Genomic DNA, 72,089 nt, shown 5'->3' with positions numbered 1-72,089 from the left:
ACACAGGGCCACTGCATTTCCAACACTATTGCTGGCTTTGCGATCTTTGTTTCTTGGACACATCTTACACCTCTTTCCCTTCTGCTGGCCCTGTCTGCTTCTCTCCTGTGGCTGGATTGCAGCTTTTGTCATTCTACACCTTCCCATTGCTTCAGTGATGTAGGTTTGTAGGCATGGGATACCTTCCAGTCATCAAATATATATTCTGAGGTATAAAAATGATGATAATACTTACATGTATGTTGCTGTGTAAAAATAACCTTCAGGGTGGTGAGACAGCTGGCATTAGATGTGTGGATCAACACTAGATGTATACCTGCCATTCACAGTTGATAAAAATCAAAGGTTCCTAGGGTTTACCCTTGAAATTCCATAGAAAATGCTTGGGGTCATTTTTGACCCCACGTATGGAAGAGTGGGGTATTGATATAAAAAATGCAATTACTTAAAAAATATAACAGTTAGATACAAATCCAAATGGCCTCATGTCAAAGACAACCTATTTGAGGAATACATGGAAGATTAAATGATAAAAATTTAAAATGACTAAGATATTGCAAAAAAAACACCTCCGGGGTCATTTTTGACCCCATGTATGCATCTAAGGGTTAACTAATTAATGGCTCCACCCTGTGTCTAACGTGGCCCAGGTGGCCTGACTGAGCCTGATGGCAATGATTGCTGTAGGAAAAGCAGGGATTCTGAGCATGTGAAAACATATGGAAGGAACTTTTTGACACTGCAGTTTTAGTTTTTGATGTTATTAGGTGATGTTATTGATGCTATTCGGTGTCTTGAATGTATTTGTCTCTGTGTGTGTGTCTGTCTGCAGCTATTCTTGCATGCTACTGGGCCTATCAGCCTAATATTTTTTGTGTTATGACTGTTTGATCAAGGACCTCTCATGGTTGTGGGATTCAGCATCCTCACAATTCTGAGCGGAGGGGGTGAGAAAATGTGTTTATGTTTATATCCCCTAAAATGTCTGACCTTGACTGTGCTGACTGTATCTGTGCAGCGTTTGGTGTTTTCACAATCCTCTACTGAAGGCGGAGGTTTCTGTGCGCTTCCCTAAAATCTGAAATTTAAACAGACCCCGGGGCCGCTGGATTTGGTACATCACAAATCTGACAGCCAATTCCGTCAGCTGACTGGGTGGTGCTTTCTATGTCATTGATACTAGCACCTCTGGTCGTTTGAGTGCTTTATTGTCAAAAAATAAACCTGATCAACTCGCAATGACTCCTTCACATGAACAAAATTTAATTTATGGTTAAATTATCAAATATGGCACAAATTTTCACAACTGTGACCTCCTTGCTCTGTGAACGGAGCTCTGGTTATGAGCCTGTGTGTGTGAGCAGGCGAGGGTGGGTGGGAACTATTTGCATATTTATACATCTGCACATTAGTAATGAGGGCAAGGTTTTTCAGGGGAAAAAACCCTTCTAAATGTGTAGTACTGATGAATAGAGATTAATTTTGGGGCTTAATAAATGGCTGGAGGGGACCTTGAAATAAGTAGAAAATAGATAAACAAATAAAAAGTCTTTCGTTTAGACAAGCTGAGGCAGTCCACAGCTATTCTTCTTAACCCAGAGCTGGTGATCTTAATTACTTGCCACGGTCAAGCAGGAGCAGTAGCTGGAGCAAGAAAACAAAACTAAACACACACTTTGAAATATATACCACCAGCAGCAGATAGGCCACGGCAGGTTAACCGCAGACACGTCACACATCTACATCCATGTAAGGGACAGTCGTTGAGTATACACACACAAGCGGCATGAAATTAACAAAAACATCAACATGCAAATGCAAATATACACAAGTAACAGTGCAAATGTGCACTCATGCACAGGCTCAAATCGATCCACAAACACACACACACACACACACACATGCACGAACACATTTAAATGCATACATACACACATACAAGTTACAAAAAAGATATATTCAGAGTGAGTCACAAGTAAACCCTGAGAGATAAACAAGATGTTGGAGGCGCTGAGCTTATTTGACATTTCTCTCTGTCTCACTCACTTACTCTCTCTTTCTCTCTCGCTGGTGTCTCTCTTGGCCCGTCTCTCGCCGTGTCCTCCGGCAGTATTTGTTTTAGAGTTGGGACCCTGCAGGGCCCTTCGGGGAAACACACATACACACGCAGATCGACACACTCATGTATGTATTCCCATAAATACACCCACACACGCGCACATGTACTTGCATACAAAAGCACACATTGCTTAATGGAAGGAGGAAATGTAGTAACACAGTCTGACGTTAGTAAAACACTCCAGAATTTCCTCGTTGAGATTTTCAGCATATCTCTGTCTCTTTATCATCAGATCTCAGATATTAAATCACAGGTCAGCAAGTGGTTGAACTGCGAGGGGGGCTTGTTTTCCCTGAAACATTAGTAAATTCTGTTGGTTCTGACAGGCTTCTCCGGATGACGGTAACTTTATGATTTATGACTTACAAGGACAAATGCATTTGGATAAAGAGCGTGGGTGCCCAACAAACAGCTTTAACAGGACGACCTTCTGATGGAGACAGTGTAATGCAGGCTGGTGGTGTGGTGAGTGAGCTAGTAGCTGAGAAGCTAAAATCTCATTCAGAAGGACCGTGTGTGAAGGAGTGCCTTGTTGCTAGCGCAGAGTGGATTACTGATATTGAAGATATTGGAAAAAAAAAACAAAAAAACACCAAAGGACACTAAGACATTTTGAGTTTCTCTCTCTGGCCTATGATAAAACAATAGACTTAATAAATATCGCCCAACTTGTTAATTTTGTGCATGGGATTGCTGTTGAGTTTTATTACTGTCTTTGCGGTGCCATGACATTGGTTTGACCGCCTATTATTTCAAAACCCCAGTAGTCCAAAAATGTCCCATTGGACCAAAAGCCCATTAGTCCAATTGCCTCTTATCCTGAAAACAAACACTCGTTGCTCCGCAGGCCCATTGCTCCGAAAATACACTCAGGAGTTGCTGGAGTTCAATGACTGCTGGTGTTAAGCCAAGTTTTGCATCCCTGTTGAGAAATGCATCCACCCCTGTTTATCCTTTTAACCTTAAACTGAGGAGACCCTGCCTAACCTTAACCAAATTTACAGAGTGGACATTTTTTTTTGGATTATTGGCGTTTCAGAACAATGCATGTTTGTTTTCATATAATGGGCCATTGGACTTACTGACTTTCAGTCCAATGGGACATTTTTCAAACTACTGGGGTTTCAGAATAACGGGCAGCCCCCTGTCTTTGCAAGCCATGCATGGTAGTACCAGTGGTAAGGATTTGTTTGAGCAAGTTGTTTTGGCTATAAACAAATTTGAATTACTGTATGAAAAGTAAAGTGACCTTACCACACATGGAGCATCAGTCATGATTGGTCTGCAAAAGGGATTAACTGTTTTGGTCAAAAAAGCAATGAGTTGCCTCGGCCTCGATCCAAGTGATTTAGTTGAATGCCACTGTATTCATACATCAAGAAAGCCTGTGCATACAATCCCTGAAGCCCAGTAACGTAAAACTGTTGTTTTTACCATAAACTTGAACAATTCATGGAGATGAAGGGAAAACCTGTTGTGGAGCTCAGCGATAGCAAGTGGCTGTGGGATTTGGCCTTCATGGTGCCAAAGACCTTTCAGAGCTGAACGTCAAGCTCCAAGGTCCCAACCAGCTTCTCAGCTCTCTGCTGTCAAATTGTTTGAAATGAAATGCTTTGGCAAGTGCAACTTGAAAGGAGTAACGCTGCAGCTGAAAAGTAAACAAAAGCAACTGAGCATATCTGCTATGCCGTTTAGTGTGGAACCAGCAACCTCTTTCTGCTTGACCTCTTGAAACTTAAAGTCCATAGGGTTTTCCAATTCTGAAGAGATATGCGTTGAACTCTTGCAAAGACTCGGTTCCACTCAAAACTGACCTAAACGTGGAAAACCAGCCATGAACAGGATCATCATTGGAATCCTCATCAAAGAGAAGCAGTTCCAACCATTGCATTGAGGTTAATGTGAAGTTGTACCGATAAAAGTCATGTTCATTTAAAAGGTTAAAGTTATTATTAATATAAAATTATCATTATTAAAATTATTTAGATCATTTTAACTCAATAATTGTATTGATTTAAAATGGCCCTCGACAGGAAAAAGGTTCTCCACCTCTGGTATAAATGGTGCTCTGTGTAACATCTACTGCTAAGGTGCTGTTGAGCAAGGCACTGAGTGTCCAGAGGCTACAGTAAGAGCTAGTCAGTGGTCAACAGTGTAATAGTGTGGGTGCAGTGGATGAGTGCAAATAGGACTGTAGCTCTCCATCTCTTTGCAACTATTGCTTCAGGCTGTTGCTATAGATAAAAATGTGTTCACTGTCAGCTGGTCTGCACTAATGACAAAAATAAAAAGAAGTTACATATTGATGGTAGCTCAAAGGAAAAATGAATCAACCACTCCATGAATGAGACAAACTTTTATTATATCCAGGAGGGAATCTGGAAGTGAGCTCGGAGACAAATGAGAATAGATGAAAATAAAGAAGCAAATAAATTAAGTCTGTATTTCATATTCTTGTCATCATGAAGTCATCAGTTCAGTTAGGATGATGATGCATCTTCGCAGGTAGTCTTTCAGCCCAGGCAGCGATGGTACTTAACCTTATACTCTACACACTAAAGGGCAATCAAGAAACTCATATGTATACACTCATAAACATCAGTGAGCATGCATACGTGCACATACACACACTCACACACACACTCTGCTGGCCTGGTGATGAGCTGGCATGTGGAACAGTCCATGTGCAGGCTGGGGTGTGAGGGATTACGTTTCAAAACACACCGCCAATTCTGCACAGAAACAAAGATGAAGTACCCATATATGGACACACATGCACACACACTCACACATACACAAACACACGCATCTGCATGAGAAAAAAAGGGGGAAAAAATACATCACATTCCAGGTGTGTGGAAAATTGGAGTAAACATCCTGAATCATTGTGGGAAGATGAAGGAAAAATAATTTGGCTGGAAATCACAAACATCAGTCTTGCATACCTGTGGTTATTAGACTTTATTGATAGTAATAGTTGCATTTAGATGAATGCGTTATTGCATAAACAACACTACTTTGAGAAATTAAGGTTTGCGTGGGAGCCAATGCATGACGAAGAACTTTTCCTCTATTTCACTCTTCATTTATAAAAAAGTGTTTTTTTGAGAGCTTGGTTTTTGCACAGTCATTATCTTCTGGCTCTGTCAGGGCTCATACATGTAGACTGTCCATTTTTTTTTGATCACATACAGTATATCATATTCCCAGTTAGTTACATAAGCCCAGAATTTGTCTCTTGAAAACATTCTCAACAGTCATGCCTATTTTGTTTCTACCTTTGGAAGAGGCTTGTTCATTTTGACACATTTAGACTGAACTGCCCAAGATCATAGCAAAACCATATGTTCAGCCTGTTTTGGGGTGGATTCTCCCTTTAAGAGGTTGGGGTTTGGTTCATAACATTCTGGCTGAGCCAACACTAGTGTTTTTAACTCAAGAGTGGTCTGACACCATACTTGGCATTTCAATGTGACATTGGAGATATGATACTTACAGCTCTTATGTGCAGAATATCTACATCATGATATGTTATTCTCAAATCAGTTCTGATGCATAGCATAATGACTGCAAAAAATGAGGCCATTATGGTGAAAACTGGTTTATTCTATCATGCATTGCTTGTTATGTATTTATTCTATGCATCCTTAGGTTCAATTTGGCGAAAAGCATGCAGGACTGACTTATGGTCCCAATTAGGGGTGCAGATGCTGTCCCACAGGGCCTTGCTAGGTGTGCAGCATCAACTCTCTCTGGAGCTGAAGTTACTACAGTCCTGATGTAATTACACTAACCACATCTTTCAACCAGGACACTGTCAAGAAGAACAGATTGACTCTGCTGCCACAGTACACACCAGTAATGTTTAGCAGCTTCAGTATTAAAGTGGCTCGCCCAACAAAATGTCTTGGTAGCGTTTTCCAAACCTCAGAACAAACTGATTTTCAAGTGCAAGCCAGTTGGGACAAAATATTCTCTGGAAAAAATATTGTTTGTCACACAGATTAGCCACTGCAGTTATACTGCCAATAGACATTGTTATAGAAATATACCTAGGTAAGTATATCTACAGGTATTCATGATCCATATTTGTGCATGCCTAAGGAATGCTTGTGTATACTGAATCATATCCCCACACTTGTCAACACTACTCTGGGAAAAAAAAAAAAAAAAAAAAAATTGACACCGCACTCCACACATTTCTACATAAGCATCCAAAATATGCCACATTCCAAATGCATAAAAAATGTAAGTTATTCAGCTTTAGGGTTGCAGTGAGGTGGAAAATGTCTGGAAACTTTCCAGTTATTTCCATGGGAAGTTAAGCCGGGGAATTTTGGAAATATTCCAAGTTGGAAACTTTCCATGGTAATTAATGGGAATTAACTGGAAATTTGGGGTAATTTATACAAATTGTATCATTTACAAACATAAATACATTTTGTTTTGTCATAAGCAGACATGAGTGCATACTAATACAAATTTTTAAAAAATGTCATTTTTGACTTTGATTAATTTGTGAGTAGAACTCACTTTCATTTAACACCAAAAAACATCACTGTTGAATAAAATAAACATATTCCCTGTGATTCCTCCCCATTCAAAATGTAAAATGAAAACATTTTCTCTCATGCTTCTCAAACCTCTGCATTTTTCTGAAATTCACCTTCAGCAGTTTTGCAAATTTCCATTTTATTAGGGTTAGGGTTATTTTCCGTTAATTCCCATATATTCCTGTTAACTTCCAGGAAAAGTATCCAGCTTTGAAAATTCCCCAAATTTTGCAACCCTATTCAGCATATCAACTTACATCACAAAATGGTTTACTCTTCATCAAGTATAAACAGGGCTAGAAAAAGAGTGTGAGTTAAATGAGTCTCACATGTTTGCGAGATTCAACTAATGGGAGAAATGCCAAAATGGGAGGAGGGAGGGAGGAAGAATTTAAAAAAGGGGAGACTCCCAACAAAAACATGCGTGTTGACCGGTATGTATGCCTAAATCGAGCCATGGAAATACTGTATTTGTTACACAGCAACAAAGTCATTCTCATAACAGTGATCACTAGAAGAGTGCACTCAATAGTGTATCTCCCCTTTTCTGGAGTGTAGGCTACCCTATGTGCTGAGCAAAGGGCCATAATTCATTGAACGGGCCACCATACAGCTCAGGTAGACAGGTAAATGAGGCATGGTGACTATTGCTACTGCCCTCGCACTCCTACTACACCCAAACACAGATGTGCACACACACTCAATCACATCCTCCCACAAGTGGCACATTCCTTCACTGACATAGTGCGGCCCAGCTGAGAGGCTCAGGTGTTTCTTCCTTTGTACCTTTACAAACACTAAGAAAGAGACAGAAAGTGAGTGAGACAGACAGAAAAAGACAGGGAGGGGAGAGATATGATGTTTTCCTTTTTCTGCTTAGGCTGTGAAACCCCATCCCTCTTTCATTCTCTCTGTCATTGTGTCAGTTGCTCTTTTGTGTGTGTTGCTGATGAGGCCCCTTTGACACTGTAGAGGTTATCCAGTTGATACCTGACTCCCATTGAAGTCTCTTTCTCTCTGGCACACACACACACACACACACACACACACACACAAACTTACATGCACATCTCCACAACCCTCTTTGCTCTTTCATTCTCTCATACACAAACCCCTCTCTCCGCATTTCTTTTTTTTCTTCTTTGTTCCTATGCCTAAGTAACCTCTGTGCCACCCTAACACAGACACACAGGTCACACCACATCAAGACACCACAGATCATCTGTCTGAAAATACTTACATCACTGTCTAAAGGAGAAAAGGGGAGGGCAAGGAGAGTAACAGCATGCTTGTGGTGAGATAAAATGTGAGGAAAAGGCATGAACAAGACAAGAGACAGATACCTGCATTGCCAATGTAGCTCTCTTCCCTTCCCCAGATCCCTCCCCTTACCCCCTTTCCCTTCATTCCCTCCCCTTGTTTCCATCATTACACCCGCCACATGTACACACACACACACACGCATGCACGCACACACACACACACACACACACACACACACACACACACACACACACAACTGAGGGATGCATTGTCAGTGCCTACAGGTGGATATTCAGTAATTAATACCATCCAGTATTCATTACTATTCAGTAGGGGCTGAATTTGAGGTGAGCAAGATGAATTTTGTAGGCATATGGCAAATGTAATAAATTATAAACCTGAACTGCTTTGCTTAAACACTGTAGTTAGAAACTGATAGCTACCAAATAACAGCAGGTGACGAGGTGACTGAGCATGAAGCTGTGGCATGAAGTGAGGCAGGACCGTTTGACAGACTGATTTGGCTGATGTGCACATCCTGTACTGTGAGGATAATAATTCACCTCCTTAAGTTATTCCCTAATTCTCTTTACATTATAACAATTTCATATTGCCTCTTCTGCATATACTGTCTGTCTCTGAAGCCTGCGGAGTGTGTGTGTTTGTGGGTGGGTGCGTACACACGCGTGCACGCGTGGAAGGGCCAGTGTGAAAAGGGGTCGCTTTGCAACAGCTGCTGTTAAATACTACCACTCGACAGTTTGCCAAACTCAGTGAGTTTCAAAGTCTACTGGCAGTAGCATTACTGTTTATTATTGTGACATGCAAGATCAGGCTAGCAGTAAACTTGATATTTAGGTTCTTTCAGAAAAATCCAAACATTCATATTTGAAACTGTACACCAGCCAAAAATGTTTCACGGAATAATTACGCTAGTTTGATATGACTTGGCTCTGTCCCTAACACTTTTATCTGTAATGTGAATAAGGCTGTTACACCTTATCATTGTAAGAGAGATAAGATGCCTGTCACCCACCACCACCACCAAAAAAAAAAAAAAAAAAAAAAAAAGTTTTATGGGAATGTAAATGTAATCTAGGTAAGAAAAACACCAAACATGGCCTAGATGGGATGGGTTCCTCAAGCAAAAATGGAAATACTCCTTTCCCAATGGTGGAAAGGGGGATTTAATCTGTAATTGATTATTGTTCAACCTTTTACACTCTGAATATTATGATTTCAGTATTGTCTGTGTTCTGCAGATCTCACACTTCCCGCAATGACACTTTGGCTGCAACTAAAAGTTGTTTTATCCACCTTGTTACTTTTATTACTCAGGAAGCAAGCCTGTCAAAAAGAAAATCAACTTGTGGATCACACTCTGGACATAATTATGACAAAAAAATTTGATATCACAATAATTGCTATGCTTGATGCTGTCATGTCCAATCATTTTATGTATTTTTTGATGATATTTTATGTCCTGATCAGGCCAATACTGCTGAAATTGCCCCAATTCAAGATTTGCTAATATTACCTCCAACTTTGCCCCAATGAAAACAAAAAATCTGTCCAGGAAACATAAAACTTAAAGACCCCCTCCACTCAAAGACAGGTTTTCTTTTTGGTTTAGCATCCTTGGAAGCTGGAACCTGACTGTACTTGCTGCCAAATCTGCCACTGCAGGAGCGTTTTCACATTCCTTCACTGAAGGGGAGAGGCTCTCTTGACTTTCTCAAATCTGGTTCTGTGCCATGCACGTACAAGAACAATTTGTGACATCAAATGAGCGAAACCTAATAGCATCTACTGTGCTAAGATATGCAAATTAGAAAGTAACATCTAATGCTTCTGAAACTACTGCAAGTTAGCATTTTAGCAATGTACAACGCGGTCCACTGTAGACAGCAGACAAATGCCAGCCATTGCCAAATCGCTGGCATCACACAGAGGCGGCCTGGCGAGTGGTGTGAATTTACTGTACATATGTCTCCAATGAAACAAATGTTACAATCAAAGCCATGACAAATACAAAACAGACATATTGTAATACGTTCATTTAGCCTACCATAGTTAATGTTACAGTGTGCAGTACCACAGGATACTTGACAGCTGCAGGCTGAGAGTGATATAAACAAACTGAGATATACAATTAACACTCAGACACATCAGCAAGTCTCTGATTTTGATGCACACTAAGCTGGTATTACAAATCAGAGTCTGACGGAGGCTCAAGTATGTAGGCCTGTATTTTGTCAGGATTGCCTGTTGCCGTCACGTAATGAAGCGCAGTGTATTTGCTGCTAGTTTACCTGGGGAAGGATTGTGGGTATCTCTGGGGGGATGTTGCAAATTTGCATATCCATAGATTCTTGTATGCTCAATGAGTTGGAAGTAGAGGTGATTTCAAGGCATTTTAAGTAGTTTATTAAACCTTTTTTGCAGAATAAACATATAAGACGTTATTTGATGACCATAGAATTTCGCTAAGGATTTATAATCTGTGTGGAGGGGGGTCTTTATTGGAGAAATGGAGAGTTAGTTAGGAAGAGATAAAAGGGACAGCCAAATGATTGAACGTAAAGGTCTGGACCCATGCATATTTGATAGACCTTGAGCACCAGGAAACTGGCCCCAACATAGTCCCACTGAGGTGCAATCAAAGGCTGGAAATGACAACAGAAACTGGCTTTGGCACACACTAGCTCTCCTCTGTTTAGAGCAACAGCGGAAAGAGAGCTAATGACCTAAGAAAATGTCAGTTGGAGACCAGTTTCAAAATTTCTATGAAGTGCCTCATTGCAGAACTTTCAGTAATCTTTGGGGTGTCTTTTAAGTCAGGTTTTCATCTTAACCATTGTACAGCATGCTCTCTAGGTAGTTAATTATGTTACAATCAGTAATTATCAGATTTCTAGCATCCATCATCACAAGTTTCCCCTTAGTCAGGTCATCCAAAAGCAATATATATTATTGATTATTATCGTTATGCTGATGACATACGACTCTCTATCATCGGTCAAGATATTGAGTTCACTCAGATCACAGTTAATTGCATTAATGATCTGAATGATGGGATGACCAAAAATTTCTTGCAGAACAATAATGAAAAGATTCTCATTGCTGGTCCACAAGCTCAAAAACAGGAAATCTTTGCTCATCTAGAGTACATTCTCTGTCTACTGAAAACTGGGAATAAATATCAAAATTAAGTGTCAGCACTCCCTTCTTTCATGTGGGCATGAAGAGGCACTAACTTGCGCTCCTTCTCACGATTTCATCTTCCTTTTCTTCCTACTCTGGGAGAGTTTTCTTGTCAGCTGTGAAGTACTACACTTGATTTTTTACAGAGAATAAATTGTACTATGAGATATTGCTTTTGTTCACAATATATTGTTGTTTTGATAAGCAACACACATGTAAAATTCTGAAATGCTTAAGCTACGTTTTATGGTTCAGGGTCACCAGGCCTGTAATGGAGAGCTCTGCTTAGCTGACTGGAGCTCTGTTACTTATGGACACACAGAATACAGAAAGGTCCAAGAGGGGGAAGACAGAAAGACAATGAGAAAAAAAAATAGCGATGGAAGTGGCAGGTTTTTAACAGGCAAGGGTTTTAAAATCAGAAATACATGGATAATTTTTTTTCCCATGTAGAGCAATACTTTTAGTAAGCATATTTAAGTGATTCCTGTGAATGTCTAATTTCTATTTATAAGTTCAAACATTATATATTGTACTTTTAAGGAACAAAGCACATCTCAGCGATAGGTGATATTGAGCGATTCGACAGTCATACTGGGCCTTTTTGCCATCCACTTAACATGATGTTTAATAGACAGATGACATAACCACTAACATTTCACTGATATTGGGGTTTCAACTTGTTTCGTTGTAAATCTTTGGTGTAAACTCATCTTTAGACTGTATTACTGTAGGTCTCTGTTATTTCGGACCTTATACTCAGCTGCAAATCATTCAAAATGCTACAGCCAGAGTTTTGACTGGGTCAAGAAAATTCAGACACATAACAACCGTTCCTAAACCTCTGCATTGGCTTCCTTAGTGCTCTAGAATTGACTAAAAGACTTTTGCTTGTTTTTAGAGAAATAAATGGCTTGGCTCTTCAATACATAACAGACCTCAATTTTAATGTGGCCAGGCCTCTGAGGTTGTCTGGCAGTTCAAAATCTGATAAAAATTTCTTTCAGCTTTCAGCCACTAGGCTTCCCAGAATGCTCAGATGTGCCCTAACTCCATCTTCTTTTATAAACAGGCTTTAAATATTCCCTTTTTCTCTCTTTTTTCTTTTTTTTTTTTTTTTTTAGCTAAAGACCAGCAGCTCCATAGCTCACTCTGTCGGTCGATTGTAAGGTGACTTGGTTCAAAAAAATTTCCCCACCTTTTGGCGGCTACAGTTTTTGCCTAAAATTTGTGTGTAGGGCAAGTGTGTGTTTGTGTTCATGCCAATTGGCTGAAAGGGGACGTGGAAATTGGAGGGTCCTATAGCAAAAGGGCGCATAACCTAGGCACTTTGGATTCATTATTGGACAGAGAAGAGTTCATTTTCCTTTAGTGACAGATAGCCCCATAGTAGCCTCTTATGGGAGGCATCATTGGACTAAGCAGAGGTTTGTTTTCATTGGTGTGGATTTGAAGCCAAGTCCATACTAAACATGTAGGATTAGATATAATCCATAGCAAGAACAAATTGCCATAAAAGGCTTGAAAGCGTAGTTTTAAGTCAGCCCTCTAAATCACTTATGTGATGTGTGACTCAGGTTTCTGGACAGCCCAAGAGGACAAGCAGTATCTGTGCTCACAAAATCAGCTTACTCTGCAATATTCAATTTCCTGTTGCCAGAATGGAGGCATGTTGCCACTGACCACTGGAACAGCTGTGTGTGTGTGTGTGTGTGTGTGTGTGTGTGTGTGTGTGTTAGGGTTGTATGTATGTTCTCATTGCTGTAATATGTTATCATACTGCGCCTTGGCGTCAGATCATCCAGGGTCATTAAACATCTAAACAGACCAATGAGATGAGCCGTTTAACAACAGAACAAAAGGGATTGGCTAGACCACAGGACGATTTATTTTGAACCTCTCAGAGTACGACACACACACACACACACACACACACACACACACACACACACAGAGATAATATAAGTCACAGACTACCAGCATATAGATGATCCATTTTACAAGCAAGCTGGACCAAGTTCAGACAGCTGGGACTTGGCAGAGTCAGTGAGAGAATGAACTCAACCTCTAAATTCTATGTTTGATTCTGTGCTGCTTGTATAATTTTAGTCATCTGCAGTGACTTGACTGCAGAATCTTCCAAAAGGCCACAGCACTGACTTGACTGCCTGCTACCTAAATTGTTGAAGGAAATACTCTGCAATCATCAATTTGATAATACAGTTCCTTGGATATCATGGTGTTTGTGTGTATAAAGAAAGTAAGACTCCTTCATGGGTCTTTAAGTGTAAAACCAAACTACAACGTAAATACAAACTGCGGCATATTACTGTGGATATTGCAGTAAATGTATTTAGGGTGTTATGATCTTATAGGACACATATTTACAGATTTAAATGGTGGCAAATATGCCAAAATAGGTGATGGATCCAATCTTGTAGGCAATGAACCTGGCTCTGGCACAAATTGAGCCCTGGACATCTTATTCCCATATTTTACAGTGATACACACATTGTAGCAGGATAGCATTCAAAGTATCGACCTCAAGTCACAATGTGAGTCTCATTTCCACATTTTCCACATAATTTTGAAGATGTGGTAGTGTAACCATTGGCTGAAATTGTTGTGTTTTTTAGCCTCTGGAAAAACCATGACAAGAGATTTGGGATATAAAAGCTACAGGAATTCCTGAACTAATTGTCACATTTTCCCTAACAGATATATGGTCAAGTATTCCTACTCTGATGTTTTCACTTTTGTGGAGCAGCCACAGTATGGCTCAATCAGGCTCGAGCCTTGTAGTGTGAATCCCCGCCTAATTTGCATTAAAGGTTTCCCAGCCCTTCAGCGTAAATGCCATTTGTTTCTTTTTTGCCCCTACAGCTCGCCTGGCCACAAGACAATAACAGACTGATGCTAAGTGGTCTTTAAAGATGTTTCAATAAACATTTTCTTTCTCAGGACTTTGTGAGACTGCTGCTTTAATGACACACATGCACAAACATACAGAGACACAGAGGTACACAAACACACACGGACACACAGACACCACTCTAAATGAGTCCTGCCTAACTTCAGAGAAAACCCCGTTCCCTCTCTTCTCTCCGCTACATTATCCAGTCCCTCACCTCTTCTCTCCTCTCCTCTCCTCCCTCCTCATCTCATCCTCCCATCCCTCCCCTCTCCACAGTTTACATCCAGTGGTTGAGAAACAGCTGGACAATAAAAGCAGCTTAAAAGGACACACTCCCGTGATGTTTATGTTAGCCAGCTCTGAGCAGTAATGAAATTGAACAGTAAAGAGGCCAGTTGTGTTGCTCGCTAGCCAGGTTAGCCCGACTACATTTATCTCGAGCTGTGGCAGTCAAAACGACTTCGGGAGAGTCTGGGTCAGACACTGTGTACGTGTGTGTCCGTGCGACTATGTATCCAAGAGGCCTGGATCTGCGGGCTTTTAAGACGCCCCTCAATAACACAGTTTCTCCAAACAAGCTGTTGGGAAGATTTGATAGTGTCTTTGGGACGTTGTGGGAGAGAGCATACCGCAGATCCAGGATGAAAGCGATTCCTCCGAGCAAAAGCTCTACCGTTCTCACCCGGGACTCATAATGCCCCATCAGTCTACCTGCTGTTATAACAAGACAAATGCAGCAGTGATGCATGGAAATGGATAGAGATTTGACAATTCAACCTTTACTTAACAGGTGGTGAAGCTTTAACACACGAAATTATAATAATAATTTACAGGACATTTATTTCAAATGCTGGAATTTTTTGTCCAAGTAATATTCTGCATGTTTTACATTATGATTATAGCGCACCAGCTTCTTGAACATATGTTAATTGTTGTACTTCTTGTTATGCCAGGTCAAACAGTGTATGAGGCTCTGAGTGGAGCTTTAAGGGACACAGAGGCAGGATAAAAAGTCTCACTGTGCTTACTCTTTGCCCATAACAGACAGTTACTCAGCTAACAGACAAATACCAGCAGCTACTAAGACCAATACATCAGCCAAGTATAGGGAAGATTCATGTTTTATTTAACATAATTTTAATTTGTATTTAACTTGGCTGTTCCACTGGAGTCTAGGATCTAGAAAAAGTGGATGGGGGCGATATTTCAAAAGCCACGTTCACACAAGTAGCTTTGAATGGTTATATTACCGCCCACTTCCATCTTCAGTGAGCAGATGGTGCACCCAAAGTCATTTTACAGAGATTTAATTTGTTAAAATATAGTCTGTTTAGGTATAAAAACTATATAGAATCTTAAACCATAATTCAGAAGCTTGGTTCAGTTGTGGGCATACATTATCTGCTGGTGAGTGCACACATAACAGCAGCAGCACAGTGTGTTTTAATGAGTTTGGCAGATAAATTTCTCCGATTTCAGCCTGAGCTGGAAATGTTTAAAAGACCATACCAGTGATTTTACAATTTACCCACATTTTACATGTCAACAAACCATTTTGCAAATCGTGCAAGGGCACAGAAGATTTCCCAACATATCATCAAAATCCCTCAATTTTCAAATTTGAATTTTTGGTTCGAAGCACCCACTTATAATGTTCTGTGTCTGCGGCTGACGCAGCTGTCACCATTCATAAACCACAGAACTGATATTGGGCTGTGTACCAGGGGACTATTTTCCCTGGTGGAGGCACTTTCTCTCACTTCGCCTAGCTTGAAGTCATCAAAACACAACAGTGCTGCTGCTTTTAGGAAAACGAATGTGGACAACTTCATTACAGCGATGGAGTACTGGTGTGAAGAAAGTTTGAAGTGTCAGAAAGTTCATTTTCATATCCTAGTGGGATGAATGGAAACCAACGGCTGGATAAAAGGTAGGAAAAATGATATTGGAGTTGTAAAACACGACTGCTTGTCTTGGGGAAATATTAGCAGAAACATGAAATATATATGGTGGTCTATACTACTTAAGAACTGAAGTCTAGAAGTAGATATTACACTAAACATGCAAAATCACTAGAATGGTCCTTTAATAACGCCTCCTTCGGCAGCATCATAATGTGTGTTGGTAGAGTGGCAGATATGTGGTCCGTGTTATTGGACTGTTTGGGGAAGACATGATGAAAACCCTGTCAGAGAAGAGCTTCATCCCATAGCTCAGCCACATCCTCTGGCCTCACACACACAAACACACACGCACACGCATACAAACACACACAGTAAATCAATCTAGTCTCATCTGTGGTGGGAGACCCATGTACACATCTCTCCAGACACACATACTTTGAGCTGCACGCCCTACAGCAAGCATTACTTCTTGTGCGTCTCCTCCAGTTCTCACACATAGACAAACGTGCACACACACACACACAAACCACTGAGGGTCTTTGGGTTTGGAGCTGCAGATAGCTTGGAGGGCTTGAGGGTGTGAGGTTAGGGCTCATCACAGAATCAAACACGCAAACGCCTCAGCCTGTCCCAGTGATGTTCATTTAAAATGCACTTCTTGAACTACCAGTACTGCACTGGAAACTGTGTGATTCCTTATATTCAGGTAGTGAATAGTAAAGGAAAGGAAAGGATTTAAGGATGTTTTTTTTGTTTGTTTTTTTTTTTTTTTACAGTACTGAAGCAGTTTAATTTTCTTTAATGTTAGATGAATACTGCTGTAACGAGGTGCAGGGAATCACTGAGCAGGGAATGCAGGAGAGTACTATAGTACCACAGGCTACAAACATTTCAAAAATCCAGAAAAAAAGCTGTATTGCATGTCCACACACTGCTCCTCCACATCTTTTTGACTTACACCCATGCACGCAAAGTAAGCTTATCAACCGCTGAATCTAAATAGCATGTCTCATCAGCAAAAACTCATAAAAAAAACACTCTTTCCATAAATAGTTCAATACCTTCCTCACCAAATCGCATGCAACGCAAGGCAAAACAAGTGTGTTTTTTTTTTTCCAGGGGCAAGTTAAAGGAGAGACAATTCCAGCAGCGAGGAAGGATGGAGGCTTATTGTGGCTAAAGCATGCTGGCTGTCCCTCAGCTCTCGGGAGTAAATACTGGTGGTGTGACAATGGGCCAGCTTGAGCTGAGGAGGCTGTCACCTCCAGATTTATCGGGCCTTGGATCTCTACGTTGTCTCGCTCTCTCACACACTCACACATCCACACCCAGCACAAAGACTCACGCAATCGTTGTCCAGACCCTCCAGATTCAAGTCCTTAATCTATATTCGATATATTACGATGCTATTACGTACAGTTTCCTATCATTATGAGGAAATGTTTTTCCATGTTGAATGTTTTCCATCTCTATCTCTGCATCTGGCCTCTCCTGTGGCAGTGACAGTTTTCCTCAGATCTCCTCCAGGCTGAGAGCAGATAAGAGCCTGTCTGAGTGCTACTTGTTACAGGATGAAGCCGCCCTCATCACACACACATGCAATCCCCCGTTTTCATAAATCTATCTGTTGTGTATCTACGCTATCTATGTGGGCACCACTCCCCCTCTAAGTACCTCCAGTTCACTCTCCCGCTGATGAATAGCAATCAAGTGCCGTTTGTGGGTGAAAATGTCACAAGAGCCGATATTTACATTTCGGTCATTATCACAGCCCTCATGCCTGACTCATGCGATCCTTTCTGCTGCACTGTAACACTTTGGAGGTTGCAGAGGTGGCTTTCCTAACCAGCAGATGCGACTGATCCTCACTATCCCTCATCAAGTCCCTGCCATTGTGTCCGTCTGAAAACCCCCATTCACTGAATAGTAGAGAGCGCATGATGCAATAGATGCAGGCTGGATTGCCTTCATGGGGACATCCCAGCAAACACAAACAATTCCCTCTGCTGCCTTTAAATATCGTATTTGTGTGACTGTCTTTAAGTATCTCCTTGGTAACCATGTGCTGTGTTTACACCTTTATCCAAAGCCATCTTCAAACATGATTTTGTCTTGAACTCTTTCAGCTGCAGTTCATGTCCATTTTAGTGTGATGAGCTATTTGGAAACAGCCAAATGTGCGCCGCTAGAGCATTTCATACAGATGGTTTTCCATTTAACTCAGTGCAGATCAAAGTTATTAGCTTACGGTTAAGTTATTAATGAGAGTGTGTGAGGTAGTTAGTGTGTTTACAAAACTAACTACACCAAAATGAGAGAAAATGTCTTCGGTTTTCGTCTTTATCAGTTTACTTCATACATCAGCCTGCTATTTTGTGTGGGTATGAAATGTATCTCATGTCTGTGCTGCCAATCCGTCCACACTTGGCATCATGGCAGCAAAAGTTGGGACAAAGTTTTAGTTGATGACACAAAAACACTGACTGACAATCGTCTTTTTGTGGATGGTTTTTCATCTGTCCAAAGTGGATACATTTTTTTTTTTTTTTTTTTTTTTTTTTAAATGGTATGATGTTTTGTTGAGTTTTCATTATGCTTTTTTCTGATCTTTTTAAATCTTGTCCCTGACAAATACCCATTACAGCATAGATGAAAATTAACACTGGAACTAATCAAAACAAGTATTAAAAAAGCATTTTACCAAAGTAAATTAGCTAAACATGCTTCAAAAACTAATTAAAACTAGACTGGAATTGAGAACGAAAAGTTAAAGCGAAATAAAAAATTAAAAAAAAACTAATGGAAAAATGCAAAACTATAATAATCTTGGTGGAGATGCAGGTGAGCAATGAATGCTGCGTTCAAGACAAGTTGCGACTAGGAAAAACGAGCTCCAAGTCGTTAAAAATGAATCAAACGGCGTCAAACACGGAAGTTTCAGGCCGGAAATTCGGGTGTTAGTCAAACATGGCAGCTTTCATCATTAATGGCAGGAATGGAATTATTATAAAAGTATTTTGTTGATGCTTTAACTCATGATTTGTGTGTACTTACGCAATCTGTGAAATACAATTAAATTTCGCTCCTATTACAGCAGTAAGTGGAGTTTAACAGCTATTTTACCGTCTCTTGTGGGCTTTTTTTACTGGCGAATAGATCTAACTTCAATTTTTAAGGTTACCGACCATCTGTGCCAAACTTCCGCGGTGTTAACCACAACAATATCGGAAGTTGGAAATCTTTGGCTCCGGTTCTTCAGAGTTGTTTTTACTGCAGCAGAGCATTAAACAACTAGTTGAAAGTCAAAGTGTCACTGAGCGAGGCGGTGAACCCCTAACTGTCCCAGGGAAGCTGCTTAACTGGAAAAAGTACAGGACAACTTTCCTTCCCCTCACACTTTTTCATCCATGTTGTCTTTTAGTGTTTTATTTGCATCTTTTGTTTTATTTCAAATTTTATTTCAATTTTTAGCCTTTTCTTTTTAATTCCACCCTGTGCTGTGTTTTATTCTTTTTAATGTTTTATTTAATGTGTTTTCAAATGTTCTTTTTATTGTGAAGCACTTTGAGCTGCAATTCTTGTATGAAAGGTGCTATACAAATAAAGTTTTATTATTTATTATTATTATCATTACTTTTTCATCCATGCAATCTCTGCAATTTCAACTTAAGAGTTCTTGTCTATTGTTACTGAATGAGTTCAAGTGGCTCTTTTATTTGCTCTTAAAATGGTCTTGCGTGCTTGTGAGTCCTAAACACTCCAATCCACTGTCCCCATGCAAAAACTGCACCGGCTACATCACCGTCAAAGCCTCTGTGGACCTGCAGGGAAAACTTTGCACATGGATATGTTAACCATTAGGGAATTCAGTTGCACCTGTGAAGAGTTTGCCAGGAAAGGGACATCTTAAGCGCCATCAGGTGTAAATACAGGTTTATTAGGGATGAAAATGTTCCATGAAAACAACAGAGGAAAAAAAATAACCCATTCACAGTACATTTCATTCATTTCCCTAACATGGTGCATTGAAATGTCATAAAACTCCAAAGTCCCATTATCAAACATTGATCGCTCTACACAAATATTGACGTGTCTTTACAAAAATACTCTTCCTGGGGTGGGGAAACATGAGGAGGGAGGGGGGTAGGGCACATTAACTTCAGTAAAATTAAAAACATTTTCCATCTCCCTTAATTTGTTCATTATCTCAGTGAATGGCAACAATGTTCAGGTATGGTGCTGCGAGATCTTCAATCTAATGGAATAAGTGGACCGCATTTGCTTGTGTAAACTGACATGTAAGTTTTCATTTGGAACAAGAAAATTTCATGAGCTTTGTAGCTCTACAACTGCAAAAAAAACAAAAAAAAAAAAAACAAAAAAAAAAAAACAAAGCCAACAGTAAACTGAGGTCTGAACAACACAAAATGGAAGGCAATTGGTCAGGTTTGGGTTACATGAGAAGTGACTTGATTGGGTTAAGGTTTATGGAAGAAGACTGGTCAGGCACAGATCTTATGGCTGAGTCCCTAAAAGGTGATTGGTCAGTTGAAGACTCTAGGAAAAGCTATTGGTCGAGTTATGAGGAGGTAGGATAGTTGTCATGGTCGATGTATCAATCAGGTCCCGGAAAAACAAAACATCAAATAGATCAGCAGGCCTCGATCTCTTTTCTCCATGCATCTTAACTTCATACAGCGTTTGTGTCGATTTGAGCAGAATGAATTAGTTCAAGTAAGACTGCTGACATGCCATCTCATAAACTGTCTTCACACAAAACAACAGGAAATTAACTGTACTGTACTATGAAGTCTAAAGGGTTATGCCCCCCCACAACTCACTGTTTGTGTAATCAGGTCATCAAGACCCTGTTTAAGTATCCATATAGAGTAAAACACAGTACTTGGCGATGTAAATGGCATTATATTTACTTATATTGTATATATTACATCTGCTCTGTACAAAGTGTTTTTTAACAGACAGTGTAAAACATTGAGGTTATCATTACATAAAGTCACTGATGAAATTATCTGAACTCCAACTTGCCTACGTTTGACAGTAAAAGGGGCTGTGGCACCAGTTAGTGATTTAAAAAAAAAAAAAAATGCTGTGTGAAGTGCAAAAAACGATCAGTGTGAGGTGGTGAACCTGCATTACTCTGAGCTGGTACCTTCAGGTTGGTGTGCTGTGTAAAGGCGGCTGCAGAGGTGGACTGATTTATTCTCGTTTTGTCTGTAGCCAGTCTTTCTAGAACTACACATCAAATCTGTTTGTACTGTAAAATGGCCTTTGAGTCTATTTGAGTGACTGTGATGGAAGGAGGTTTGGCACAGGTGTATGTATATGGCAAAAGGTGAACTTAAAAAAAAAAAAAGAGGAAGGGGTGAGTTGTAAATTTCCAATTCATAAATGCTTTCCAAATGAAGTCTAACTTTTTTCATAAGCGCTGAAATGTGGGGAAAAAATTCTTCTTTAAACTGCAGTTTTACAGTGTGAATAGTTTGATCCCTATCATCATTGCCTGTTATCATTTGGCCTTCCTTTAAATGCAGTGATCCTTCATTTCCCATGTAGAATAATAACAAGAACACATTTAGGGGCGGTCGAGGGTAAAGTCAAGCCACATTCACTTTAAAAATCCTTCCTCTCCATACCGGTCAAAGGCTAGAATCACACGTACTGTAACATCTTCATCACGTCACGCGGGATGACAAAACACACCTGGGTCAAAAACACCATGAAACCCATTCAGTTATCATTAAGAGGGTTGCTGTGTGGAAGCAGCACAGCCTTCGACTGCAAGACAGCTGGGGTCTTACACTTTCAGCTCAAATCAATGTGGGACTGTTGCGTTAAATGAATAACAGAGGACATCTGAATGGATTTCGGACAGCTTTTGGATCCGTGTGTGATTGCTGCACAAAAGGCACAGGGGTCACAAAAACACACTCAAGAGAAAAGAAAAAAAGCACGTACTATGACTAACGGTTTGGATGAGTGGCTATGGCTTTGCAGACCGGCAACAAAGGCTTTTAAAATATTACTGACTAGAAACCTTTAAAGTGTGTCATAATTACTAGGGCCGAGCTACAAAAATTTCTTGCAACAGTATAAAACCGAAACTGAGAGAACTTTACAAAAATGTTTCACTACTCTGCTTTTTTTCTTTTTCCTTGTAGAGAAACCGGTTTCACAAGGAAAACTTGGTGTGACATAAGCGTTTGTTAAACAAATAGATCTATCAAAGAGAACAACTATTTATCATCCTATAATAGCAAACGCTAGAGAAACAGGGAGGAAAAGCTTTACAGTGGGGAAGAAAACATTGACGCTACAGTCTCATTGTCTCTCACACCTCCTCCTCTCCCTCTCTGTGAATGAGTGTTTGAAAGGTCAACGCGATGTCTACACTTTCAGTCCTTATTAACTCCTGTTAAGCTAATAAGAGTTTTAACTGTTGCCTATTTCCTAAAAAGTATTAACATTGAAGGTGAGTACGTCTAACATCTTAATACATCCAAGTTGTTGATTGTTGTTTTAAATTATTATAGTGACTATAAATGAGGCTGACAATGCCACTTGCTTCCCAGAGGGGCACGGGCCACATATACCTGGCACCTTTTATTTCTATAAACAAAAGAAGTGTCAAAAATGCCAGTACAAAAAAGTAGCACACTACTGCAGTGGGAGCAGAGAGGTCGACTGTATCTGCATTTAATGTATGACAAAATTTGTCATTTCTTTTATTTATAGATCCTGGGCAGGGTTTACCAAAAGAGTTTTACCTTTATGATCACCTTTGTTGCATTGCCTTGGTTCTAATCAGATAAAGATGATCTTAAAGTTGAGATACTTTAGGAAAACACTGCCTCATTGTCCTTGATCCTTCTCACTCCAACTGTGCTCTTCGTGAATTTTTGTGTTTGGGGGTGGAGCCGTCTTACTGGCCCTGGGACTCGCGGACCTTGGCTTGCAGGGCATCACAAGTCTTCTTGGCATCGCCTAGCAACATGGCGGTGTTGGGCTTGTAGAAGATGGGGTTGTCAACCGCCGCGTAGCCGACACCGAGGGAACGCTTCATCACAACCACCTGGACGGAGGGAAACACAGTCAGAAGACAAGCAAAACACACACAAACCAGTTTTGGATATTGGCCTATCACAGATGTATCGGTATCAGTATCTATAAATGTACCCATTATTTCATCAACAACATCTAAATAAGGCTATAAATGGATGGCACAGAGATCTCTCCATATAATTCCCACTATGAGGCAATTTCTTCCCCCACAACTTTCAAAAGACATATCAGTCGACTGAGTACAAATCAGAGGCTAATTATTTTCGATCTTTTATAAGAGCCATGTCTGCATGAACCAAGCTCCTTGATGTTGATGTCTATGAATCTGTGCTAGCATCACTAATGCTCTTTTACGAGATGTGCCTAACAAGCTTGCCTTCCATTTTACCTCCCTATAAATATCAAACGTATAGGTCAGAGGCACAGGGTTGCACGCATGTATCTACCCTAACCCAAGATATTACAGAACACTTTTACCTTGTATCTCTGTATTAGAGGGCTGTGCAAACAAAGTTATTTGGGTAAAAAGAGCTGAATTCCACTTTTGGCCCAAACCCCTCTAACATCTCCTGTTTCAATCCATTTTACAAATGGTCCTTATTTACACTCCTTGTATCCAGTGGTAGTGATATACATACAAAAGCAACAATAAATCATAAAAAGGTCACATTACTTTGGTTCATTTTGCATGTTATTTGTTAAGAGACAAAAACAAATGAAATATTTGGTGAAAAACATTTTTTTGATGAAAACTAAAAAAAAAAAAAAAAAAAACGTAGAAAATGGTGTGCTATTCAGATGTACTTAAAAGGATGGTAAATTAAAATGTGCCATTTTTCATTAAAATGTTTTTAGTGTCATCATTTGGTGTAGGAATCACCATGAAACCATGAGAATGAGGTTTGTTTCTTTACTCAGCTGCTGCAGCTAATACTGAATAATAAAATCCCTGTTTTTAACTGACTTTACCATCCCCTTAAGTTTTAGACAACCGCAAAGATTAACGAAAATGAACAGTTTAGTGTTCACTAACTTGTGTGTGTATGCATGTGCACCTGAAACTTTGTGTGTGTGTGTGTGTGTGTGTGTGTGTGTGTGTGTGTGGCTGGGTAGTATGTCGTCTGTGATTTCACCGGGGGAACGAGTGGGAGCCCTGTATAAATCCCAGATCTCGGAGTGGTGCCAGTGGGATGCTCCAAATGTCATCATTCCACAGCGACACAGTCACCACTAATGGGATCAGGATGGGACTGCACCTGGGACTGTAGCAATCTGTGTGTGTGTGTGTGTGTGTGTGTGTGTGTGTGTGTGTGTGTGTGTGTGTGTGTGAGCATGCATGTGTCCAAGGACCCATGTGAGCTTGTGTGTGTGTTTTGTAGGTATGTGTCTGTGGACGCCCCTCTGTGGGTGTGGCTGGTTAGTGCAGCATTCAGTTCAGAGAGGAAGAAGCAGTCCTGTTCCTTCAAAATCTTCCATCTCTCCTCACCTATTCAGACCTGTGGACTTTCACACACTTACTTTAGCACACACACCAATTTTTTCTCACCTGTTTGGATTTCCAGACCTCCAGCACAGGCATACCAGCAATGATTGAGTTGGGATCTTCCTGAGCAGCTGAGTTCACTGTATCATTGGCGCCGATCACCAGCACCAGGTCTGTATCTGGGTGGACACACAAAAAATAAATGTTAAAAATATTAATTAAAACATACAATATTATTATTAATAAAAACTACACAAGCATAGTGTGCTCATCTTTCGCTTCAGGAAGGCTGAGGTCTATCCAACACTCAGGAAATTTTACGATTCATTGAAAAATGAATTGTAAATTAAGAGTCTGCAATAAATGTCTCTTCAGCAAGCAAATCATTGCAGCTGTGTCCTTTGATTTACAATTTGTCATTCCCTGCACATCACCATAAATACATGAAAACTGCCGAGATTCAAGCTAATAACTTCTCCAGGCCTCTGAAAGACTGGAAGGGATGAGTCTTACCAGGAAAGTCCTCATTAATCTCCTCCATCTCCAGGACAATATCGTATGGGACGCCCGCCTCAGCCAGCAGCACGTTGAGCTGCCCAGGCATGCGGCCAGCCACCGGGTGAATTCCAAACCTGCGGGAATAAAATGTTGATTACTAATAAATGTTTTGACAAAGTCGCTTGCCCTTTACACCTAGTCGATGACAACTGTAACCTTTCAAAGAAAACGACAGCTATTGTTTTAGTGAATTGTTTGTTTGTGGTTTCAAGCTTGGTGACATATTATCAATGATCAATTTCTTGAAACTGGCTACAATTTCTGCGGCAAATAATGTTGATGAAGGTCCTGTTTTAACCCCTTAAACTCTGATTTCCCCTTAAATTTCCTCTTAAGCAGCTTCAAAGTTAGGAAAAAAAAATAGTTTTCATTTAGTACAACATCACATACATATTCTGTGTCCACTGGTGGTAGCACATAGCACATTATGCTTCTCGTAAGTGAAATATTCAAACTCAAATATTCATTTTTAGGAGGACTTTGAACATCAGGCCAGAGAGAACAGATGAAATTTTGCCTTTCTGACTGACTGGCTCATTTACAATTTTTTTCTGATGATTAATGTGCACTGAACCGATAAAAATAAAGTAAACCCAAGATGCCATTGTAGAACGTTTGAACGTCGGCCATGCGGCAATGACAACCCGTCCCACGAGTGCAGCAGAGGTGAAGAAGTTAATGGCCTGATGCCACAGGTTATATAAGGGCTTGAAAACCGGGCAATAGTGAGAGGATTGGTAGGCAGAAGAGGAGAGGAAAGAGGAAGATGAAGGGTGAGGGTCTGAAAAAAGTGAGACAAAGGAGATCAGAGGAACCAGAGGACGGACTGCATGAAGGAGGCACGCAAAGCATGGGAGAATAAGGTGGAGAGGAACTGAGAGAAGAGCTGGAGGATATACACTAGATCAGGTTTACAATCACAGTCTGCACGCACACACACACACACACACACACACACACACACACACACTTCCTGTTGTGCTCCACGATCAAGCCTGTGTTTGTGTTTGTGTGTGTACGGATGCGTGTGCGTACACAGCTCTCAAACTCAATTAAGCATGTCATGTAATCAGGCTTGGAAATTAACACCAGCCATCCGCCAAATGCGTGAACTGTGGTGATGGCTGGTACCATCTGTTCTTCCAGTCACTTTGCCATGTAGACAACCACCATTTGGAGACTTATTTCTATTGACTGGGCAAGTTTAGGTGGATGAAAAAGTTACTTTCTGCCCCTCAAGTGACTCCTTGCTGTCCTCATGTACAGGGCTGTCAGTGGGAAAAGCATCCAGGCTTTGGTTTCTGATTTGTCTGATTTTAGGTAATTTTTCATGTGGGTGAAACTGCTACACTCTCCTGGGTTCCCTTTACGCTCACCAGAGCTGTGCAAAAACAAATGTCAAGTAAAAGGTCTTGACACAGGAAGGGTGAAATGAAAGGCAGATATGAAAAGAGAATAAGTGATGCATGGAGAGCATAAAAAAGAGCATAATACAGAACATGGAAAGAGCAAAGTGTAGAGAAAGAGCAGAAGATCAGGGTGAAGGGGTTTTCTCTCTTTGACTCTGACCACCCACTTCCCTCTAATCAAGTACAAATGCTCTAAGTAGCAGCAGCTGCAGCAGCCAGGATCAAACGACTGAGGCAGGGAAATTACAGAAGCTTCCGCTCTACCTTACCCTTCCTCTGCTCTCCATCTCTGCCCTCTTTCCCTTTTTCATTCCCTCTTCTCTTCCCATCTACACTCTCTCTACAATGTCCATGTTTCTCTTCAGCCTGTTCATCCACATTAAAATCCTTCTTTTTTTTTCTTTTTTTTACACATCTTTTCCTTCTTACTGTTCATTTTAACCCTTATAATCTCTCTTCTTCCCCTGAACTAGATGATTTTGTGAAGATCTGTTTATTTTGAAGCCAGATTTGTTATCAGATGTATGGCCGCCAAAATGTGCTAGGTGAGCCTCACGAAGTTCTGCGTCCTGATGGAGCCTTCAGGACTAGTGTTTTATATGACTACAGATACAGATACAGACTACTGATACAGCTGAGTGTTTGTGAACATAGTCTATGCCATTTAGCCTATGCCAGCACAGTGAAATTTCAAGAACAGCAATGGACAAAACTAGTTCTTATCATTTCTATGATATATGATCAATTAAATCCATGCAAATATATAAATGTATTATCCCTTTACCTGACTTTCTTGCCAGCATCTTTGAGCATCTTTACCAACTCAGCAATGGGGTACTGGGCCTTGGCAGCACAGAGGCCATAACCTGAAATAGAACATAAAAAAATACCACATCAGAATGTCTTTTAAACCAGTTAACATACTGACTTCAAAAACACACACACAAAAAAAAAACATGTTGAAAATTTACCAGTGATTCTGTATAGTATTGTGGTTCCATGCACACACGTGTCTGCACTAACACTCACACACAAAAGATTATACACCACTGAGGTTCAAGCACCCCTGTTGTATGTAAAGCTGCACTGATTTCTGACCACTAGAGGGTGTTGAGAGCACAAACTCTGTAAACACACAGAGCTCCTGCTGCCTTCTTTATCACAAGCGATCTGCAAAGGAAAAAATTGTGTTTCTTGGATGGAAATGACGGATACATTTCACTCTCACAAGGCTCCTTTGGGATTACTTGGATTATTTTTGTCTCTGACCTCCAATTCAAAAATGTGGTGAAGCTGCAGACTTTCAGTTACAAGCTAAGCTGCTCTGAATGAACTTTTGCTGTTGTTGCGGTGCTGATTGCAGCTGCAGAGGCACTCGCTGGACTGATCTGTAATTTTGAAGCTTTTCTGCAGAATGCACAATTTCAGAAATGTTTTGAATGAAGCTGAAACAGCGAGGCGTTGAAGAGGAAAAGCGTATATGTGGGCCGATGTAGAGATTTAAAAATAGCTACAACCAGGAAATAAGAACAGGCTGCTTATAAATTATATGGTCGAAAGAAGACTCAGAGATATTTTCATATTGCAAGGGTTACTGCAACAAAACGTGTGTGATAGCTCAATGTAGCTTTAAATATCAAAAACAGCTTCCCTAAACTTATCTCCTAATGTGACTCTTATTTGGGTTTGTGACACTCATGAATCTGTTAATGCTGGTAAGAGAGAAGCAGGAGAATGTGTGTGTGTCTGTGTGTGTGTGTGTGTGTGTATGAGTGGTTAAACCATTTAAATATCAAACACGACCATGACCAGAAATGAAAGAGAGACGACCTGACAAAGGTTTGAACTCAGTATGTCATGGTTACAAGGTTACAACTACTGAGTCACAGGGGCACTCCTCAAGATTTTATTACTTTAAATCAAAAAAGTTTCAGACACAAAATACATCACAGGAGTTTTATCTTTGTATTACCAAGAGCTCAGGTTTAGGTGAGCTGACACACACATATATATATATATATATATATATATATATATATATATATATATATATATATATATAATGGTCTCAACACTATGGAACAATAATAAAGATGCAGAGTTTCCACTGTACATGCTTTTAGGGCGCTATTTAAAAAACACTCATTTCAGTAACTCTACATTCTGTTTAATTGTTCATGTTTTTACTCTTTTTACTTGCATCTGTTTTCTGTATTTTTTGTTCATTTTTTTCCCTGTATTTTTTTTTTATTTTGAGTCACTTTGTAACATTTGTTTTGAAAGGTGCAAACAAAACTGTATCTAATTCCAGACAGCATATAACCAAAACAAGAAATTATAATCAATAACAAATATAATTCATCCCCTACTGTTTTCATTAAAGTTGTTCATAAATTAGTCATGCTCCATTTGCCTTTTGTTAGGGGTCAAAGCACTGAAGGTGCTGAAATCCTCTAATGCCTGTGTGGATTACTGATGTTTTTGCTTTCTTTCTTTCTTCTCTGATACAAGGATCTGGATCTCTGAGCCCATAAGCCCAAACTTACCAGATAGGTTGGAAATCACACCCACTACTCAAGCAACACAAATTATACCAACTGGGCCAGCTGGTGGCACTACAATGACAAATTTGCATAATGGCCAATAATCTCTTAACTGTTGGCAACAAAATTATTATTATTATTATTATTATTATTATTATTATTTTTGTCAGCTAGCTTGCATTTGACTGTGGTAACCTTCCTGATTATGGCTATTGTTTATCTTGTTGATATTCCCTACCATTCAGCCACAGTTCGCAAGCAAAGTTTACTTAAAATGCTAGCTTTCAGAAAAACACATGCAACTCATCAACCGTCAGTCGAATCAACGCAAAACTCAAAAAAACATTTTCGCGCAAATTGTATGTGCAAAATTTCTCCCAGGTAAAACAGTAGATGGTGCTGCAACACTTAAAAGTTTATGTCTGAATCACTGGCAGGGATTCTTGTGAAACACTTTTTTTCACGTTATCAGGTCATGTCCAAATCATCGCATAAAATGTGGTGGTGATTGGTGAAAAAGCGAAATGGTTTACAATGACAAACACACACATTTAACAAAACTGCAGTCATAATATCAAGCCTATCAGCCTATCCAATGATGTGTGGGAAAGTCTGTTACTTCAGTCTCTTGCTGTAATTTGTGCTGTATGCACAACAATTTGTTACATCAAAAGTTTGATCAAACCTCACCCAAATATTTGACATTATACCTGTACTCAGCAGAATAGTGTGATGGTGAATTTTATCACCAACATTTTAACTGTTGTGAATATTTTAACTCAGATGTTGTCATTCAAAACCTGAGGGCATTTGGCCAGGAGTGAGTGATACAGGAACCCAATATCTTCAAAAAGCCATAGACAGCTACTCTATGTCTCTATGTCTACTCTATGCCCAGACACTGTTTACAGTTAACATGCTCCATTCCATTTGAAAACGTTTTGAATGGAGTACTAATTAACCACATGTAAGGTTATTCTGCTGTGTGTGTGTGTGTGTGTGTGTGTGTGTGTGTGTTTTGTTCTGTAAAACTCACTGAGGTGAAATGGAGCCCTTTTCACTCCTGTTTTTTCTGACTTGGTTGTCAACTGTACAAACTCCATCGAGAGAGAAAATGTTCAAATGTTACCTCAGCCAGGTGGCAGCTTGAAGGGGTTCATGTGTTTAGTTGTGTGTACCTGTGTGTGTGTGTGTGTGTGTGTGTGTGTTTATCTGTCTGCAGCTAATCCCCCATACTACTAGGTCTGTCAGCCTAATATCTTTTGTGCACAGTTACGACTGTACGACGACTGACCTCTCATGGTTGTGGTGATTCAAAAACTTTGAATCACCACCTACATCTGGTGCTGTTGTTGTCAGACTTGTGTTTAAATAAAAGCATGTGAGTGATGCAGTAAACAAAGAAATGGAAAAAGAATGGATTAAAAATAAAGCACAGAACCTGGTCCCATTGGACTGATGTAGAAAAGGATTGATACGTATCCTCGATGCTCATGAGTATCCTGTTCATTAGGGCACGAATCAATTTTCTCATAATGTCAAAACAAGTCGTTATCCACTAAAATTTCTCAGCTTTCTGGTCCCGTTGAAGAAATGCGTCAAGAGTGAATATCTTTAGGGGGGGGGTAAAAGGAATTTTCTGTAGATGAGGTGAAAAGGAGGATTAATTCACAATAAAACTCCAGTCTGTATCACCTATGCGCTGCCAAAGAAAGTGGAGAAAAGTGTTTAGGTGAGCAAAGACTTTGTTTTAATGAAATGAAACTATCAAAGGTGATCAGTGGTTGAAAGAATAGACCACTCGTCGGCCTCATGGAGAGACATTCACCCTTTAAATCGATTACTTAGCAGGAAAATAAGGGATTTGGTCAACCAAAGAAGTTTTAGTCAGGGACAGCCCTACTAAAATATGTGAAACTGTGTATCAATCTTTGGTAAAGAGACCCACAATCACATTAGAATGAGTGTCTAGAAGTGGAGTTACATATTAAAAAAGGTATTGTAGTTACACTCTATTTATCAAAGCCTTGTACATGTTTTATTTTGTAACCCTCGAGTTTAGTGCTTGATTTGCATCACACCACAGTATCACAGACACAAAAAAAAAAAAAAAAAACTGTCCAATGGTGTTTACTGGCCTTGTCACAACAACCAGTCAGAAACTCTGTCTTGTCACGACATATCAGTCAGAATGACAAGATTTCAAACTCAGTCAGAGAAAAAAAAAAAAAAAATCACTACAGGAAGCACGGTTGACTGTCTGCAGTTCAGCTCAACAATTTAATGGTTTTCACTTTCTTCCCCGCATCACGATTCTTTCATTTCTTGTGCTTCAAATCGCTCTCTCTCTGGAGTTTCTGCTCTAAGAAAAACAAGTGGACCCAGACCATGCAGAGAAGGGCCAGACTAAGCCAGGAAAACAGTTATGTTTATCAGGCATAGTCTTAACCGTTTCCCCAGATGTCAATCAGCTAAAGTGACTGTGACGGCTCCAATTAGGGAGAATGGTCAAAATGGAAACAAGGGCAGTGACTGAGAGGCTGAGCTGGGCAACAACACTCACCGATGACGGGCTACTAGAAGGGAAACACACATTTGGATGGTATGTGTTTGAAGCTGGTGTTATGTTTTTCTAATCTAGAACCTATCACTTGTAGATAATGGCTGATATGATATCTTTAACATGAATATATTGTACTTGATCTCTTATGTTATGAATATCTGACACTATAATATGTTTTGTATCCTGATCACATCCTATCATACAAGACCTATGTTTAAGACAAATGATGATGTGGATTTTCATGTCCAGACTCATGCACTTGACAGCTTAGGCTAGGCAGATAAATGTCAGCTACCGCATCTTTTTATTGTTGTATTATTGTATTATTGTCTTATTACATCCTCATTTGTGTTATGATTATTCTTCTGTAATGCTGCTTCAAATAAATTACATTGTTATTGTTTACTTTGTTGGCTTTTATTTACTATTGCACAAAAAGTACTATTTTCTAATCAAATTAATATACGTGTTGTTGTTTTTTTCCCCACTGCTCTGTATTCTTCCGATTTCACTCAATGTGCTCAACCCACAAAAGTCTCTTTGCGTCGATTGGCAGCTGGACCGCTCTTCAGTGAGAGACTTCACACGGTGTGGATTTGACTTGTCACATGACATTTGATGCTGACAACTGTTTCCTTTGATTTGCGGTATCCCGTTTACACACGAGTCTCAGGTGTGTGAGCCCCTCGTGGGGAGCAGCTTTGTTGAAAAGTACGAGCCCCGGACCTCAGAGACTCTACACTTTACGCTGAAGAAAGCAGAGAGCCGAAATGCTTGGCTGTTTCCCTTGGACATCATGTGTGTCTAAAAATGTTTAAAAAAAACTTCAACCATTCTGAGTGTGGATCCAAGTATCTTGAATTTAAATAAGGTTTAACCTGCTGAGGATTCAGACCCATGATTAACTTATATTCATTTTCACTTGTATTCATTCCTTTCATTTTATGGTTCTTGGAACCGGCAGTGTTTGTATATAGGTACTGAGCGCTCTGACTGGAATCACCAATTTGCAGGCTGGATGCCTTTAGTCTGTGTTTACATGTAGCCACGTGAGTGAAGCAACTCTGCTACTGTAACTGGGCATAAACAATCCACAATGATGACTGATAAGTCGCTGATCTACACAATGTCAATTTTGGGAAAGCTGACAAGCAAACAATCATGTCTGTCCCATAAATTGAGAAATAAATGTGATCATATATTTGCTGAATGTATTTGACAATTAAAAATTCATGTCGCTTGAAGCAGGCTTGGACCATGTGCTCTAACTATGAAAATGTGACTAGAATCTCGGCCATACTATTTAAACCATTAAAAAAAAAAAAAAAAATCACACTATATGCTTTCCCTCTAATTTTCCCTTGACCTCGCATACATACTGCACTGTAGAATGTCTATTTACTGGGGACGGACGACCACACAGAGACCTGAGAGAGAGAGTGTGCGCACGTGTGTGTGTGTGTGTGTGTGTGTGTGTGTGTGTGTGTGGCCATTCCAACATGGCTGGCCAATTAGCCTAGCAAAATGGTGATGTAACAGGGGTCAAGAAAAGGTTAAATCAACATAACACACACTTTGCTAACAGTGGGGAAAAAAATGTGACCGGTAAAGTCAAAGTAGCATGTTTTTCAATTCGCATTCAGGACCTCTGAGGTGTGTGTGTGTGTGTGCTCATGTGAGTAAAGCTAGACTAATCTCCTTGGTGCCCCCTGTATATGTATCATATTTCTCAAACGTCATTGTGTGTGTGTGGCAGTGGACATGAATCTCTCAGTCTGTGTGTGGTTTGGACTCTATGTGCTGTGTATGTACAGTATCTGCTTATATGTCTTGTTTGTGTGAATGAGCGTTAGTGTTACCTGGAGTGATGATGATGTTCTGGGCCTCTTTGATCATGTCGACAGTCTGATCCACATTGACCTCTGTGTGCGTCCCAGTGATCTCCATGGGCTTACCAGTACCAGTGGAAGACGTGCCGTAGCCTCCCAGTATCACATTAGCCAGTGAACGATTCATGGCCTGAGAGGGAAGAGCGGAGTATCATTTTTCCATTTCTGAGAGTATCACAACATACCTGCTTTTGTTGGTTAACTGCTGTCCTGTGGTTTGCTTCCCTCCACTGTAATGTGGCAACCAGTGGGTATAAAAAGGAATCATTCCTTTAAAAAAACAACAAAAAAAAAAAACACTATACACATACACAAAAAATATAACCTCTCCTTTATGACCTGAGGTTTTGTTTTGACATGGCACCATCTTGCTATAATAATAAAGTTAGAGTCCCTCCTGGTGGAGAGGAGAGGAACAGCCACAGAAACATTTTACGCTGATCTGCAGAATCTTAAAAACTCTGTTAAACCATGCATACAGAGCTTTCCTCTGACACACACACTCATGAAGTTAGAGAAAGCCTCTGAAAGTATCTCATAATATTAGTAAGGCCTTCACACGTCAAGTGTCACATTTGACATCACGATTGATTAATATTGTTGAAGCACTGAAACCACAAAAATTAAAGTGTGTCTGCACTTTCCCTTTTGAATTCCAACAGTGGTGCTGACACTCTAAATAAACACTGCCTGCCACTATGCTTTATGCTCATTTTGAAATAAGACTGCTCTACTCACCACACACATGATATAGGAGAGAATGGCTCCAGAGGACCCAATGAGGGCTCCTACGATGGTCAGCAGATTGTTGTTAAGCAGGAAGCCCTCAGCACACAGAGCCCAACCTGAGTAGCTGTTCAGGACAGTGATGACCACTGGCATGTCCGCCCCGCCGATGGCTGCTGTCAAGGTTACACCCTAAAGAAGAGAAAAGGCCAACGGTGGAGGTGTTAACATTGTTTCAGAACAGAAGATTAGCTCTACAGGAGAGAAAACAGTGATAAAGTACATGCGTTTTGGTCCTGTCACTAAACATTTGAACACATGCCAGTGTGTGTCTAACCATAAAGATGTAAAGAGTACAAAACAATTCTGAGGTGTTGCTGGTCCTTACTAAGAGACCTACTGAGCTAACTAGCCTGCTGACCTCCTGATTAAAACTCATTGGGACACCTTTAAAAAGGACTGGTTTGAAGTTTGGCTTTTGTTATGATCTCATAGTCTAGTTGGAGCACACACACTCAAACACATAAAAGAGTACATGCACACCTCAAGGAAATAAGAACAAGCAGGCCCAGACTGTTCCTGTTAATCAGGACACTTGATCATGATCAAACAATCCAAGAAAGGATAGAAGCAAGGACAGCACTGGAATAATAAAGCATTTCCTTTAAAGGAGTGTGTTACACTGATTCATGTGCTTCTAAAAACAAAAAATAGAAGCCTGTGCTTCTAAATTAAAAAGTGTATCTCCGCCTGTGCTAACAGCTGTAAGCTATAAGGCTCAACAGGAGTAATGCCATCCATCAAATGGCCACAGTACAGGTGGCCATACTGTAGTGCCCTCACCTTGCTTCCATTTGACTTATCCCTGATTCATTGCTCTTCCACACTACTGTCTCTGTGCTGAAAATAATACAAAAAAAACTTTATGGATCCATTTAAGCCTCCCACAATTAAATTCAGCTGTTCTCTCTCCCTGTCTGTCTTTCTCACTAGTCAGTGTCATTTTTCTGAACACGGGCCAAAGGAGTTACCAAAGGAGGAGCAATTCGTCCAGACAGATCCAGGAGGGTGTGATGAATTTTCTTTTTTTTTTTTTTTTTAACCACAAGTGTACTTCTTACGTTTTTCTTGCCAAAATGTCTATTTTAGGCACTAATGCCAGAGAAGTCTTTGCACCGTAGAGCTCTGTTCTTGCAAATGAGACAAACACGGAAGCACACAGACACAGCAACACCCACGAATGACACATTATAATTTCAAAAATACTTAAAATATAATATAAAATATAAATTTAACATCCCCAGGGATTCTGATTGCCAATATCGCAGTCCAAAATAGCAGTCCATAATCAATCAGAAATGAAACAATCTTATGAATGTTCTGCTGACTGCTTGTGCTTTCTGCAGCAGGAATTGAACAGCTTTCCTGTTAGGATAATTCATTTTCCTCCTGTTGGTCAGTGGAAAAAAGTGTCTGGCCAATTACCAATCATGCACTTAGAAAACCTGATATCTGATTGCTAATTATGGTCAGTGGCTTATCATAATTATGATAACATAATGCATTTTCAAAGATCAAGAGTTACAAGGTTTTTGACTGAAATCAATGAATACACTGTAAATTGATTTTGTGCCACTATACACCCCAGGTATGACCAGCATCCCCACAGAAATGCAGTTGCTACAATTTATCTGTGTATTCTTATGAGTATATTTTATTCAAAATGTTGTTTAGAGGATGACTAGACTGCTACAGAGCATATTTTCCATTGTTCTTCATTATTTAGTTGCTTTCTGGGTACAGAAAAACAAAAAAGCACCATACCAGTCAGGGGTGAGACACTAAATTGATAATGCAATATATCATGGCACTCCTTGTGATACCAAGTAAGTGTGTTATCAAAACACTTGTTCCAAGTATTAATATTTGACTTTTCAACTTCATTTGCACAGATGCACATTTGAGCTCCTATGAGGCTTAACGGTTACATGCCTTTAGGTATCTGAACTGAAACTGCTCTGTCATGTTCATGTTGCAGTTGCTGTGCAGATTAAAACACTGAAAAACATAAATACCTGCTTATTGGAAGAATATTTTGCTTTTTCTAGGGTATTTTTTTCTTCTTAAGTTACAGATAATCATGATGTATCACAGCTGATTATCTTAAAATATATTGCATGTCGCCTGTATTGTGACAACACTGTTACTGTGCATAAAATATCATGATAGTATCGCATCACCATTTACCTGGTGATTCCAACCAGTGAGCCATTTTTTCCACCCAGCTAACTAACAGAGGGATACAACCTGGACTTACCAAGTTCTCATTTTTTTTCACCTGTTGTATCTCTAGGAACTGCAGAGAAATTATTGACTATTTTCAACCTGCAATACTACTTGCAATATGCAATGTGATTTTTTTTTTTTTTTTGGCTATTGTGTCTAAAAAATATGTTGCTTGTTCAAGGAAACTGCTCTTCTGTAGAAGTCATAACAATTCTTCAGATAACAATCATACACTTTAGGAGAATCACTCAAAGAAAAGCTAAAATTTCCTACATGACTGAAGAATGTGTGAACTGTCATTTCACTGTTAGAAGAATAAATATCCACTGTTGGTCAATGACATGCAAAACTCTGTGGCACATTTTCAAAAGCTAAGCATGACTCAAGCTGGGTCGATTGTAATGTGTGTAAGATGAGCAAGAACCTGGCGGGTTTACAAAGTGAAGCCCGCTTGCCACTCTGCCTGCCAAACCATGCACAGCACTCTCTTATTGAAAATTAATGATTTCCAGGCAGCTATTGCTTCCTGTGTGAGAAGCCTCTTGCCTCACTTTTTTATTAACTCCTTGCTGCTGTCTCTTTTGCACATGTTATGCCTTTCTTTTACTCTAGCCTGTAGTTGGGCCACTCTTTTGTTCCAACTCTCTTTTACACTTTTTTGTCTTTCCCAGTGTTTAGACTATTCTTTTAATTTAATTGCATTATGCCCTCTGTCTCTGAAAAAAAATCATCACTGCACTCCTTAAGCCAATAACATTGTCACTGAGTGCCAAAATGGAGCAGGGAAAGAAAAAGGAATGGGTCTGGAGTTGATTTTCAGCAATAATTTCTATTTAAGTGTTTTGTGTTCAAGTCCTGTTAGCAGAGGACTGATGTGTTTATGGCCACACTAGAGCACAAAAATATACAGTTGGTTTTACACATGAAAACACTACATGAATGCAGCCATACACCAAAAACAGGGACACACACACACACACACACACACACACACCATGTCACATCAAGACTCAGCCCACAAAAACACACGCTGTACCATGATAGCGGAGAGAGCAGAGACAGAGCCGAGGCAGGTGATGCCCATGGTGTAACTGGGATCCAACATGTAGGGAATAATCCCACCGACACTCGCTGTCATAAGGCCGGCGTTCAGTGCATGACGAGCAGGAAGCATCAAGGGAGCGCTGTTCAGGATACCTGCATGGAAAGAAGAGTGAAAGAGAGAAAGAGGTCCCTCAGAAAAATGATTTACATGTAGGTAAATTCATCCAATAATTTCAGTAATAAGTGTGGCATCTGTGGAAACAGATATCAAGATTTTATAAGTTTAAGCATCACCTTTTATCATTATTCTATTTTTTCTTATAAGTGCCACAGTTTTACAGTTTTTGTCATTCAGTCATTCATTAAATGTTTAATCCATTCTTAGTTTGAAGTGGCTGAAGCTGAAGCAAACACAAATGCAACACTACAGTACAGCCGACACATTTTAACACCGGCATATGAGCCTGCTGAAATCTTAGGCCCAGTCCTGATTCTAAATACTACGACCACGTCTTAAGCATCAGTCCTGTTCCTTACTGGTGAACTATACCTAAGCTGACAAATCTAAACACAAAATCTTCTATTGTATCGGCCTCTTTTAGTAATTGGCAGATCGGTGCATCACTGGAGCAGGGCAGCAAAGATAAAAGAGAGACGTCTCTGGAGCGGCATGATCACATTAAGACTTTGAAATAGTCTCAACGGTCCAGGCAAACTGGACCATTGTTAGTTCTTGACTCTGATGAAGCCATTATCAAAAAGTTACTCTCCTTTTTGCACCTTAAATAAAAGGCTCAATCTGATCATGCCACTCCAAAGACCTCCTTCTTTTATGCTTGCTGGAAAATACTGTGCTTGAAGCAATGCTAAAAACAAATAAATTAACGGTTTTGAGTTTGAATTCTAGTCTAAACAACTGTTGCAAAGGCACTTCTATCTAGTGATAACAATGCAAGAAATCACAGCAAAAAGGGAGACAATTTTCTGCGAGAGAATAATCACCCTGACTGTTGACTTGACATTCAGACATCTGACATTCAAGGGACTACTTAAAGTTGAAATCAAACAATATTTAATTAATGTGATAAAGATGCTAGGGTATATACACAAATTACCACATTACTACTTGTTTAATTTCCAGCTGTAGTGTAAGCCCGCACTTAACGACTACAATATGAATCACCTACAGTACAGAAACAGTAAGGGTAAGAGAAAGCAAGTTCTTCAACACCCTATATGATAATGAGGCTGATCTAATCCACATAGCAGGGTTTTCCAAGGTTTCAAAAAAATAAAAAGACAGATGGAGCACTCCCTGGAAGAACGGTTTCAGCAACAAGTTTGTGTGAGCCTGTCAAGTGCTTAAACAGACACAGATAGTTTATGTTAAATTAACTAAATTAATTAATTTTTTTTTTTTTTTTTGATGTAAAGCACTTTGAGCTGCATTTTATGTAAAGGTACTTCATAATTTTTTTTTATAATAAAATTAATAAATGTATTACTATTAAATATGTATAATTGAAATAATCATTATGTTGAATTTTGCATTCTATAAGCGTGTTTGAAGTTGTGTATATTTGTGCTTGCCTGTCAGTACAAAAACACCGTTTCCCTTTCTCACCTTGCAGTTTTCCATATGCCACCAGGGAGCCACTGAAAGTCACCCCACCGATGTAGGTGCCGAGGTAGGCTACTATCTTTGTGAGGTTTGCTGCAGGGTCTGTGGCAAAGTGGGGGTACTCGACCATATATTCTGCTACGCAAGTGAGCACGGCAGCCAGCCCCACCAAGCTGTGGAAGGCTGCCACCAGCTGGGGCAGGTCAGTGATCTGGATCCGCTTAGCAATGGCAAGACCTGGAGAGAAACAGAAGGAGAGAGCATATGAGTGAATGAGTGAATGAAGTGCACTTGTAGGCACACACAGACACACTATACTGTAGCCACATCGATCAAAGCAAACGAAAACAAGTCTATTAGAGGAGTACATTCAGTAGAGTGTGGTTCTCTGCCAGGTGTATCTCCCCTTTACCCGGCTCTGGGCTACCCTATGTGCTGACCACCATTCAGGGGAGACTCAGCAGCTAATTGTGTTGTCTATTTACTGTATTAACGCTTAAAATTTCAAATTACAAATGAAATTTCTGGCTCTAACTCATACACACACACACACACACAAATATGAAACAACAATGGCTGATTTACTCCTCAAATTTTACAGTGGAAATGTCAGGCTATATAACCTATTGAACTGCTGCTCTGACATATTTTACACTGTCATGTTTCTCGTGTTTGGCTTGATTATCAGCAGTGGGAAACTCGTCCAAAAAAACACAATGTACATCCGGCCACAACAAGATAAAAGTACCCAAGAAGTACCAAAACAAACATTTTGTTTAGGTTTTGACTCACAGCAACCACAAGAAATGCTTCATGGTAAAGGCATAACTGTGCAGAAAAGTTTTAAGCTGACAGTAGCGCTCGAGAACAGCCGCAGACAGACACACAAACCAAAAAAACGAAAACAATTTCTCCACCCACGGCGTTCCGCCTGGCAGAGACAATAAATACTAAGGCATATAAAGATATGGAGACACACAAGCTTATACATACTGTATATGTATACACAAACACATGCCGCCCCATCCCCCAAACACACACACACACAGTCACACCAGTCAGTGTGCCATCATTAAGCCTAGAGGAAACACTCAGAGGTAATTAATACTGATTCCCAGCCTGGTCTTTTGATCTTTCTACAGGTAGACATGAGTCACCTAATACAAATGCATTTAGTCATAAAGACTTGTGAACAGAGACAAGACACACAGACAAACTCATTAACACACACACACACACACACACACACACACACACACACACAAGCAGAAGCAGTTCATATCAAAAGTTAATATCAAATTAAGAGATTTTGACAACTTGGAGCTGTATTCACATTTACTGTAGGCCAAATGAGAAAAAAAATGCAATTATGTAATTCCCTGAAGGGTTACACTCAGCAATCATGGTGAGTGATAATGACATAGGAAATATAAATAATTATCAGAAGTACTACTTGAACATTATTTATTTTCTTTCTCAATTGTTGGACCTTATTTTTATCAGGCAGGTCCTCAAAGACACTCAAAAATACTATGCTAAATTACCCACAAACACACAAACACACACACACAAACACACTGGAGCACTGCTGGGAAGTGGGTTGTTCTGGGCAACCAGGTGTTGCTGATGAGGGTTGTTTGGGGAAATTCCATGTTTGTGAGTGTGCCTGCACTTTTTGTGTGTTGCTGGGAGCCTTGCAAGGTTACTGCATCTGGAAAACCAATGCTGAATGGATAGTTTAGTCTGGGTTTCAACTTTGTTACTGGAACAATTAGCATTCAAATGTTCAAACTGACCTGCGAGAGGGAGGGAGGGAGAGAGACGGAGTGAATGAGTGAGTGAGTCAGACATGATGCTGACCATTTCTACAGACCTCCTGTGTCTGGCCAGGACTTAGTCATGTTGTTTGATCTAAACATCACAGAGAGGCTCGGCGCACAGAACACCTGCTGCTTAATGTGGCCAAGCTTGGAAGACACATGTAAATTTATCCATGTAAATGTGAAACACAAAAAAGATGAAATACTGAAGAACAGCCAGTCCCCAGTTCCTTCACACTCACACCCTCCAACACATAACGACACCAACACACAGCCAAAAGTCAGATATGTCAGAGCCATGCACATCTGAGAAGACTTTGTACTGCAGCTAGGGCTGAACGATATGATAAAATAAAGAAAAAAATAATACTGCCTTTCATTTTGCAGATATTGCGATATGATTTGGGATTTTAGCAGGAATGGTCAGGAAAGGTGTGTACCAAGAAAACATATTTTCTTACATTTGAAGAATATTATTTCTTGGCCAGGACACCTCTGTGGCACCGCCATACTTCATTTATAACAGTATTTTGACACAGTATTTTTACTTTTATTTAAAAACTGCAGCTCCCACAATATGGATCTTCTATTTGGCCATATTGCAGTTTGAATACTTCGACTGATTGTTCATCCCTAATTGCAGCAAGCTACATAAATCTGACTTCTTCTTCTTTCTTTTATTTGTAGACAGAAAAAATGACACACTGATGCATAGACTCACCAGCTGTGCCACCAACAGCCATGGCGGCACTCATCTGTGCCAGGAGCTCCGGATTGGGTTTGAGGGCACCCAGGGTGGCAGCAATACCCCCTGCAACGCCCATCATACCCAGGGCATTACCCAGGCGGGCTGTGCTCTGGTTGGACAAGCCTCCGAGGGCACCGACACAGCACAGCCCTGATCCCAGGTACATCATCTAATGAGATCGAGAGAGTGAGAGCAAGAATAGAAAACAGGGATTAGATGAGCAAAATGAGAGAGGGAGCACAAGAGCAAACAGAATGACAAAATGATTTTGTTACAAAGGCCAATGTGTCATCTGGGCAGAGGAAGGTAGATTTAGAGGACTATCATCTAGGGCTGGCACCAGATATGGTCTGCTATTTTGGACATGTGCGGGATGATCCAGGGCAAGATGTCTGTTACCAAAAAATAAAGACCTCAGCCAAAGGAAATTATTTTTCCATAACAAACCCTCTCAGAGTGGATTATGCTGCTTATTACATGGCTTGTAGAGCAGTCTACATACCAGTCTGACAGTAAAAGCAGTTAGAGTGGTGCGCAATGCCGTTCTGCTTACACTTCAAGTTTGCCAAGTAGTTAAGTTATGACAGGCAGGCAGCTGGCTAGAGGAGGCACTCACCTGCTGCTGTCACCTGTATCTTGCCTTGCTCTTAATAGCCATAATGTCATTCAGTCAGTTACTGAACTGACCTCTCTCTGTGTGTGTCACCTGCACATAGCTAGTTGCTAACCCACAACATAAGCATAGCAGCAAGAATTTCTTTGGTAAAGCGTACTCATTTGGAATGAACAGGTAAGGTTATGAGGTTGCAGTTTGACTACGAGCTTTTATTCAGAAAAAAAAAAATGCTTTAACTGACCCATCAGAAGCACGTATTCAACATAACTGTGTAAAAAAAACAAACATGATATGGCATATGTTTTGTCTTTTCCTGGTTCTAAAAGCTGCATTATAGGAAAGGGATACAGTTTTCTGAACTTGTTAGACTCCTCGAGGTCTTGTATTATTTGCCTCTACCTGTTTGGCAATCATATGCACATCACTAGTGAAAATTTCTTGTGTGTAAATTTCTTAAGAAAGTTACAATCGTCAGCCCTACAAATATTGTCACAATATCAATATTGAGGGATGTCATAATATTTGATTTTGTCCATATCACCCAGCCCTACCGTCAGACAGTTTTTACATGGTAATAAAATGCTTTGTATCATTTCTGGGGAATCGAGAAACTATTTTTGATATGAAACCACAAATAGACTCTTGAAGTGAATTAAAACTGACAAGGTGGAACATATGAGGCGAATCATCTGGGCACACACAGAAACATCTCACACCTGTTCGATGTTGTACCCAGCCTGCAGGGCGGCTGCATAGCCTCCAACAAAGACGCCAGTGGGAAGCATATAGAGATAGTTGTACTCTGGAGGATCAGTGGGACGCTTGAACATGTCCAACATCTTCTTAGTCACCAGGAAACCACCTGGGGGAAAGACAGACAGAAAGTGGGAGAAAGAGAGAGTGAAAAGGTTAAGGGCGTTGTGGAGAAAGGAGGTAAAAATGGGGTGGAAGGGCACCTTAAGTGATTTCTACTTTTAGACAACAGGTGTTTCAAGGCCAGCGCCTACAAATGTTTCCAACCCCAATAGTCAATGTTAGGAATTTAATGAGTCTACTTTATGTCAGTGTAAATATTTCAAATAGGAAACCTCAAAAGTATCAAACCAAGACCAGACAGTGTCTCACTGCTTTACAGGGGGAGATCACATTACTGTGTGTTTTTTCTCTGTCTTTCCCCCTGGCATGCACATACGCGCACACACACACACACACACACACACACACACACACACACACACACACACACACACACACACACACACACACACACACACACACACACACACACACACACACACACACACACACACACACGCAGGTGATCCAGAGGTTAGCACCTGTCTCTTTCCAGTTGTTCATCTAATTTTAGCCTCGAACCTTCCTAGTTAAAACATAGAAGTAATAACATTCTCACTATTATTACTTCAGCTCAATCTGAGTCAATATATTAATATGGAGGAATGTACAGTTTGGGTATTTAAAGAAAGCAAAGCCAAGGGCCATACTGATTTTTTCATTAATACGAATGTTGGACTTAGGCTTCAAGAGCTTTCAGAAATAGAAGCACATTTAGCTTCACTGGCCAAGTAACAAGGCCTGAAACTTCAGTAAGCCGAGACCTGGTAACAGATCACCCCTTCTACTATAAAACAGTTGATACATATATTATTGTAGACCAATTCACTGTCAATGCACAAGCTCCAACAATTTTCTCTCGGTGACATAAAAGTGCCCTGGGCTTCCTTGTTTTTAAGTTTTGGGGCGACTATTGACTTTTACAAATGATGACTGAACTGTCAAAGATCACATGAATGGGCGACTTGAGGTCTGTTTGAAGCATGTTTTCTTTTTATTTAAGCCACACTGCTCTTCGCTGTGATTGATGACGTTTAGCTGGGCTGCTGTCACAACAATTTGTTCTCAAATGAAATGCTTGATGTAATAACGGTAACAAAAGATAACATCATGCGACGAGACCAAGGAGCGCAGATTAACACATAGATTGTGAGAAACTGAACAAATTCAGCCCGAGCTTCTCAGTTGACCCAGGTGTTTTCCATGCCTCTCTGCAGCGTATGACCATGGGGGCACAGAGGGAATGAGAGATTATGGCCAGGGACCTGTTCCTCAAAACAGACACAAAGTCTATGAATTTCAGAGGCTGTTTTATTGGAGCTAAATTTCACTATTGTGTTTTGTCCCTTTCCATGGAATGTTTGTTTTTCTGTTCCCAAGGGTTTATGGGTAGTGCGGTAGACCACTTAGAAATGTGCGTGTGGAACCAAACCCATGGCGAACATCAAAAAATAAAATTAAATAACTGTTCCTTAAAAGAAACAAGGTATTTCTATAAATTCTGCGGTATTTTACCCTGCTTTTATTATAAGGAAAGTTAAGGGAGATCTAAGGCACTAATAAGTGGTTGTAGCAGTTGTTGCATTAACAATGCCACAGGGCCTGCTGCCATAAGATTTGTGGCAGGATTCACAGCCTTGCAGTGACCCTTAACCTTGGTGGGTGTCCTGGATCTCACACACAACTCGTCCGACACACAGCTCGGCGAGCCTTTAGTGTGGCCTGAACAAACTGACACCTTGGAATAAAAGGCCTCAGACATTCGGATGAACATCTTGAATTGATCAAATATGTACTTAAACTATTCAAGTATCTGCATCAAAGTCTCCTCATTAGCCTTGCTGTGAATATGAGGACTTTCCTACGAGAAATGAAAACCAACTTGAAGCCCTGCCCTGGAGGTACACTGTGTTCCCTGGGCCCATTAGGAAGTGATGAGTACTGTAATGGCTACAGGAACACTTTGTCATTATAATGGCAATTATTAAGGGTAATAGCAGGAATGAATGTGTGTGGTCTAAGACAGAGCCACTGACTCTGGTCGGAGCAGGTGGGTAGAAAGGGCAGCTGCAGAACTTGGTAAAAAGCATGCTATTGTATAATCAATATAAACACTTCAATCATCGGCTTAAGTTGATATTTTATTGGCTAAAAGTTGCTATAACTGGCAAAGAGCACTATGAGGTGTCTATGTGTCTGTGACTCACCAGCAATGTTGACTGAGGAGATGAAGGTGGCGAGCACAGCCAGTGTCTCAGCAGTCGATGCCGGAGCGTAGCCGCCTCCCATCAGGGACAGACCACCCACTGCCGTCAGACCTGCAATGCACAGCCATTTTACTATGCATGAACCTCAGCCCTCACAGTGCATGATAGGTGGGATAAAAAGCTTCCTAAAACAGCGTGCAAATTATGTAATCAACAATTCATGCCTCGGAAAATCAATTAGTATTGTTAGGACAGCAGGTTTAGCTGTTTTCATAGTGTTAGAATAATGTTTTAAACTCTAGGCAGGGAAAAGAAAGAAAGAGGATGAGATACAGAGAGACAGAGAGAATGAGAGCGAGAGTGAGAGGGAGAGAGAGGGAGAGAGAGAGCGAGAGAGAGAGAACGAGTGTTTTCCAAAAGAAGCCCTGATGGCTTAGGAAATCTTGATAACATCAGTCCTATAATGACTTACAGGCAATACAAGGCTCCCTGCATGCCTGCATTCACACAGTCTTCTGTATCAGTGCAGTTTAGGTCCAGCATGTGTGTGTGTGTGTGTGTGTGTGTGTGTATTTCAAGCCACAAGTTTCAGATATGATTTTCAATGTACATCATGACCTAATCTCACTTTATCTCAGCATTTTCTCTTTTAGTGAAAGTCAGTTTTCTGTACAGGCTCAGTGTCTCACTACATGTTGGCATAGGGAAGTAACTAGATTTCTTTTGCATCACTGAAAAAAGCCATGCAGCTGAAAACTGATGAAACCAGAAAGGCACATAATAGAATAGTGTATGACTTGGATTTCCCAAATCACTGAGTTCAGACAAGACCTTCATGTCTGCACATCAGCGGGTGTGCGGTCTTCCTACTGACGTTGAGACTAATCTATCTCAGCTCTGAAAAAAAAAAAAAAAAAAGCAAATATGTGAAATGTTGCCAAACCATGCTTCAGAGGAAACGGCCTTTACTTGATCAGAAGCATTTACTGTACGTCGGCCATGTGAATCCCAGTGATCTGAAGACAACATGTAACTTTAACTTGAAGAGACTGAAGAGAGTACAAAGAGTTCACAGGAATTACAAGCCTTGGCAACATCTGCACTTCTGTTTGTAGCTCAGAAGTGGCAGATTGCACATCAGCATCCATCAAATGTAAATTCATTAATGCATAGTAACTAGCATGTTTTGCTCCGGCAGTGTTGACTTGAGAGTCCACCACCCCTGTATATCAAGGTGCATCACAATGTTGTGCATACCTAGTAGACATTGCTCACATGCCCACCGTGAGCCCAGTGTTGGACGTGTCTAATTCAGTGACTTTTCATTTTTCAGTCTTTATTGTTTTGTTTCGTTGTTGTTGTTTTTTTTCCACATTATCATTTGTTATTTTGATTGATGCTACTTTGCAGTAACCAACAGCCTGCTTTTTGTTTCTTTGTTTTTCAAGTGCATAATGTCTTATTTTAGAGCTCAGTATTGTGATATAAGACTGGATATCATCTGGAATCATATGACATAAGTTTTGTCTTTTCCTGGTTTTAACGGTTGAATTACAAAAGAGGGATGCAATTTTCTCAACTTAATCGACGGCTGTAGCTGTTCTATTGTTTGCCCCTATCTACTTGGTCATCATATCCACATCACTAATGACCAAAAATCTGTTGTGTAAATATTTTGAGGAAACACCAGTAGTCATCCTTAAAATATCGCTACAATATTGATATGTCAAAAACATTATGATATTTCTAGATGAGTGCAATTGAAACTGAAATTGTATGATCTGTGAATTAAACTCTGGAGCACTGCCTCAGGTGCAAATTACTCTTTTTTAGACTGAACATAGCAGCCTCCGCTCCCGTCATATGGTCCAACATCACCTTGATTATTTTTACGGTGGTTGTATTTTTTTAAGGTTTAACTTGGCTAAAATCCAACCACTTTCTAAATGCTTAATTCCCAGCTAAATTTTTTTTTTGTTTTAACAGTGGCAGTGTTCACAACATAAAGGAAATAAAGGATAGCATAAAAGGAATAAAGGATTAAACAAAGTGAACCTGATAAATGGCTGTGTATGACACACTATTGCAATGATGTCTATCTACACATTTGGTCAACACATCAGCCAAATCTTGAAGTGTAGTCTGTGTGCTGGAGGCTATGGATGCCTGCACCACAGAGTCACTGTAAATGGTACTTGCACAGTAGGGAAAACAGTGAATGTGGACACTGTTGCCAAGATAAGTAAACAAGTAAACTCAACAACAAGATCAAGCTTCTCATATATATCCATTTGTATTCACTGCCAAGCAAATTTTCCACCTGCTGCTTCTTGCTGCACGGCACAGAGTCAAGATTTGCTCGGACATTTGTGTGTGTTTAGGTATGGGACAATTTTATATGACCATGATACAATGTATGGCTGTGCAGAACTATCTTTTTTGTAGATGTAACAGCTAATGGGGATACAAATAAAAAATAAACAAATCTTTCTAGCAGCACCACTGACTTGCCAGAATGTAATCAATTTAAAAATATTGTCAATACAAAGTGCAAATACAAGAATTTGAATGGACAGCGTGTGTTATGGCCAAGCAGTCACAGTTGTCATTACTACTGTAGAATGAAATATAGCTAATGTCATGATTCACTTTTCTTTCTTTACCAGGATATGTAGTGGCACATCTTTGTTTTGCAATATATTAAATTTCAATGTGCTGTCCCATCACTAGTTGAGCCCTGACTAAAGATGCAAGTAAATGCAAATAATTTACAATGACATCATTTGTGTTGTTTATCTCTCGTATCTGAAAAATACATCATATGTACTGGCTAATCATTCAATCAAATAATGACTGATAACTATTTAATAAAGATACATTCCCACTCAAAAATGTGTTTCTTATAAGATGTTACACTAGGATCTATTGCACTACTCTGACTTGCTTTCCACAAACAGCAAATGATTAAACAAGGGGACATGACGAGACCAAGATGGCATCAATGAATTTGTATGAATACACACAGGTACACTTACAAAGTTTAATCAGGGATCAAAGGCATGCCTGGCCACCATCATTTACAGATTTCCTCCACACAAAGTCAATAGGCATCACTGGGCCCAATGATGGGAAGGTAGAAACGCACACACGCACACCCACTGGGTGGCATAGCCCTATCTGCGTGTGTAGGTGTGTGACGCCACCTACCAGCATACAGGCAGTGTGTAATGGTGAATCGGTGCTCTCAAGTAGATGAAAGCATTTCTGTGAGACACCCAAGATATACTTCAGTGACACACAAGATATAAAGCCAGTGGCTTAAGGATTTAAGATGACCCACCACTCACAGTCACTACTAGCTGTAACACTATGATCTCCCCATAGTGAATATAGCTGTCCTTCACTCAACCCCAAATTCCAATACGATTCCCTCATGTCTGTGTGTGTGTGTGTGTGTTTGAATGTGTGTGTGTGTGTGTGTGTGTCTTTATGACGGCTGGCACAATAACTATAGAATTCCGCTGGTTTCAATGTTTCCGTAACCGCAGTCAGTCAGTGACAGGAATAAAAAGGTACTGGTAATGTAGCCACGCCAAATATGCAGGGAAAAATACCTGGACAGGGAGGAAAGGGAGAGAAAAGGAGATGGGGACACATGGAGGGCAGCGAGAAGGGGAGCAGACAACAGGGAGAGGAGACGGGAGCGCTTCCAAATTAAACTTCATATGGTTTTATAATTCTGTAGCACATTAATTTCTTTCACTGGTGGACTTCTTCTGGACTTCTGCTGAGGCACTGCAGGGCTCAAAACTAACTTTTAAAAGTCGCTGCCAGGCTGGCAACCAGGCATCAGCTTTTAGTCGCTGAAAGTGAAAATATAGTTGCCATTTTTAGTCAGTTTACATGTTGAATAATTAAGATACTATGCAGTTTTACATCAGTGACATAAAAGAAGGTTTAAATGCTTTATTACGGCAACCAAACAAAATTTTTTTGTAGTTTGCGTTTTACCTGATACTTTACTGAATTTGAATCTTAAGTGTTAACAGTCAACCTTCCACTCCTGGTACGCTAAAAGCTGTTGCAGGCTTCATTACATTGTGTTGCTATGAGCTCTAGTGCTTATCTAGCCCCTTGGTTGTGTAGATGTGCCACACTGAACTGGCTGAGGCTGATCTGTCACTTACTTACTTTTGACCATTGTCTCTAAAACTGATACGTGTGCACACACGAGTAAACAAGCGTGCAACATTTTCTGGTTCCAGCTCCGACTGTAACAGCAATACTTAAATATCACTAATGCAATAAATTTTAAAATGCATTTTATTCATTTATTTTGTCAAATTTATTTTATGCTGAAATTCAGACAAACTTTGAGTTTCAGATAGTGAACAAGAAGAAAAAGAAGCGGGGATAAAAGGACAAAGATGATGGAAGAGTGACAAAGAAACACAGAAGGCACAGAGTCACAGGGGGAAGTTAGGTGTTATAAAAGACGGGACTGTGAAGATAGGGTGTACGTGTGACTAATAAAGCTTTCTGACAGGAAGTGAAAACTGTCACTGTGTTCACTGTGTTCACTACTGGACACCACAGCAGACCTCTGATGTCTGGCTGTGCACATTAGTAGACAAGGAAAGGACTTCCCTGACTGCCAAAGATCACCGCTGATGTGTTACTTCCTACCCCTGTGTGCTTCAAAGAGTGATCAAAGCCATGAGAACACACATGCATGCCACACACATACATGTACTTCTGTAACCTCTTAACCCTTCAGTGTTAAGCGGCAGGTAACAGCAAGGACACAATCTTTTAAGTTTTCAACTGATTGATGTGGAAATGCTGCAAACAAGACGAAAAAGATGACTACAGAAGCTGCACTCACACCAAATGTTTGGTTTGCAAGCGAGCATTGCTCATGAAATTAACCAATTACTGGGGATCATATTGTGGTTATTGGATTTATTTCTGAGTGTGTGTGGGCGTGTGTGTGTGTGTGTTCATTGTGTTTGTGTCCACATCAGTCCATTTTGGGGGAATAGAGGCTGAAACTGCTCACACAAAGAGACAACTTCATACAGCAACTGTAGTAACAAATCTCTGCATTGAACTGTGCAGGGGAATTCAAATGTGTAATTTAGTATTCAAGAGCATATTACTCACCACAAATTTAGAATATAAAAATGCATCATGTAGAAAGTAAATATTCACTTGTTAAAGCTATAATATGCACCTTTTTGCATAAAAAATTAAGTAAATAGGATATATAATGCCTTATCAGTCTGTGCTCATTCTATATCCACATTTGCCAGTGGTATGCAGCTGTAAGCTCATGGCTGCTCATGAGGGGATTTCCTGAAAACGTTTACAACATTTTCGTGACAATATGTGTTAGAAAAGTAATGAGTGTACAACTGGATTCCAGACACTCTGTGACGAACATGAGCTTTTAAAATGGAAATTTTGATAGCATTTTGCTGTTGTAAAAGCATGTACCCTCTTTATTCCACTGGATCAGAGACAGCCAGCATTTTTTGTAAGTTTTTTTGAAAAGGCAGCACAGGCTGAGTATGTTATACAAATAACATGCATTATGGATGAAGTAAGCCTTTACCAGCACAAAAATACTTGGCAGGCAATCCGATTACTCCTATTTCCCCATCATTCTACCTCTCAGTGTGCTAAAATGGGTGTAAAATCTGAACTCACGCCCATATACACACCCAACTAACCTGAGATGGCGTTGGTGACAGACATGAGTGGAGAGTGCAAGGCAGGAGTGACTCCCCATACTGTGTGGTATCCCACGATGCCAGCCAGGCCGAAGGTGGTGACCATCTGAGTGAAGGCAGCATTTGGAGCTGACAGACCGAGACCCAGCAGGGTGGCAAGACCTGGCAGAGAGAGAAAAGCAGAGTTAAGGAGAGATGAGAAGAGATATTATTACAACCAGGGTCCGACCAAGCCAGTGTTATTTTACTTACTGAGAAACTGATGTCAAGGTAGTAATGATTAGTGGATTTAAGATAACCACATGATTAGTGGATTAATGATTAATGACTTTCCATATTTTGTTGGCTGTGAGTACATTTGGTAAACTATCTGATATGGTAAGCACTTGACTCTGGTGTTCAACAGATAGGTATGGTTAATGGTGAAAAAGACACAGCTGATAAGCATGTAATTAACACTCAGTGAGTTTTCTCTTGTTCTCTTAGGACAGCAGTAATAAAGCAGCTCGCTACAGTAGCCATGTAGTGGGGTTAAAGAGGAAACTACCACAGCACCTAAACAATGTGTGAACCACATTAACTGCATGTGGTGCACTGACACAGAAAGTGGTGTGTGGCACCATGGGAACCCCTCACTACAGCACTACTTCAAACAAACACACAGCATGAGACTGGTTTTACAATGCACACTTCCTGACACTAACAGGGTGTCTGTGTGTGATCTTGTAATCTGTAATCTCACTTCTCACCTCCGGTGCACATTCCAGCAGCGACCTTGAAGGCGGATTCTTAACCTAACTCTCACCTTAATGCTGACCTAATACCAAACCACAGTCATTTATATGTAGGACAGAATGAACCTTGTAATTTTCTAATATAAAGGAATTGTCAGACAGTTAAGCCTTTGAAACCTGTGGAGTCAAAAAAGGTTGTTGAAAAGGTTGAAAACAAAATAAAAAAAATAAAACTAAGATCAAGTGAAATTTTTCAAGTTACAAAAGTTTTATTAGAAAGTCGAAATCATTAGCTGCCTTTGCTCTAAATATAGTTGTATTATAGATAAGTGTATAGTCTCTACATTCAGGTTAATCTGTAAATAACCCTGCATGGGCCTAAGATACACGCCTGAAATCAGCCGATGACATGACACTCCAGGCCGAGCCTGATCCTAAGACGGCAGCTGTTATTCATTTTTTGTCCAAATTTGACCTGACCCCGACATCATGAACCTGAGATAACGTGAGCAAATATACTGAAAGAAACCAAGGTAATGTAGATTAGACAAAAACGGCCTGAAGCCCCCACATACACAAGGTCAAACATAAAATCTGTAGACGATTATGCAAAAATGCACCGAGCCCAACCCAAGCCCAATGTCTTTATTAGAAAACTAGGCAGAATCCGGTCCAAATCTCCCACCAGGATCAGGTCCCGTCGGGCTCGGGTCGGGCTGCAGTCTTCTGACCTTTAAGAACTCACCTCCAGTGTACATGCTAGCAGTGGTGAGCGTAGCCCTGAAGGGAGAGACTTGTGTAGCCTTCTCTGCCTCTAATTCCTGGACACTCTTGGGTTTTGGAGGAGCTGCAACGGGCACATTATTAGGCTGGGGAGCAGGGAACAAGTTCTTCCCATTCTGGAGAAACAAACAAAAAGACAAAATTGGGAAGCACAGAAGTAGAGCAGAGGGTAAAGGAGATAAAAGGGTATGAGATCAAACGACAGAAAGAACAGAAGTACAATAAGACGATGTAAAAGTGAAAAAATAATAAGAAAAAAGAACATGAGCTGAAGTTTATTCAATCATTGTAAAAACAAAAACACAGAAAAACACAAACTAGAAATACTGCCTTGAGGTTGTATAACTCCGCCAACTAGTCAAGTCCAAGGTTACATCCACGTCTGTCCAGACTCAACATTTGTAGAGACGACTTTGAAGGAATTTAATAAAAAGGTATCAAGTGTATTTTTTGGTGAAATGGAGGTTATAACTATATTGACATGTCTGATTTCAGAGAATTTCCAGGGAGAGACATGCTTCTTCACAGAGACTATTTTTACAGGAGTACAGAGCTTTTTCACCTTTGATCTTTGACCACCAAATTCTAATCAGTTCAACCTTGAGCCCAAGTGGACGTTTGTGCCAGATGTAATGAAATTCCCTCCAGGCATTCATGAGATACTGCATTCATGAGAATGGGACAGACGTGAGCTCACAATGACCTTGACTTTTGACCTCCCAAATCTAATCAGTTCATCATCGAGTCCATTTTAATGTTTGCACCAAATTTAAAGAAATTCCCTTCAGGTGTTCTGGAGATATTGCATTAATGAGAATAAGACAGACAGATGGACAACCCAAAAACTTAATGCCTCCGGCGGCGGCTGCCACCAGCACGGACGCCTGAAGAGGCCGTGGTCAGGGGCTCGGGTGTCATTAACTACATCAACAATATCAACTACACTTGTTAAGAGCAAACTTTATCTCTGCTTTTATTTCCAGTTTTCATTAACTGATGGTTTACAATGACCTCTGCTGTGTACATAAATCTGTGTAACATTAGACCATGCTGTCAAGATCAAAGTAAGTAAACTAATGGTCATATAATGGTCAATAATGAATATCTGCATTTCAGCAGTATTCATAAATGATGATGCCATGTGTGAACGTTATTATGATCAGATCTGGGTCAGATCTGATTTCTATCTGGAACCTATTTAATGAGAACTTTTTGTTTAAGAAAAAAAAATCTCCCTAAAATATATAATGCCGATTTTTGATTAAAGTCTTATCCTTGTTGCTCACATGTGGGTCGCCCTCACTGTAAAATTAGGCACCATGTAAACTGAGAAAAGCGCAGCAGAGGTGACCAAGTGCCTCTTTGACCCCTGTCATCGTAAGTTCAGGGCAAGCAATATAATACGTGAATATCTTGTGGAGTATTTGGCTTTACAATAAAGGGTCAAGACAATCCCAACTAAAAAAAAAAATTGAATGTTTTCAGGCTTTACTGATTCTTTTAGCTCTCGAGGGCATTTCTCTATTCTCTTTATATTTCAATATTCAAGAAGTTTTTGTAGGAATATTTTTATAACAAACTGTATACACTTAGATTTCTTGCTTGTATTAAGTTCTTAGGATTTCATTAGCAGCCTTTGCATGTCAGCAAACTGAACTGCTTCAGTTTTTAAGTTTTATTTATTCCCTGTATACAATTGGGCTATAGGTAAGGCAGCAGTACACAACAAATTTGGCAATAAAATTGAAACATACATGAATAAAAATTCTTCATTAAGAACACGTTTGTATTTAGGAAGTATTTCCCAAAGTTTAATCAAAAGTGATGACTAATGTAATTAAAAACTGAGTTTATCACCAGCGCAATCGAATTCCCACTGATCTGCTACTTGCTTCCATTTGTTATCATATGGGCAGTTTTTAAGTACAATTATATACAAAATCTCAAGTCCTATGTAATGAGTAGTTACACTTCAAAAGCAAAATAAATGGGATAAAAAGTGTCTGAAAAAAGCACCTTGTAGTGACAAAGACATTTTACATCAGCAGAGGTCAGCCAAACTAATTACTCAGTCAATGTGTTCAAATTTTGGCTGATACTAATGTGAGAGCCAGTTCAAAATATTTCCTGAGAGAGCTTTTGCTGTGTCTGGTTTAAATGGAGAGGTCACTTGCAAAGGTCAAGGGGTGAACCATGCAAACATCTCTGAGATTCTTCAGTCTATATGCACATTTTGATTTCAAGATATTTCAGTAATCCATTAAGAATTAACATAAAAATCAAGGTGTTCTATCAGGATGCTTGCAAATCTATTACAAATTTTAGGTATTCAATCACAAATAAGAACATGCAGGGGAAAAAAAAAAAAACTGTTCCAGTGTTGAGTACAACTGTAAATGATGCTCGGAAAGGAGTGTGCAGAAAAGGTCAGCTGTACATTGATGACATCTAGTGGCTACAATAAGCAATTGCAGGGCATTTTGGTTGATTTTCTCCTTGATTCTGTGGCTTCTTTTCCAAAGTACAATCTGTTTTTTATGCATGTCTGTTGCCTGAGACTTCATACCTGCATGACAATAGATCCCCTGACGACGTGGTCCATGGTTCCATAGTCAAACTCGTCCTTCACATCAAAGTAAAAATTCTCCTTGCCGGGGCTGATTGCCCTGATCAACTTAGTGATGTTGTTGGAGTACAGAGTGCTGGACTGAGTAGGCAGACGGCTGGGCAGGTCTGTGAAGCCAATATGGGTCACTCCCTATGACAAATAAGACAATAATTATGAACTAGTAACAATTACTGACGATTCAGATTGCTTTGATCAGCTTAATGGTGATTATAGAGTTAAACAGTGGTGGCTACCCTGAAACAAACAGACCACACACACTTGGCCCATCATATCATCAGGCATAAACCCACCAAAATGTATTCTGTAAGAGTGTAAGAAGTCTGAGGCACAGATTAATAGAAACTGCAAGCACAGAGCTACACGGTTCCTCTGCAGTGCTTGCATAGGGAAACAGAGTGATCACCCAACAAAAACTTGTGAAAAATGAAACTATGGAAAAGGCATCACAGGTGCCAGAGTAGTGGACTAAATGCAACAGCATGTCACACTCCTTGTACCCTAGCGCTGCCTTTCCTTGTGAGTTAATGTTACATCCTGTTAGTAAGAATAATGTAAAAACCAGACTTGCAGAAGCGGAGGCAAAATGGCAGAGGGACAGACTGCCTGCTACAATACACTCTTTTTTTCATAAATCCTTTTGCCATATTTCCGCCTGATGTACATCATTTAAAGACCTTTGACATTTTCCGTGTAACATGGCACATGGCTACTGAAGACTAGCACACGCAAAGTAGCATTAAGTGCATGTACATGTGCACTCAATTAAATACAATTCTTGTACACCGGTAGTAAAAAAAAAAAAAAAGCATGCTGCAACAGGTGGGCAGACAGCCAGGCCTAACCAGACACATATCCCATCACACAAACCTTTTCCAGAGATATGTATTATTCAGTAAAGATGCATATGTGTATAGTATGTGCATTTATGTGTGTACCTTGTGCACTGACAGCTCCCCAGGTGTTGTGGTCTCAATGTTTCCTCCAGCTTCAGCTGCCAAGTCCACCACCACTGACCCGTCTTTCATGCTCTCAACCATTGGTTTAGTGATGAGGACAGGGGCTCGTCTACCTACAATAACAACATGTAAACAAAGACATCAGCAAATTGTGTGTAAGCTGACAGCCAATTCTGGGTATGACATTTCTCACTTCATTATCAAATTCCAGTTCAAAACAAAAGGCTAAACATGACCACAATATCAGCACTGACCACCACTGGGACATCAACAAAATGTGCACACCACTCACATTAAGTACTACCATGAGCTACTGTAAATGATAGATTTAACTTTTGACTTTAGCAAATTTGTATGCTCATGTCATTATATGAGCAGTCTATATAACAGACGAGTGTTTCCTTCACCTTGCATTTTTGGGAATTCACCTTCACATCAATGTCAATGTGAATGCGTATGGCTGTGTGCCTGTGTCAGTGTTTCTGTTCATACCTGGGATTAGAGCAGTGCTGATGAGAATGTCCACATCCAGACACTGTTTGGCGAACAGCTTCATCTCCGCCTCAATAAACTCCTTCGACATTTCCTTGGCATAGCCTCCCTGGCCCTCTCCTGACTCCTTCACGTCCACCTCCAGGGGCTCTGCGCCCAGCGACTTGAACTGCTCCAATGCTGCAGCTCTGGGAGAGGGAGAACACAGAGGCATCAGAGGTGTTTTCTTGGCGAGCCAGTAGGAAACATCTTACACTGCATGAGGACACATGCCACATGTCAGACTAAAAATCTCCATTCTCTCAGATTTTCAGCAGAAGGGAAACACTGGTAAAACAGTTTAATGTCATAAGAACTGCATGAACAGACGGCAGATAGCCATAAGCTGTATAAAAATGTAAGATACATAAACAGTGGGTAGACACCGCTAAAAATAACAAGAAAACTGAGGAAATTATAAATGCAGCCTAATAGTTAGAAAGTTTAATCCACCTTTCCTTTCTTTGCCTTTCTCGGCCATCACTTCAATCAAAAACATACTGCTGCTGTCATCTAGTGGTGGAAGGAAAAAAATTTTGAGTCTCATCATTACCATCTGTATGGTCTGGTGAACAAACCATCCTTTTCAAGGTCTGAATAAAAGACTTAGTATTTGTTTCACAGGACAAAAAAAATTACAATTTACACCAGTACGCTGTATGGGTGCAGAACTAGCAAAAAAAAAAAAAAAAAAAAGCAAGAAGTCACATGGCTATCTACACGCTAACATCCTTGCTGACACAGAATTGGCTTGTCTACACCATTGGGGATTGTCACATTGACCTTTCCATGCAGAGAGAGGCTTTGGTTTTGCTGGGGATTAAAAGTTACTTTCACATGAACGAGTGTGGAAATCCAATCAGAACCCGATCTCAGTTTTTATTTCTCTTGGCCTCGTTTGGCTGATTCTTAAACTGCACCTGCTATCCTGCGCTTTCATACTTCAAATAACTGTTAGCCCGTTAACACAGCACACCATTAATTACAAGAGAGAGCGTTGCCATCTGTAAGGCAATTATCATATTTGTACAGTATTTCTCAAATTATATGTACAATAAATCATACAAAAAAGTGGGCAAATTTATAGTAATTCTAATTTCTGATTCAGGGACATTTTTGACATTTAACATTTGACATTAACAAATGGTGTGAGCGAAATCCAATCCCACATCTGTGTTTGGATGGAAAAAACTCAAAAACATATCTCTCAAGTATGCAGCCCATCATTTACCCTTGATGCTGCATGACCTGCATACGTCCACGGGACCGAGAGCACATCACTCCACACATCAGAACTTATGCTGCCAGAAAATTTAATCTCTCCTCCCCTTATTGTAACTAGCTAGAGTATGTGAGTAGACAGTGTTAAACACAATTATTTATTTATTTAGTTATTTATTGGTGTGAAATTATACATTTACGCCTAGAGCTGCTGTTTATTTAATCTTGTATGATAATTTTTTAGCAAAACATGATCACTTTAAGCCTCTGGTAAGATGGATTAGTGATTCCCATCTGGCAATGCTGATATGGGAAGACAAGAAGAGGCAAGGTTGAGCAAAGGCCTCAAAAAGTTTAGCAAATGAGCTTTAAGGCAACATTAGCTTGGAAAACATCTGCTATCATATTGCTGCAGTGCTAGTTCCAACAAGGAAGATATTTTTCATTTTCTGTAGTTGGTTGGTCTGACCAGAGTTGCAACCATAACATTACAGCTGGAATGTATTACTGTCAAAAATGCAGCCCATAAAAGTCAAGTTTTATTACAGTTAGTGACTTTCAGAATGGATGATGAAGATAATACTCACATTTATAACTGGGTTTGTCGACGCTTTAGAGCTAATATTCTGTAATTCCATATGCAATTCGCATTAATAAGAAACTATACCTGGTATCAAAGCCTCGGACAATGGCTCCCATGGCCCTGGCAGTGCCAGCTGCTGCCAATCCAGCCACTCCACCTCCAATGATCAGGACCTATAGGATATTCACATACACATACATATACACCTTAAAAATTTGTGTCAAACACATGTATGTTACATTTTTTAAACTGGCATTGCATGCATTCACACTACAGAAACAAACACACACAAAAACACACCTTTGCTGGGGGCACCTTCCCAGCTGCAGTGATCTGTCCAGTGAAAAAGCGACCAAAGCTGTTGGCTGCCAGCAACACTGCCTTGTACCTGAACAGGCACAAATCAAAGGGGAAGAGAGATAAATGATTAAGAGAACGAAAATTTCAGTTAATTCAAAATCAGTAAATAGGGACACATTTATACTTGCATATACCTGTAAAATACAAAATGAGTCATGCTCACACTGACATAAATAAAAACAAATTACAAGATAGATTGACAGAACACAACAGGAACAGAGCTGAGAGGCACACATGCTCTATATGTATTTAAGTATGCATGTACATCTAATGCTGCGGTTTTATGTATCTTTGTGTCCCTGCTTTCATAGCAGTGTCAACCTTCAGCGTGTGTCTACATTTACCCTGCAATGTTTGCCATAGAGCTCAGTGCATCATATCCCTGGGCAATGGTGACCCTGGGCACTTGGTCCATAGCCAGGACAGTGGCCTTCTTCTGCGACAGCAACTCCATCAGCTCAGGGTTCTGCGCTGGGTAGATGAAACTGACCAAGGTGGCTGCCTCCTTCATCAAGTCCACCTCGTGAGCTCCTAATGTAGGGTTGAACATGGGAGCTCGCACCTGCAGGGAATTAAGTTCATATGAGCAGAGGTAAGTGTAGGAGTCACAACAGGAGCATAAAAAGGAAAGAGTAGACTGTTTTAATGAATCTTTACAGCCTCAGTATGAGAGACAGAGAATGAAAAAGAGAGAAACACTGATAATGATGTTAAGTTACATGGCTACCACATTTATATCACAGAGCCAGTGAGTAAATCTGTAATACTTGAACTGTAATACCACTTCATGAGATTTCATGGAGCACTGAGTGTGTCAGAGGCCAGGACTTTTTCTTCACTAAAATGCAAATCTTTAATGGATTTCACCGGCCTGAATGTATCATTAATGTGTTCAAGGCTTTTCGAGGCTTAGCACTACTACTAACTGATGGGAGTCTTTGCAGGCATGATCATGTGACTGGTGATCTGCTCATGTGTTTCTGGGATTGCACACTTTGTGTAGAGGTGAGAATTGGGGCCTGTTTGACAGAGAACTTGGTGGCTGTTACAACATCATAACCTGAATTCAAATTCATCAATTTAATCAATTTCTCACCCAACCCTGACTTCTGTCTTGTCTTTTAATCACTTGCTTGACCTTAAATCAAGAAAAGAAGTCTTCTGGGCATCAGGTCTTCTTTAGCAACACCCTGCTTTTCATTGATTTACCTCTCTTTTCTTCCAACCACTGTTTCCTACATTGGCTGACATGCCTGATGCTCTGATGTTTAAACATCCTTAACATCTTTAATAGTTGCTGTGGCCTGGGAGTTGTAATTTCCCTCCTTCCAGTTCTCCTTCCTTCTGTCTCTCCCTATTCCACCTGCTACCTTAGGCCGTACACCAGATGTCAAAGACATCTGCCATTTCCAAATCACTGGCCCACCCTGTCTGCATCATTACCTCTCTCCTCCCTTTCATTCCTTCCTTGTCCTTCCTCCAATTATCCCTTGTAACTGTTTCCCAGTCTTAACCAAACCATCAGATAACAGGATGTCTTTAATATTAGCAATTACTGCTCTGGCAAGGACACACCTTTCATCATCCACCTGTTCTCCTTAGCCCTGTCACTCAAACCTTCTCCATTTCCGTACTCTTCCACGTTTTCCTCCCATCTCTCTCTTCCAGATTCAGTGACCCAACCTGCTCAAGCCTGGCCAACTTTTCAATTAATTTCCCCCATTTTCCTCCTTCCTCTCACATCCCTATAACCTCACCTTAACCAGCACATCAGATGCCAAGACATCTTTAGCATCTTTAATTGTCGCTCCGGCCTGGGCATACTGCTCGTCTGGGAACTTGGAGAACTCCCCAGCTCCAGACTCCACGACGACGTTGAAACCCTGTTTGATGAGTGCCTGGACGCCGGCTGGAGACAGCGCCACACGACGTTCATTCTGGAAAATTTCCTTAGGAACGCCGACTGTAAGTTGTTTGTATGGAATACCTGGAAAAAAAGGGACAACACAGGATTACAGTTGTTACTCCTTCATCAGCTTTTGTTTAGTACTGTTGATATATTTTGACTTTCATGTGACATGTTTTCATGTTGATTATGGGCAAAGTGGTGTCTTCAGTGCTGTCCTCCATGACAATTTTTTTTCCTAGGATGTTGACGGAATGTTTCACATTTTGGGTGGTCATCTTACCTTATTGGTTAAGGTTAGGGTTAGGTATAACTTTGCTACTTTGTTAGGGCTTTGATTATGGAAAGGTTGTTGAGAATCAATGCAAGTCAGTTAGCATGTTCTGTTGCCATCCTAGGAGAGCAAAACTCTGAAAGGTTTCTGGTTAATTATTCAAGTTACAATAATTGTGTTATTTACCAGTTCTAAAAGGATACAAAAACATATTTTTTTCCATTCCCTATTGCAGTATAACACAAGTGCATTGTTAAGAGAATGTGTCTTCTGTTATTGTTGTACTGCAATGCCCAGTAACTATCAACATAATCATCATCATCATCATCATCATCATCAGGGGATGAGGATATGTGAATGGATTTCTGTATTCCTGTGTGTTCAAAGAAAATAAAATCCCCACACACACACTCACACAAACACCTTTGATGATTAAAGTGTTACCTACCCTGTGATATTTTGTTAATTTATTCATGGTTTGGTAACAGTGATTCATTTAGACAGAGCAGCTTCCCTCCTTTATGATCCAGGTTCAACAGAGTTTATGATTGTAGAAGAAGTCCGAAGAGATTACAAGACCATAAAGACCTTTGACAGTTACTATCTGTGTAATAAACTAAGGTCACACCTTCAGTGAAGAAAACTTTCTCTGCCACTCCTGATTGCATGTATTGTTGTGCAGTACATGGAAATGATATGACTACTGTATAATAATATTATAAACTTCTATAGCTTTGCTGGCTTTTTACTTCATTTGCTTATCTGTTAACATTTGTTGATTATTTGATGTTTGTACTCGCTTCTGTTTTTTGAGGTGCTATTATTTCTATAAGACTGTTGTTTTTTTGTTTTTTTTAATCTCACCTGCAAAACTAGCTTTTTTCATTTGTTGTTTTGTTCTGCCCTTTTGTTCTACTGTGTAAATGAACTAAATCTTAAAAAAATCGTCAAAAATAGTTTACTTATATTGTGCTTTTGAAAAAAAAAAATGCCCCAAAATATTTTCCAAAACAAATAAATAAAATGGAGGAATGAACACAGGCATGGATAAAATAGAAACAGAGACAGCATATGAGAGAAAAATAAAAATGAACAGGGATGAAAAGGGGCATAAGAATGAACATTGTGAAAAAGGCTTTCCTGTATTAGAAAGCTTTTATTTAGAGGATGATGCAGATCTGGCAAGCCTGAGGTGTTCTGGCAAGACGTTACTCAGTTTGGGAGCTTTGACAACAAACACTCAGCCAAATTTGTTGCCAAACGAGTATTTGGACCAACCAGCAGGCGTGCAGAGGACCGCAGGGCTCTGACCTCCAGCTCATCAGCCATTAAATGCAGCTGGGATGAAATCATAAAAACCCCTAATGTTTTTTTTTTTTTTTTTTTATTAACGCTCCACTTTCTTTCAAATTGGCTAAGCAACTTTTTTTCCCCAGGTTTTTGAAAGAAATCAAGTGCATTTACTCAGGTTTCAAAGAGTTACTTTTACTATTAATTAAGTCACGAGAAACTGTCACAAAAAAAAAGAGTGACTGTTTTAACAGGATGTTGTAATCTCACCTATTATCATTTTTTCAGTGTTCAAGACTGGCAGCAAAACAATTTAATACAAACAAAAAACCCTTTTCTTATCAGGGTCCCCAAGGCAAAATCACTTCAGATGGGGGTCCGTGGCTCAATGACAGTCAACCTTTGGCTCCAGACCATGGATAGGTTTAAAAATCCCTGCTACAGATGACTCAGCAGGTTCAAGGAGAAACTCCTTGAATGACAAAACAGTGAGTGGAGAGGAAACTGTGTTTACCATAAATACAGTATATGCACAGCCCTTTCAACAGAGACTGACCTGGTCAATGTCAAATAATACATAGCCAACAAGGACTTATTCATTAACAACCCCTTCTTCATTAAAATTCACAGGGAGCCATGTATATTTTAGCTAAGGGTAAGAATAGTGAGATTTGTGCAGACTGGAATGTAAAGGGACAAGACTTCTAGTATGGAGGCCAAGATGTTTGAGAACAGGGACTAGCTGGGGATGCAGAAAAAAAGAACTAAAGTCAGGTGCAAAGTTGGAAAGACAGACAAATGAGTAACAAAAACAAAGCTGTGGTGATAAGGATGGAAACACAGAACACATTAACTGGGGAAAAAAAGTCACAGCAGTGTCTCGGTGTTGCCATGCATCTCTGGTGTGCGGGTGACAGACAGGTCACATGTGGTATCCGCTCTTATGGAAAATTCCACTGCAGGCCTGTCCCGCTGTCTCTTCCATAGATAAACACACAGGCTCACGACAAGCTGTAACTCCTCTCAACATGCTGGGCTTACTGCAAGGCCCTTGTCCTCCAGCAACTTACGTTTAAAAGTTTGGAACTACAGAAATTTATGAACTGAACTTAAGCAATACTAGTGTACTACATACTGCAACAACTGGAAGAAAGATCATTTTAGCTACAGTAAACAGCACGATTGTTTTTATTTGCACTTAATATGGCTAATGTTCATATATGTACTACTTTCAGGCTTGGTGACAATTCAGTGTTATTGTTTATTATCTTCCCGTAGAATCATATAGTGACAATATGGTGATTTTGGGGTCTCATGAAACACAACTCTGCTGTCTAATCTGTTGGTAACAAATTCATTTTTTCTTCAAAAACTGTAGATATGAAACATTTTAGGGGATCATATTGGAAAATTTGAGTTTTGTTTGACATCACACCTTACATTACCATTCACCTGATTACTCATTAACATGTTCTGCAATTATTTCAAAAAATCTTAACAGTATCGTGATGTTGAGTTCAGCTTTACCACCCGGCTCAAGCCTACATCCTTAACACTGTAGTTGTCATATGGCTTGACATTAACAAAAGCATTTTATTCAAAGAGTTGTTGTCTTATTACTATGCAAAAATGAAGTGGCATTTAGGATGAAAATGAGGACCACCAAAAGTTGTACGGAAACATTAGTAAACCCCTGACAAACCAATTCAATGCAACATGACCATGTGAGCTAAAAAGGACACACACTGGCCTATAGAGAAAATGGTTATCTTGTGTTTAAATTTTACATGTCTGTGTACATGTCTCACAACTGCTGGTCTGTAAACTGACACAAGAAAACAGTGACATGACAAACTGTAAGCCTCAATATCTAGTTTAAAGATAGAACTGTCATTGTGTCAAGTCCAAGTTCCCAAATGTCATGTTCAGACCAAACGCTAAGTGAAATTTCGCCTTCAGACTCCCACCAATACGAGCACCACTTTCAGACGAGCATTTTCATCTCATGTGAATACACAACTTTTGCATATTTATGTCATGCAAATATATTTGAAATGCTGCTGAAAAGTGGAGGTCTTCTTTTGTTTTTATTTTTTTTTCAGATGTGGTTGCAAGATCACTGTTTTGCCCACAGTGGCAGTCAAGGAAAAAAGTAGGGTATATAGCAGGGTTGTGTTTTATTATGGGTAAAACAAGGAATAATTTAATAAAACTATTAATTAATTTAATAAAGTGTGGGAACAAAATTATTGAAAGTGACAACATATAAATACAAATTTAAAAACATTTAAAAACAAAATAAATCCTTTCAACAACCAGTTTTTCTGGTGCCGACTCAGAGGACAGGCAGCATTTAGTTGTGTAGATGACTTAACACATCCCAAATACGAAATGTGTGCAAAGTGTTCCTCCTCTCCACCTGTCTGCGCTCCCTCAGGCCTACCAGCCTGCCAGCTGATACTCTGTCAAGAATAGACACTGCCAGCTGCAACTGGAGCAGGCTGACCGGTAGGAATGTCATTCATGGACATCACAAGCTAGGTCGCCATCAGCACAAACATGGACCCAGGATATGCAGGCATAATGCACCTGCAGCTGGTTAACACTGGTTTTCACAGCACACACGCACACCTTCTACCATCTGGTTGCAGCTGTTGATAGACTAAGGGCACAGGGGCTCAACTATCTGCGACATGACCTTGGGACCAGCAGCAAACACAGGTGGGACAACTGTGACACCCTGAATTAATGGAAAAATTGGAGCTAAAGGCCAAACTCTGGGGGCAAGTTAATAAATCTCTTAATTTTTCTGCATTTGTCATGTTGCCTGAGAGCAGTGGATTTCTCTTTTCTCAGCACCAACGGCAGTGTTTGGAGGGATCCACTCACCCCCTGTGACCCTGAAAAGGAGTAAGTGGGTGAAGAGTAGTAGCAAACAAAAATTGAATGAAAAACTAAATGAATAAATGATTAACATTTCCACCTTGTCTTTTACTGTTTAGTATGGGCTTGGTCCAAGTGTGTGACAGTGTACACCTATATCAGGGGACCTGGTATGCCATCAACATGTCATATTTACTTCACAAAGCCAGTTTTACTGTATGTACAGCCTGTCACCATGAATGGCAAGAATAATGTAATGAATATCATAGTTGTTCTGCCAAAGAAACTAATGGCATCATTTGCTGAATGCCTAAGCTTGGTCAATGATTGTGTGACTATCAGTGCTGCATAGTTTCGTCACAGTGCCTGATTTATCATGTTAGGAATGCCTCCAGACTTTTAATCACTCGATGCAAGATCTTACATAGACCATGGTCCTGACAGCTGATGTATCATAGAAAGATAACTGTGCAGGAACTGCCCAGGGATTGTTTTTCAATACCAGGTGCCTGCCGCTTTAAGACACCAGTCAGCTGATGCAAACAAGAAGGCCGGTCTGGTAAATTCAAAGTCTCTGCTCATATGGGTCTACTACTTCTGTAATTCCAGTGTTTTCCCTACCACAGGCAGCAGGAGGCACCCCACTATAGGAGGGGCTTCCCACCACAAAATCTTGCCATAATAATCATATGCAATCATTCTGTAACTGGAAGATTATACTGTGTCCAGACCACAAGTGTCACTTCAGCTTCGCACTCGCGAAACGACGTTGTTCACCGACTGCTTCCCTCAGGTTGACACGTGCACTTCAAAGCGTAAATCAAGCAGCAAGTCTTTCTGTGCAGTGTTGAGTTCTCAAAAAAAATCCATCCATTCATCTGTCTACCATCAGTAAATATATTGTTCTGTAAATTGGATTAACCCACAAAGTCTGAATAACCAAATAGCCTGCAGGTCGTAAAATGTAGATAAATAAAATCAGAGGCTTTAGGTATTAACCTTGTGTTTATGTACGTATTGTTGAAAAAAATAAACTTCAAGCGCCTGCCCCACCAAAATTGATACTTCACCAATCACCACTAAAAACCTTCTAGGGAAACAGTGGACAGTCCATTTTAAAGATGATAAAAAGAGGGACAGAGTGGACCACACAGCTATCACTGGTTATCAGCTGTGACACTCTGTGACACTGAACCACAATGATTAATTCCAAGTGGACTGTTTACATCTGACTGATTACAATAGCAGCACGCTGTTTTCGCAGAGGTCTACTGCAAAAATAGATTCAACTTGGGTGAATACATTACTAGGTTTGCAGCTCGTACATGCCACTAATGAAACGAGTGACTTGCGCTTTTTTCTTGCAACTTCAAATTTAGGATTTAAGTACATGAACATTTTCTGTGCATTTTCTGTGCTTATATCATTTGTGTTCCACCTAATGTCCAATGATACATGTAAATGTAAATGTGTACTTTACATGTGAATTAAACCTATGTAACATGTGTTTCAGTGTCTTTGTATGACTGACCACCAGGGTAGGTTGGAAGATGGCTTAACCTGGAGCCTGGTGGAATACACGTAGGGCTTCTGCTGATGTAAACAGTGTCTCCCACTTGGCCAGGCAGTCAAAATGATGGCGCCCCCTTTTAAACTGAATAACAAGCAAGAGGTCATTTGGAAAATAGGGGGCCCTTACCTGAATACAATTTTGAATAGTTAACTAAGGAGAAGTTGACAATAATGTGATAATGTATTGAAGATGTTATTATCCTGCCCCTTTCTTTTCTTTTTTTTTTTTTTTTTAGATGGCTTTTGTTATTTTCTTTGTGACATGTGCCTGACCAAGTGGGCGTAAATAATTTTATAAGGGAGATGATATGTGAAAAGCACTGCTTACTGATTACTAATGATGTTATGTGATGATGTTTATCCAACGGATGGGGATGGGAGTGTGAGAAGGAACCTAACTAGATGGGAACGGTGATGGAGTAGTGTGGTGCTTGAATGTGTGGATGGTAGATGAGCAGGTGTTCAGTGGTACTTGCCCTGGTGATGCTAACATTTTGATACAGGGGTGATGATTGAGTTTACTGTGTATGCCACTGTCAGGATGGTAGATGAGTTGAAGCCTGATTATGGATGCTGATAATGCTTACCTTGTGATCCCTTTTATTAATTACTTTCTCTGTTTGTCTTTGTCTAGTCCATGGCCGCAAATTACAGATCCATGCACACAGATTTGTAAACCGTGATACTGAAATCAGGAACCACACAAGATCAATTCCATCAGTTTGCAGAGGCATAAACTCATTAAGCTGAAGTGTGGTAGTAGCATTAAAAGCTTTCCGTACACAGATCCTGTGATTCTGTTATGAGGCAGCTTCAGGCTGCCAGTGTTAAACAGGTGTGCTGCCGTGTGCTGTGTCTCACCTGGACTGGCGCATCGTCCGAGGGCTTGATGGGTCCTGAAAAACCGCAAACACTGTGATTTGACTGCGTGTGCGTTCTGCAGCTTCACGCAGGACACCCCGGTGAACACAGGGGTCGAACAGCTGGTCACCACAACACGTAGGAGGCTCGCCATGGGGCACACACACCCGACATACACACCAGGAGGAGCTCAACTGGACAGACAGCACCCCTCCTGGAACGAGGAAGGGGTATGGCACAGCAGAAAGGAGGATGGGGTGGGAGAGAAGGCGAGAGAGACAGAGTAGGTTAACTTTTCTGTTCTATCAAGCATATGCGGCTTTCTACAGTTTTTCTGCATCTACACACCACATCAGCTGATCATGTACGCCTACCATCACATTGACAAGAATACATACAGTAAGCACACTAAAACTGGATCTGCAATTACCACGGGAATGTGTCCCTATACCACGGCAGAGTACAGCCACAAGTCTTTATGATCTATGTTTATGCAACAGGTCACCTCCACAGAGAAAAAAAACCTTCCAGCACACCTGTCTGACCCACAAAGCACATGACACACATCGTTGTCAGTGTGACTCTGTCTGAGCCTCGGCCTAATTTCACGAAGGTCAAAATAGAAATGTTGACAATTTTATTCTAAAAAGTAACTACTGCTCAAAGGCAGACTACGCAGTTTCAAATAGGAGGGCACAGCACTGTTAACTACTGCAAAATAACTAACTAATATTAAGTATGAGCCTGAGGAAGGATAAAACCCCTTAGGTTAGCCTGAGTTAACAGAATGCATAACTGTACACTATTTAAACTGTGCAATAATTTATACCTGTAGAAACTGACAGCTTTTTGTATATTCTCAATTTCTTATTTCTTGATGTGTTCTGTAGGATGAATGACATATTTAGACATAATGCACATACTTTAACAGAACAATTTTAAATGCATATCTTCAGTCTAATGTTTTGATGTCAAATGCTCACAAAAATATTAACAATTGAGTGAAATGGTTTTATATTTTGGGTTATGGTGGAGTAAAAAAGTTGGTCTGAATTCCAAAGGCATTTCTAAATTATAATCTTTTGAGAACTGGGCGGTATTAATCATTCTTTACCACATCAAGGTGGGGTGACCTCCCCTTTGAAACTGCTTAGTTCACCTTTAATATCCAAAAATGTACCTGAGGTGGAAAAACCTTCAGTGCAGGTGAGATAATGGCACTGGTGTGCTCTTGAACAGTGTGGGAAGATTTCAAACTAGATTTAACCAGCAAATAAACCTGTCCTGTGCTGGGGTAGATCTACCATGGTGGCATGGAGTGACAGCTGCCACCCAAAAAAACTGACTTGCCATCCCACCTGCCAACTCAGTTTGGGAAATCTAATAGAAATAAAAATGTTGTCTCTGTTCAGAAATGTAAGACTAAGAAAGACTGAGAATCCAAATCCACCCAGCAGGTACCGTTCTTCTCATTTTTCAGAGTGATTTCACCAGTGACAGAAAGATAACCGCTGATACAACCAGAATAAGGTCATTTTTACTTTTCAGCACTGAAGAAAATTTGAATAATCAGAACTAAGTCAAGCTAGAGGGTCTGAATTCATGCACTTTATGGTATCTGCTCATTAGCAAAAGTGATGATTTCATTCATTCATTCATTCATTCTTTATTTTTGCCACCTGGCAAAATTCCCATGCCACTATTTAGCCCACCGTGAATATTTCTCTAAATATATGATATTAATATCCGCCCCTGGTCCTGGTCCTGTGCACACTAATGCAGGCCAAATGACAGGACAGTTACCACAACATGACACTATTTATCTGAGGCCAAGCAAACAGCAGCACAATTGGGTTAAAAAGTCAAGTAGCATAAATACCACTATGAGAAAAACAGCAAAATAAATATAGCCTTGAGATTGACATACTGGGCCAATTTGAAAACCTCGACTGTAAAAAAAACACCTCTTCCTCATTACAAAGCACAGGCCGTGGACTGTTAAGCATTATCCTGTGGTGTTTAAATAGACAGACAGAGCTCTGACTCATAAACAGGTTGGGACTTAATTAAAAGGAGTGCCATCTAGATATTCCTCACAATACGCAGCCGTGACTTTGATTTCGGGTCAGACCTGAAAAGCTGAAGCTACCACGTCACCAAGAAGTGTGCACTGTCCGAAAATATCATCCATGCTCAAACCAGACAAGAAAAAACACTCATGTTAATCGCACAGCATCGTAAATACGCTCCAAATGATGCACCTTGCGGTTTGTGCGGAATGTAGGTTAGCAGAGGACTAAAGCGCTAGCACAAAGTTAACCCCGGCTGGTGCGTCCTGAATGATACACACTCGATATTTTCAAAAACAACCAACAGCTTCCGTTTGGTTGGACTGGGTTACGTTTTTCAAAATGTTTCATATATTTTGGTAAGTCTTCACTGTTGAGTCAGTCACCGTCTGCTGTGCTGTGCCCCGGTTTGGAGGGCGGCCCCTGCCAGCTGGAGCACTTCTCTTTTTTTGTCTCCATTGACTGCACACACACAAAAAAAAAAAAAAAAAAAAAAAAAAAACTAGCGGGGCAAAGCTAACCTCAGCTAGCTGGCTAAGGCTAGCTAACAACAAAGGGCAAGGTGCACAACGCCGAAATGCTCACAACCCCATTTCTACATATACACCAAAACGTGCAGCGAAATGAATGCATGGTGAAAAAGCCACAAAAGAGAGCTTTGCGGAGGATAACACAACTGACCTTTGAAGGCAGTCTGGTTTGGTGAGTCGAGCAGCACAGGCGAACTTTGTGTCGACCCGGAAGATGTCAAGTGAAGCGGCCGGCATAGGAATATTATTGGATCATCTGAGGCGCATCATAGGACGTGGGATGTCTCATTTACGAGGCCACACAAAAGTCATAAATCACTAACTTATTCCGCGGTAATAATGACCCCTGCTTCACATTATCAAGTGGTGATAACATAAATGTGTATATTCATACATCATATTTTAAGATCGATGTCATATATCATTAAACATAACACGCACAAATGGATTATGACTAAACCTGAGTGCATGGAAAAGATGGACGAATCTCCACATAGACGGATAAATACACGATTGCATGGGGGAAATGAATCGATCATAAAGGACTATTTTACACAATATCTGTGCAGTGTGTGTCGCTCATATTATTCCACACACTTCCACTAAGTGGTGTTTTTTTTTTTTTTTTTTTTTTACCATTTCACCTCCAGCTCTGCGTTGGTGGTGGGTAAAAAAACACAACTGCAATTAAAGTCAGCTGTATCGTCAGTGCACGGTGCAACGACATCATCATCAGACTACCATAAAAGTGGTTAAATAGTGCAATGTTTAATTGAGTAAGTTGCATAAAAAGTGTTAATGTGAGTCAATAAAACTGATGAAATACTTGCTTGCTTTGGAGATTCATTTAAAAACCTAACAGCCAGATCTGCAGCAGTGCAATTTCCATGCCAGACTGATATATTTTAAGTTAAAATACTCTATTGTTGCTTAAGACCCAAGTCAAAGTCTTTTGTTTGTTGGTTGAATGCTTTTTGGCCTCTTAGTCCTCATCTTTTAATCAATAGCATTCTTTTGGCCTCACTGCTGAAAAAATCTTTTTCAATGTAAAAACAACATAGTGGATATTTTCACATACTCCTATGGGCTATTTAGTGTCACTTATTTCAAATGAATATTATGTACATGTGTAAATACACTGTGTCCAGTTTGTTACATTGCACATTACATTTTTGTGTGCAAGCTCAAGTTTTATTCACGTGTTTTACATGCATAGGTTCATGGTGTTAATACATAGGTATGTATGGGGGGCGTCTGTTGAACACAGCTGCCTCTAAAGTAACTAAGAGCTACCAGAGATTCCCCCATGGCTGGTGGCTCGGTGTCCCCAGTGACCACCATGGATTGATGTGCACAGAGTTTTGGTGAGGATGCCACTTGTGCCAACCCCTGATGGCTAAATGTTGGCAGCAGGGAGGTTAGAGAAGTGCTGACCGCTGATGAAGAGTAGAGAGGGGAAGCCTGCGGTAGGAGAAGGCTGTATATTTCCCCATAACTATGTTTTCCAGTCGTCTCGTCCAGTCTGCACAAAGAAACTACCTCAGTGCCCCGGTAGCGTGGGTTCAGTCCTTACAAGTAGCAGTTTGCACTACAAGTGCTGAGTGTTATCTGACTTCAGAGTTATCTGAAGTGTCTATTTATGTCGAGACATCCCCTATGGCCTACGCCACAGTGTGAGGCAAGATAATGCTTCACTGTGAAGGGCCAAATAGGGCAAGAATAAGCTTTCGGTAACCATTAAATAGTAGTTTTGGTTTCAATTTCATTTCT

The 72,089-nt window shown here is 40.2% G+C and overlaps 1 protein-coding gene across 2 annotated transcripts; it reads right to left on the bottom strand.

Annotated features, from left to right (window-relative positions):
• Window positions 1-19,873: 19,873 nt before the first annotated feature.
• Window positions 19,874-70,546, bottom strand: nnt (nicotinamide nucleotide transhydrogenase). 2 transcript variants are annotated; one of them, XM_030065229.1, is made up of 22 exons: window positions 70,471-70,546; window positions 67,721-67,934; window positions 60,692-60,921; window positions 59,279-59,496; window positions 58,875-58,962; window positions 58,659-58,747; window positions 56,732-56,919; window positions 56,219-56,352; window positions 55,221-55,412; window positions 52,617-52,770; window positions 51,138-51,299; window positions 45,406-45,516; window positions 43,060-43,205; window positions 41,701-41,896; window positions 39,163-39,396; window positions 37,531-37,691; window positions 34,221-34,400; window positions 33,453-33,612; window positions 27,272-27,353; window positions 25,034-25,152; window positions 24,584-24,699; window positions 22,898-23,047 (listed from the first exon to the last, which is right to left on the bottom strand). In XM_030065229.1, the coding sequence occupies exons 2-22, from the start codon at window positions 67,872-67,874 to the stop codon at window positions 22,898-22,900; spliced, it is 3,264 nt and encodes a 1,087-aa protein (XP_029921089.1). In that variant the 5' UTR covers window positions 67,875-67,934; window positions 70,471-70,546. The 2 variants fall into 2 exon arrangements, with proteins under 2 accessions (XP_029921090.1, XP_029921089.1); XM_030065230.1 differs by lacking the exon at window positions 70,471-70,546 and having other exon boundaries at window positions 19,874-23,047; window positions 67,721-67,874.
• Between the last annotated feature and the right edge of the window lie 1,543 nt (window positions 70,547-72,089).

The sequence above is a fragment of the Myripristis murdjan genome, chromosome 12 (assembly GCF_902150065.1).
Source record: "Myripristis murdjan chromosome 12, fMyrMur1.1, whole genome shotgun sequence".
In the NCBI taxonomy this organism is placed as follows: domain Eukaryota; kingdom Metazoa; phylum Chordata; class Actinopteri; order Holocentriformes; family Holocentridae; genus Myripristis; species Myripristis murdjan.
The sequence above is the reverse complement of the archived record's forward strand: the minus strand, read 5'-3'. Positions and strand labels throughout refer to the sequence as shown.

Excerpts from the sequence above, each read along its gene's own strand:
- nnt (XM_030065229.1), bottom strand. The coding sequence starts at position 67,874 with ATGGCGAGCCTCCTACGTGTTGTGGTGACCAGCTGTTCGACCCCTGTG. Across the intron at positions 60,922-67,720 it reads CGGACGATGCGCCAGTCCAG|GTATTCCATACAAACAACTT; the intron begins GTGAGACACAGC and ends CTTTTTTTCCAG. Across the intron at positions 52,771-55,220 it reads GGGGATCTATTGTCATGCAG|AATGGGAAGAACTTGTTCCC; the intron begins GTATGAAGTCTC and ends TTGTTTCTCCAG.